General features: G+C 44.4%; 3 protein-coding genes across 7 annotated transcripts in view; 1 reads left to right on the top strand and 2 right to left on the bottom strand.

Annotated features, from left to right (window-relative positions):
- LOC108704641 (zinc finger protein 436) overlaps window positions 1-6,787 on the top strand; it is a 7,356-nt gene extending 569 nt beyond the window's left edge. The window contains exons 2-3 of the mRNA XM_018241288.2: window positions 4,033-4,160; window positions 4,441-6,787. Coding sequence (XP_018096777.1) covers window positions 4,088-4,160; window positions 4,441-6,464 — 2,097 coding nt within the window. The 5' untranslated portion in view covers window positions 4,033-4,087 and the 3' untranslated portion in view covers window positions 6,465-6,787. The remainder of the gene's footprint in view (window positions 1-4,032; window positions 4,161-4,440) is intronic.
- A 7,821-nt stretch (window positions 6,788-14,608) lies between these two features.
- On the bottom strand, window positions 14,609-33,322 carry LOC108704642 (ankyrin repeat and SOCS box protein 10). 3 transcript variants are annotated; one of them, XM_041565689.1, is made up of 5 exons: window positions 32,082-33,322; window positions 23,786-24,053; window positions 21,249-21,753; window positions 19,321-19,434; window positions 14,609-17,315 (listed from the first exon to the last, which is right to left on the bottom strand). In XM_041565689.1, exons 1-5 carry the CDS (start codon window positions 32,383-32,385, stop codon window positions 17,130-17,132), a joined length of 1,377 nt encoding a protein of 458 aa, XP_041421623.1. In that variant the 5' UTR covers window positions 32,386-33,322; the 3' UTR covers window positions 14,609-17,129. The 3 variants fall into 3 exon arrangements, with proteins under 3 accessions (XP_041421623.1, XP_041421624.1, XP_041421625.1); XM_041565690.1 differs by lacking the exon at window positions 32,082-33,322 and adding an exon at window positions 27,977-29,161; XM_041565691.1 differs by lacking the exons at window positions 19,321-19,434; window positions 32,082-33,322 and adding an exon at window positions 27,977-29,161.
- A 12,249-nt stretch (window positions 33,323-45,571) lies between these two features.
- On the bottom strand, window positions 45,572-56,393 carry abcf2.L (ATP binding cassette subfamily F member 2 L homeolog). Of its 3 annotated transcripts, none has more exons than XM_041565269.1 (14): window positions 56,052-56,393; window positions 55,584-55,752; window positions 54,500-54,712; window positions 54,226-54,408; window positions 49,321-49,492; window positions 48,963-49,058; window positions 48,503-48,605; window positions 48,266-48,361; window positions 48,071-48,190; window positions 47,601-47,690; window positions 47,408-47,518; window positions 46,608-46,799; window positions 46,333-46,536; window positions 45,595-46,087 (listed from the first exon to the last, which is right to left on the bottom strand). In XM_041565269.1, the coding sequence occupies exons 2-14, from the start codon at window positions 55,720-55,722 to the stop codon at window positions 45,983-45,985; spliced, it is 1,824 nt and encodes a 607-aa protein (XP_041421203.1). In that variant the 5' UTR covers window positions 55,723-55,752; window positions 56,052-56,393; the 3' UTR covers window positions 45,595-45,982.
- Window positions 56,394-72,089: the final 15,696 nt, after the last annotated feature.

Raw genomic sequence — 72,089 nt, 5'->3', positions numbered from 1 at the left:
TGATCATATCCCCCTTATATATTTATATATAGTGATCATATCCCCCTTATATATTTATATTATAGTGATCATATCCCTTATATATTTATATATAGTGATCATATCCCCTTATATATTTATATATAGTGATCATATCCCCCTTATATATTATATATAGTGATCATATCCCCTTATATATTTATATATAGTGATCATATCCCCCTTATATATTTATATATAGTGATCATATCCCCCTTATATATTATATATAGGTGATCATATCCCCTTATATATTTAATATATAGCTGATCATTCCCCTTATATATTATATATAGTGATCATGATCCCCTTATATATTTATATATATGATCATATCCCCTTATATATTTTATATAGTGATCATATCCCCCTTATATATTTATATATAGTGATCATATCCCCCTTATATATTTATATATAGTGATCATATCCCCCTTATATATTTATATATAGTGATCATATCCCCTTATATATTTATATATAGTGATGCATATCCCCCTTATAGTAGTTATTTATATATAGTGATCATATCCCCTTATATATTTATATATAGTGATCGTATCCCCTTATATATTTATATATAGTGATCATATCCCCCTTATATATTTATATATAGTGATCATATCCCGCTTATATATTTATATATAGTGATCATATCCCCTTATATATTTATATATAGGTGATCGTATCCCCCTTATATATTTATATATAGTGATCATATCCCCTTATATATTTATATATAGTGATCATATCCCCTTATATATTTATATATAGTGATCATATCCCCTTATATATTTATATATAGTGATCATATCCCCTTATATATTTATATATAGTGATCATATCCCCTTATATATTATATATAGTGATCGTATCCCCCTTATATATTTATATATAGTGATCATATCCCCTTATATATTTATATATAGTGATCATATCCCCTTATATATATTTATATATAGTGATCATATCCCCCTTATATATTTATATATAGTGATCATATCCCCTTATATATTTATATATAGTGATCATATCCCCTTATATATTTATATATAGTGATCATATCCCCTTATATATTTTATATAGTGATCATAGCCCCCTATATTATTTATATATAGTGATCATATCCCCCTTATATATTTATATATAGTGATCATATCCCCGTATATATTTATATATAGTGATCATATCCCCTTATATATTTATATATAGTGATCATATCCCCCTTATATATTTATATATAGTGATATATCCCCCTTATATATTTATATATAGTGATCATATCCCCCTTATATATTTATATATAGTGATCATATCCCCTTATATATTTATATATAGTGATCATATCCCCTTATATATTTATATATAGTGATCATATCCCCCTTATATATTTATATATAGTGATCATATCCCCTTATATATTTATATAGTGATCATATCCCCCTTATATATTTATATATAGTGATCTTATCCCCTTATATATTTATATATAGTGATCATATCCCCCTTATATATTTATATATAGTGATCATATCCCTTATATATTTATATAGTGATCATATCCCCCTTATATATTTATATATATGTGATCATATCCCCTTATATATTTATATATAGTGATCATATCCCCTTATATATTTATATATAGTGATCATATCCCCTTATATATTTATATATAGTGATCATATCCCCTCATATATTTATATATAGTGATCATATCCCCTTATATATTTATATATAGTGATCATATCCCCTTATATATTTATATATAGTGATCATATCCCCTTATATATTTATATAGGATCATATCCCCTTATATATTATATATAGTGATCATATCCCCTTATATATTTATATATAGTGATCATATCCCCCTTATATATTTATATATAGTGATCATATCCCCTTATATATTTATATAGTGATCATATCCCCCTTATATATTTATATATAGTGATCATATCCCCTTATATATTTGTATATAGTGATCATATCCCCCTTATATATTTATATATAGTGATCATATCCCCCTTATATATTTATATATAGTGATCATATCCCCCTATATATATATATATATATATATATATATATATATATATATATATATATATATATATAGTGATCATATCCCCTTATATATTTATATATAGTGATCATATCCCCTTATATATTTATATATAGTGATCATATCCCCCTTATATATTTATACATAGTGATCATATCCCCTTATATATTTATATATATATATAGTGATCATATCCCCTTATATATTTATATATAGTGATCATATCCCCTTATATATTTATATATAGTGATCATATCCCCTTATATATTTATATATAGTGATCATATCCTCTTATATATTTATATATAGTGATCATATCCCCTTATATATTTATATATAGTGATCATATCCCCCTTATATATTTATATATAGTGATCATATCCCCCTTATATATTTATATATAGTGATCATATCCCCCTTATATATTTATATATAGTGATCATATCCCCCTTATATATTTATATATAGTGATCATATCCCCTTATATATTTAAATATAGTGATCATATCCCCCTTATATATTTATATATAGTGATCATATCCCCCTTATATATTTATATATAGTGATCATATCCCCTTATATATTTATATATAGTGATCATATCCCCTTATATATTTATATATAGTGATCATATCCCCTTATATATTTATATATAGTGATCATATCCTCTTATATATTTATATATAGTGATCATATCCCTTATATATTTATATATAGTGATCATATCGCCTTATATATTTATATATAGTGATCATATCCCCCTTATATATTTATATATAGTGATCATATCCCCTTATATTATTTATATATAGTGATCATATCCCCTTATATATTTATATATAGTGATCATATCCCCCTTGTATATTTATATATAGTGATCATATCCCCCTTATATATTTATATATAGTGATCATATCCCCCTTATATATTTATATATAGTGATCATATCCCCTTATATATTTAAATATAGTGATCATATCCCCCTTATATATTTATATATAGTGATCATATCCACTTATATATTTATATATAGTGATCATATCCCCTTATATATTTATATATAGTGATCATATCCCCCTTATATATTTATATATAGTGATCATATCCCCTTATATATTTATATATAGTGATCATATCCTCTTATATATTTATATATAGTGATCATACCCCCTTATATATTTATATATAGTGATCATATCCCCCTTATATATTTATATATAGTGATCATATCCCCCTTATATATTTATATATAGTGATCATATCCCCTTATATATTTATATATAGTGATCATATCCCCCTTATATATTTATATATAGTGATCATATCCCTTATATATTTATATATAGTGATCATATCCCCTTATTTATTTATATATAGTGATCACATCCCCTTATATATTTTGATTACATGTCCTTATATATTTATATATAGTGATCATATCCCCTTATTTATTTATATATAGTGATCATATCCCCCTTATATATTTATATATAGTGATCATATCCCCTTATATATTTATATATAGTGATCATATCCCCCTTATATATTTATATATAGTGATCATATACCCCTTATATATTTATATATAGTGATCACATCCTGTTATATATTTATATATAGTGATCATATCCCCCTTATATATTTATATATAGCAATCATATCCCCTTATATATTTATATATAGTGATCATATCCCCTTATGTATTTATATATAGTGATCATATCCCCCTTATATATTTATATATAGTGATCATATCCCCATATATATTTATATAGATTTGAACGGTCTCTTCTCCAGTGTAACCAATCCCAACTTGCCTTTCCCCATAACTGATCTTTATCAGCTTTGTTTCTCTTCTCTGGGAGTGAAGAGAGGAGGGAGGAGCAGTTATGACTGAGATTTAACCATTGGTTGAACTGTACAGAGTCTCACAGGTCTGTTTATAGGGAACCGGGACCCCCTCGTATGACTGTTCAGAACTGAGGCCCCTGTGATGTCTGAATGGAGCTGAGACCTTCTGGGACAACTGAGAGCCACAACGATGGGCAATTTGACCTTGATATTTTTTTCCTTGGTAAGTTGGGGGTTGAGCTTTGTGTCCCTTTTACTGTTCCCCAATAACTGTATCCCCCCTGTGAGAGCCGGTGGGGCCCTAACTGTACATTCCCCATTGGCTGATCTGATTGGGCAGTTTCACTTACATAGTGCCCTGCTATTGGCTGTGTCTCAGTCCTCTGGGAAACACTTGGACATTGAATGGAGCATGTCCAGACCAACAATGAAATTATTATTATAATAAGATAGGGGGTGTTGTTGGAAACATTTGGGGGCTAATGGAATGTTGTCTCTTACAGACGCAGCCCCCATGAATGGCAGCCAACACGGACTTGACCCCTGTCACTTAATATCGCCGGTGTTACAATTGGGGAGTAGTGCAGAATGTTACCCCAAGGAGTGTCCCTGGTCTGGGAGTTCCGCCAACAGACTCCAAGGAGGTCCTCCTGTGGTTTTTCAAGAGAAGCTCTTGGTCCAGCCTGAGAAGGGCCCTGGAGACATCAACATTGTCATTGCACATCTCCAAAGCCTTGCCACAGAGACGTCAGAGAAGCACCCCCCAGGTACCCCCAACTCATCTCCTTCACATGGGGAAGTATCAGAGGAGGCCAGAAGAGTGGAGACTAAGGCAGTGGCCGGGGATATGATGGCGAGTGAGACAGCAAGTTCTCAGTTCTCATTGGACAATGTCCTGTCTGTCTTCAAAGGGAGATCCAATGCCAATAAATACATCTGCTCCGACTGCGGTAAGAGTTGCCCCTGCCATTCCGCCTATATCCGACACCAGAGGATTCACACAGGGGAGAAGCCGTATTCCTGCATTGAATGTGGCAAGAGCTTCATCCAGAGCTCTGACTACAAGAACCATGTGAGATCCCACACAGGGGAGAAGCCATATTCCTGTGCTGAGTGCGGCAAGAGCTTTAGCCGTAGCACCTACTTACTGACCCATTCCAGAACCCACACCAAAGAGAAACCCTACAAGTGCAACGTTTGCCCCAAGAGCTTTGTGCAACACTCACACTTGGCTCTACACCTTCGTATCCACAGTGGGGAGAAACCCTATATCTGCATCGAGTGTGGCAACAGTTTCAGCCGCAGCTCCTCTTTGGTTAAGCACAAGAAGTCCCACAGAAGGAAAACTCTTCACATGTGTTTAACGAGAAACATGGACGAAGCTTCTGGTACTTGGGGGGCTTTGACCAGCAAGAGAGAAGTGCAGGAAGGCTCACACTCTGAGCAGCTCGTGGTAGTGAAATCTGAGAATCACAAGGAAAGTGAGAGGAGGAACCCCCAGAAACTGTATAAGGGGGCAAAGACAACCTTCTATAAACCTTTAAGAATTACTCTGGAAAAGTGCCCTGTTGTAGAAATGAGTTCTGAGGGGCAGTTGAGAATGCAGTCCCACCAGGGCAGGTTCCTGTGGAAGAAGAAACTTCAGGACCCTACTAATGTCTCAGACACATGTTTATTGAGCAGTGACATTGGGGTGTCTTCTCCATCTCAGGATCATGGAACTTGTGTGGTTTCCTGTGCCAGGAAACTCAAGAAAGAAAATGGGTATTTCTATGAGAATATCTCAGATGAGAACACTGAGAACTATACCAAGTATGAGCCAACTGGCACCACATACCCACAAGCAGGTGCCTACAACACAGACTGTACTTGTGCCAACAGCCAGGAGACAGAGGCACCAGGCACTCGTAGTGATGTTGATAGTAGCAGCTGTGGGCAGGAATCCAGCGGCTCTGGCAATGATGGTGGTTTCACCTGTGGCAAAGCCATGGAGCCGTTAGTCAGGCCAGTCAAGGCATCATCCTATATCTGTACCTACTGTGGGAAGACTTCTCCATGCAAGTCAGCTTTTCTGCGCCACCAGAGGATCCATACGGGGGAGAAACCATATTCCTGCTCTGAATGTGGCAAAAGCTTTATACAGAGCTCTGACTATAACAATCACCTTAGGTCTCACACCGGGGAGAAACCATACACCTGTGCAGAATGCGGCAAGGGTTTCAGCCGTAGCACTTACCTGGTGACACACTCTAGAACCCACACTAAGGAAAAACCATATACCTGCACCAAGTGTGGCAAGAGCTTTGTCCAGCACTCCCATCTTACCATTCATTTACGCATCCACAGTGGGGAGAAACCATACACCTGTCTGGAGTGTGGGAAGCTCTTCAGCCGCAGTTCCACCCTCGTTAAACACCAGAAGTCCCACAGAAAAAAGACTGATGCATCAAATTGTGTGACAAAGGGGGAAGCCATGTTGTCTCCAGAGCTCAGTTCAGCTCCTGGACTTCAAAGTCCAACCTCATGATACACAGTAACTGTACCTACACCTAAAGCTTTCCTTGGCCTGGGACTACTGCTATAGGGTGGCTACCTTGCCGGCTGTAAGTTTGGGATCACCCGTCGGGCGGTGATTTAAGGTGGAGGTTACAGGAGACGTATGTCTTTCTTCCCTATGGTGAGTGGATCCCCCCAACCCAGTGAGAACCTTTCAACCTTCTACAGTGATCTCCTGCTTAGTTAGCCATGTTGGAACTGGGATGAGCAGCTAGTGGCCTGGGCTAGTGTGGGGCAACTGCACACATGTAACACTGAACATTGTAATGCACAATAAAGTCTCTAAACCTTTCACCAATGCTGAGCTTCTGGTCGAGGGAAGAGACAACTGATACTCAGCTGGACACAGGGTTTCCTTAAAGGCAAAGTAAAGGCATGGGTATCCATTTTATGGGGTTTGTTACCCCTTTGTTACCTTTCGCTTTCTTCAATGAAGGTAATATGTTAATGTCCCCTAATGTTACCCCTGTGGGATCATACACAGTTTTGGGGGGGTGTTTTGCAATGGGCAGGCTCCCACTAACATTGACGATAACCCAAGGGACCTGGTGTTTGGTGCTAAAACCCCACCCCTGCTGAGCAATTCCTGCCTTTCAGTTCAAGCCCCACTTGATGGTCACGTCATTAGAAACAGCCCCCCCAGTTCGGGAACCACTGCTCTACACTGCACAGAGGTATTCGAGGAACCCAGAGCCCCTATAGGGTTCAGCCTTCTTAGTTTTGGGGGTGCATAGCCCTTCTCTGTATGTGAGGAACCCAGAGTCCCTAGAAAATTCCTAATGACTGATGGAAAATGGACGGATTAAGAGCCTCTGGGGTGTGAGGGGCTGGGGTGGTCAGTAGGGGGTGTGTTTGAGCCGGTTCCTACTCTGACCTTGTCCTTATCACATGACTGCCATTACTGCCTTGTATTGAGCTGAACTATAACACACACTTATATACACACGCACACTTATATACACACGCACACTTATATACACGCACACTTATATATACACACTTATATACGCACGCTTATATACGCACACTTATACACGCACACTTATATACACGCACACTTATATATCCGCACACTTATATACGCATACACATGCACACTAATATATCCGCACACTTATATACACACACAATTATATACACGGACACTTATATACACGCACACTTATACACACGCACACTTATACACACGCACACTTATACACACACATATACACGCACACTTATACACACGCACACACATATACACGCACACTTCTATACACGCACACTTCTATACACGCACACTTTTATATATATATATACATATAGTCAAATACAAGAGTCCTCTGCACTCAACCCATTATCAATATATTTAAGACAGAGACATTTTGTGCTACTGCTACTGAAAAATGACTTACCCTTTAAACAACACAGGGATTGTTTGTCCATATATTGCAATATATTTAAGCTGGCCAACTACGTTTTGTTTAAAGGGTAAGGCATTTTTCAGTAGCAGTAGCACAAAATGTCTCTGTCTTAAATATATTGATAATGGGTTGAGTGCAGAGGACTCTTGTATTTGACTATATGTATTTTGTGGTCACAGCCTCATTGCACCCCCGCCTAATGGTTTTATGGATTAGTGGTGAGCACAATTTTCCCTTGTTTGTTTGTTTGTTTGTTTGTTTGTTTGTTTGTTTATATATATATATATATATATATATATATATATATATATATATATATATATATATATATATATATATATATATATATATATATATATATATATATTATAACATACAAAGGAAAAGTTGTGCTCACCACTAATCCATAAAACCATTAGGCGGGGGTGCAATGAGGCTGTGACCACAAAATACATATAGTCAAATACAAGAGTCCTCTGCACTCAACCCATTATCAATTTATTTAAGACAGAGACATTTTGTGCTAAATAGTGGTGAGCACAAGTTTCCCTTGTTTGTTATAGTTATACAGGAGCAGTGACCAGCTCCATGTTGTAGCTCCACCCCTCCCAGCTATAGTCAGGTGATCCCACTGGTGGCCAATAAAAGGGCAGCCAAGTTTGGGAGTTTTACTTTGAAAGCAGCAAGTTAAGTTGCAGGTAAAACTTAGTCCCTGTGTAAAATGTATAATGAAGCAATAGAATTCTTAATGAATCAGATAAAATTGAGCGTAGGACTGGCCAGATATGGGATGAGTTTATTATTAAATATATTGCAATATATGGACAAACAATCCCTGTTTTGTTTAAAGGGGAAGGCATTTTTCAGTAGCACAGGCTTTTGTGTATTATAACCCTATATCCACCCTCTGGGGTATCTTCATAACCCACTAAGCTCTTATTCTTACCCCTCTCATGTCCCTCAGCAGAGAGTCTGCCAATCACTATGTGTGGCCCCCCAGCATTATGTGTGGCCCCTAACAGTACATTGTTCGTATAATTCAAATCTGAGATCTAAGACCCACATGAGCAATGACTGTAGATAGTTCTATGTGACATGATAAAAAGCAGAATGTGAATTGAATATGAGCTTAAAGGTGCTGCTCTCCTTCATACTCCTCCATTACCCAATGGGTTGCAGCAGATCTGTGGTGGGTTTCGTATCCCACAATGCACTGCAAACTGTGCCCAGGGTTAATCAGAAGAAAGAAGCAGAATGAAATGCACCATAGGGAGTGAGCGCCAGGGTGGGGGTGAAGCAGAGCTTTGAGGTCACAGTCACCAATGAACTCCAAATTGTGGCTGCCCAGACACATGGGGTCTCCCCGAATGTTTTTAGCTGAATTTCTGAAGATTCTGGAGAATGGTCCTGTGGCCTTTGGTATTGGTTATGTGCCCATGGCTCTGCCCAAACTTCTGCAGAACATCAGATCATTGGCCCTTTCCTTCTTCCATAGGGTGCGTATGGGACCCATTTAAGTCCTGTCTCTTGAGGGCATTATCCACCGGCTCCTCCCAGGTCCAGTCTCTTCTCCAGGAGAAATTGGCAATGAGAGGACTTGCTGGTTGGGGGGCAGGCCCAGCACTAGGCTGTCAACGAATTTGGGCTTCTGGGACCTCTTCCTTTTAGGGGAAAGACACAGAAATGAAATGACCCACATCATACAGACTCAAGGGGCAGGTATTTGTAACCATGTGTCCAGTGAGTGACCCACAATGCAGTAACTGGTCCATATCATACGTCTCAAGTGAGGTGGCCAAACGAGCGGATCTTTCCCTCATATGCACAGAGATATCCGGCTGATCCAATCGTGGATCATAACGTGGAGAAAATGGGCTGATACATCAACAAACTGAGGCGGTACTTAATCCGACGGGATTTTTAAGACTGACCGATCTGCCCAACTTTCAGCCACATATCAATTGGGGAACCTGTCGGAGGGCTCCATACGCTTAATCTGAATGCAATTTATATCTGCCTGTGGGACCTTCACAGTTTGTCCTTTTCCCCCCCCCCAAATACATATACAGATCTCTGATTCCCTGGACTTCTGGGCTGTTCTCTTCATGATCAGACAGGAGCTTCCCCTGGGCAATTCAACCCTATCTCCCCCCAGTACTTTCCCAGTTACACAACTCTGCCCTTGAGCTGCTCCCAGAATTCCATTGCAGCCATGCAGGGAGTTGCAGCCATTACAGTTCAGTTGAATGCAAGTTGGGGCTAACGTGGGAGATTGTGTCTTTAGTGAGCGATTATTTTGGTGCAGTTTTGGAGATGTGGGAATCCTGGAATTACTGACAAGTTCTTGTGTTTCAGCCCCCCCCCCATGCTTAGGTTTTGAGGGTTACGGACAAAGGCGGAGGGTGATGTTTTGTTTGGGGAGGTTAAGTCTAATGTTACATCAACAGTTTCTTCACCTGTGATTTTCCACTGGCAGAGAAACATCTGATTCAGTCCCATATTATAAACATTGACACAAGTTGTACTTGTCTGATCACACAGGGAGGATTTGTGTCTATAAATACACGACAATCTGATATGTGTCCCCTACATGGTCTGACTTATGTGCTACTGACTGATGGACCACACACTGCTTATGTACTAAGTCATGTTTCAATAAATAATATTCATAGCACTCTTTTATTATCAATCTTATAGAAAAATTCCAGTTCATCCAAATGACTGGAAATCAGCTCTAATGATTGGCTTGTTTAACATTAAAGCAGGTTTATTGGGCTACTGTCACATAAACACAAGGGAAATGTTAACTGTCATTTATTGGAGATCTTCTATATAGAAAGTATATTGCAGATATGTTTTGGTCCCCTTGTAATAATAACCTGTAGTTGCTTTTTTACTGCAGTTCCAAAGTAACACAATATAATAGTAGATAAGGTTGTGAAAAAACTTGTATTCAACCATCAACACAACATTTGTGTGTAAGTGAAAGTAACTGAACTGATCTGTAGCTGATCCAGAGGAGGGTGAATTCAATTGATACAATAGTTCATTAATATTCCTCATTCACCGCTAATTAATATTTGTACTAATTGTATCAATTAATTGTAGCAAATTGTGGATCACTGAGTTGCCTGACTGAGACACTACAGACATGAACATTAAACTTCCATTTTGGGAAAACAGTAAAAAGTAAAAGATGGAAAGGAATTGAAAAAAAGTCTTTGTTTATGGTGAATAATCTGAAAAAGGTGTTTGGAAAGTGAACATCCCCTTTAAGGAACGAAAAAAAATCCTAAAAAAAGGAGCTGCCTAGAAGACTTCTAAAGTCGCACCATCCAAGATTTCAGGTAAGAAGTAATATGTGTGTGGAAAAAAGCAAAACACTACTGAAAAAACTCAGTTCATTGTTGTGTCAAATTCATTGTGACATTGTGATAAAAAAGAAACTGCTTATTTTGTCAATTGTGCAAGAACATTTCTGTAGTTAATGGATCAGTTGTGCAAATTGATGAGCTCCGATATGATCATGTAATCACAGATCTGACTGCAAGATATGCCAATGTTTGCTTAAAAATCATCCTGATAGCTACACTGATTACAATATGTTGTAATAAATCTCCACTGATTACAATAGCTGGTAATAAATCTCCACTGATTACAATAGCTGGTAATAAATCTCCACTGATTACAATAGCTGGTAATAAATCTCCACTGATTACAATAGCTTGTAATAAATCTCCACTGATTACAATAGCTGGTAATAAATCTCCACTGATTACAATAGCTGGTAATAAATCTCCACTGATTACAATAGCTGGTAATAAATCTCCACTGATTACAATAGCTGGTAATAAATCTCCACTGATTACAATAGCTGGTAATAAATCTCCACTGATTACAATAGCTTGTAATAAATCTCCACTGATTACAATAGCTGGTAATAAATCTCCACTGATTACGATAGCTGGTAATAAATCTCCACTGATTACGATAGCTGGTAATAAATCTCCACTGATTACAATAGCTGGTAATAAATCTCCACTGATTACAATAGCTTGTAATAAATCTCAACTGATTACAATAGCTTGTAATAAATCTCAACTGATTACAATAGCTTGTAATAAATCTCAACTGATTACAATAGCTGGTAATAAATCTCCACTGATTACAATAGCTGGTAATATATCTCCACTGATAACAATAGCTGGTAAGAAATCTCCACTGATTACAATAGCTGGTAAGAAATCTCCACTGATTACAATAGCTGGTAAGAAATCTCCACTGATTACAATAGCTGGTAAGAAATCTCCACTGATTACAATAGCTGGTAAGAAATCTCCACTGATTACAATAGCTGGTAAGAAATCTCCACTGATTACAATAGCTGGTAAGAAATCTCCACTGATTGCAATAGCTGGTAAGAAATCTCCACTGATTGCAATAGCTGGTAAGAAATCTCCACTGATTGCAATAGCTGGTAAGAAATCTCCACTGATTACAATAGCTTGTAATAAATCTCCACTGATTACAATAGTTTGTAATAAATCTCCACTGATTACAATAGCTTGTAAAAATCTCCACTGATTACAATAGCTTGTAATAAATCTCCACTGATTACAATAGCTGGTAATAAATCTCCACTGATTACAATAGCTGGTAATAAATCTCCACTGATTACAATAGCTTGTAATAAATCACTGATTACAATAGCTGGTAATAAATCTCCACTGATTACAATAGCTGGTAATAAATCTCCACTGATTACAATAGCTTGTAATAAATCACTGATTACAATAGCTGGTAATAAATCTCCACTGATTACAATAGCTGGTAATAAATCTCCACTGATTACAATAGCTGGTAATAAATCTCCACTGATTACAATAGCTTGTAATAAATCTCACAGTCTCGGTGTTTATAGTATTGGGGACTAAAGTTTGTGCTCTAGAAGTGTTAAATGGCCTTTTTTCTCCTTTCTCGTTCCTTTCTGATTCTGTTGCTGTAACCACGTATTTTTAGTCTGTTGGACAATTCACCTAATCTTTGTTTGAACATCATTTGAGCAATTTCTCCATAAGAATTTTCTGACTAAAGTGTAAAGTAGAATTAGTCGGTGTCTCTTTTCTGTACATCTGTTTGTAAAAAGCCATCAGTGTCCTTGTTCTATGGGCCCTTATAGCAGCCCCTCTGGCATTTGCCAGAACCCACAGTTTGCCAGTCCGGGCCTGTACTTGTAAATAGTATTTGTCATTAAAGACAAAATCATTATGTGTCAGGCAAAATTGTAATAAATCAATCAAAGTCCTGTAGTCCAGTCCAAAGTTGCTTTCACCTTCAAAAAAAATCGAGTTAAGAGCTGTGATCCCTGCTTTATGTTTGAGACTTGTATAAAGTGATGTTACATCACAGGTGATTAATAATGTATCTTTCTTTACTCTTGTGATTTTCTCAATACATTCCCTGTGTCCCCTTTGACATATAAGGGTAAAGATATCATGAAAGGACGTAACTTTTCATCTATGAATTGACCTACAACTTCACATAAGTTACCATTGCCTGATATAGTTATTTACTTTTTGGGATTCTTGGGTTAGTATCACTCAAAGCATTGTGTTCCTGAGAAGTCCTGCGTCCCTGGCATCTTTCATCCCATTGTGGTATTGTTGGCTGAACTGATCTGTGGGATCAAATGAACAACTTCATATAATTGTTTTAGTGCCTCAGCTTTGTACGTGGCCATAAAACTATATTGCCCCCTTTATCAGCAGCTTTAATTACCACATCGTCCCATTTTGTGAACGTGCCAAGTTCCCTGGGAAACCTTTATCTGGTAATAAGCTGAAATCTTTTCATTACAAATTCACCAAATCTCTGCAGAGTTGGACAAATCTGAGCAGCTGGAGTTAAAGGGATTTGTGGTTAAAATCTGGTGGTCAAACTTGAATCATTGTTCATTAAGGAACATAAACCTTGTAAAGCTTGATTGACACAGAAATTGGTGATAATACAACAAATTCTCAAATAGATTCTACACCTAATAACAGATCCCACACCGATACATCCACTTTTTAGTACAAAGAGATACAAATTGCTCAGGAGGGGATTTAAGAAGGCTAAAGCTGGTCATAGACGCAAAGATCTGATTGTACGAATGGAGGATTCATACGATTTTCCGACCGTGTGAGGAGAGTCCCGACATTTTACGTCTGGCAGAGATGGGTCGTTTGGTTGATGGGACAGGTTAGAAGATTCCTGTCGGCTGTGGGGAATATCTCTGCGTGTATTGCTGATCTGATGATTCAGTGGGAGACTGTCACCAGCTTTGGTCAGACATAACTATCGTACAATTCCTGTCAGGGGCAGAACATCGTCTGATCTTTTACTACTTTATTTCATCTGAATGGTTAGTGGCAGGTCGGGAGAAGGGAATGTCCGATCGTATGATGATTTGTATGATCAGATCTATGCGTCTACGGCCATCTTAAGAAACAGATGGGGATATCCCAGGCAAAACACATGGGAAAGAACAATGGAGATACAGGCGATGAGTGAACAATTATCTATTATTAATTTGTCAGACCATGTACTAACAAACTACAAAAGGGTCTTTCATTCCAAGTCACAATGTAGATAAATTCACTTTATAGAAAGATTTATTCCTGTTCTGCAGAAAGTTACTTCTAAAAAAAAAACATTTGTCAACAACCGATGAGTTGAACTTGAGCAAATTTAATCCCATTTCACAAATAACACAATGGGATAATCCTTTTGATCTATATACACCCGAACAGATCTTTAATCAGGAGGATCTAACGTTCAGACACGTCAGTACCCGTTGACTCATTATCAGATTTAGGTTGAATATTGAAAGGTCTATCACTTTTTTTTCTCCCATTTATAAATATTCCCTGGTTGGGAAATCACATAGATCTCTAATGAATTAATGTCTTTTCTTTGCAGTTGTTTCTTGTTCTAATGTATCTAACTGTTCATCCATTTTAGAGAGAAATGAGGTATATTCCAAACAATCTTTGTATTCTTGTAATTGAACTTCTTTCATTTTTACCTTCTCTGTGAAATTATTCACTACTGTGCCCTCCTATTCATAAAGAATACATATTAACTCTATGGAGCATCTGGAGAGACTTTTGTTTAAAGCCTGGTTGATTGGTGGGAAATAGTCTAATTCTAAGACCTCTAGGGATAATCTTATCCTCTACATATTTCATGTAGGTTGATTTGTTCCACCAAGCCTTTAAGGAAACAGTCACCAATATCCAATCACAATGGTTCCATTGAACTATTCAGGTAGGAGTTGGCTGAAACTCAGGTGTGAAAGTAAGATCTGGACACAATGTTACCATAAGGCCTATATCACAACATCATACTTTTCTCAGTTTAAACTTACACCTACCTGAATAGATCAATGGAACTAATTCTCAGTAAGAGGAGAAAGAAGTGCCCATTTAATACATAGAATTTCCTATAAATGACCTATAAATGAGGAATCACCACTCTCCAATTATCACCAAATAAACCCTCAATCAAATATGTAAAGTGCAAGTGCTTAGGGTCCAGTAGCCCAATAAAGACAATGCTGGTTGTAGTGTTGCTCGAGCGCAGTGGGCTCCTCTTTCAATCACAGAACTATAATGTATATAAGACAAGGTGCACAAATTCATGAGCTCTCAGCTTCCCCACTTGTGTCACCTGCCCTTGTAGTGGAGCTTTCTCATCAACTGTTGGACTTTGTGGATACCATGAGGAACATCCAGAGCAAGGAGCCCCTATTCACCCATGGGGTGTGGGCTGTTGGTGAATACATGTCTATTTCCAATGACAGGAGGTGCACCGTGGAGCAGTTTAACTTGTTCTTTGATGTTCTGGAGACTCTGCTGTTTGAGATCACACAAATGTGGGACTTGTTGGGTGTCCCCAAGTCTTCACCACGTGTAATCACCACACTCATGACAACCCTAACCAAACTGGCTTCCCGTAGCCAGGACTTGATCCCAAAAGTAGCTCTGTACCTTTCCAAAATGAGGTCCCGTGTGCAGAGTTCAGCCATGATCTCCCCGTGTGTTGGGAGGAGAGTGAGCAGATCCTCATCAGAGCCACTAAACTCATGAACCTCCTCAAAGTGCCCAGCGGGGCTCACTTTGCACTTACACCTTCTCCTGATGTTCAGAGTCCGGCCTATCACCATGCTGTGGCCTCTTCTTTGCCACTTTACAATACGTCCCTGAAGCCTCCTGTTACAGAAGGAGGGCACCTCTTTGCCAGGATAAGGAGCATCCACTCAGGGTTCTGCAAGAAGAATTCTTTAGGCTGCGATGCCCTGGGGGACCCCTGTGCCACTTCAATAAGAGATGCCAATCACACTGGCATTCCCTTCCACTTTGGTTGCTCTGATCACATGAATACTCAGTGTCTGATGGGTATTTGCACCTTTGTCCTCACCTAAAGCACCTACTGTATGTGACCTTGTGGTGTCCCCTCTACCTCTGAGCTGGAATGTAAATGCTCTCAGGCACCAACCAGGCAGATAACCATGCGCTCTTCTGTGTAGCACTTACTCCACCCACTCTATATTTCAAGCCACTGCCTGGTTGCTAGGGTAAGTGATACGTGAAAGCAACCGCTTTCTATTCCAGTGACTGTGAATGGCAGCCTCTACATTGTAGTAAATGTTCAATTGAAGGCAAACTGTGCCCAGATTTTCTACGTCATTTTTTATTTTTCTTGTCTGATGAACACAAAATAAATCAATTTGCACCCTAACTCACCCCTTTAACACCAGTATCACACAATGATCCTACCTACCCAATGGGGGGTGGGGGGAGTCAGAGTGCTGATTTGATCCAGGGAAGGACTTTTCCCTCTGTGAAGCTGATTTAGCAATTGGGGTAACGATGGGGTAACAGTCACCCTGCTACAGTTCCAGGGGTACCCAGTGTACAAATAAGCACTCACCCCAAATCTCCCCCTAACTGACCTTCAGACTGGGCCCCCTTAGCTCATAACAAGGTTACAGATATATAGAAACATTGGGGTGTCACCCTGCTATAGTTCCAGGGGTACCCAGGGTACAAATAAGCACTCATCCCAAATCTCCCCCTAACTGGCCTTCAGACTGGTGTGTATATCATGTATTGGGTTGATATGCTGCACAAAGGGGTGTTCCTGTAGGTTCTGGTTCAGTTTTGGATGGAACAAGGAATAGTCCCAGTTCAGTACACGACATCCTCAAACTCGAGCTGTAGAAAGCGGAGCAGCTTAGGGGGCAGGGGGAGTTTGGGCAGAACCTGGTGGAGTTTACCCTCCAGATGGGAACGTAGACAACAGCGGCAGAGGTGCTGCAGGGATCGGGGACCCTCATGCAGAGAAAACACTGACTGGAAGAACTCCGGGTGTTTCTGTGGAAGACAAAGAGAAATGAACAGTGGGGCACATGGGGTGACACTGATGTGAAGTCTCTATGGAAAAGTCAGTTAAAGCCCAATAGTATTCCTCAGCTGCTGTACAATCTCACATACACAGCAGCCAATCACAGTGATGCTCTTAAGCCTGGAAATATGTCTGCCCACATGCCTCCCACTGCTGCCAGCAGTACACTATAACTCTACTGGCACACTATAGGAACACTATAGGAACACTGGAGGAGCTTGTGGGCACACTATAGGAACACTGGAGGAGCTTGCGGGCACACTATAGGAACACTGGCACACTGGAGGAGCGTGCAGGCACACTATAGGAACACTGGAGGAGCGTGCAGGCACACTATAGGAACACTGGCACACTGGAGGAGCTTGCGGGCACACTATAGGAACACTGGCACACTGGAGGAGCGTGCAGGCACACTATAGGAACACTGGCACACTGGAGGAGCTTGCGGGCACACTATAGGAACACTGGCACACTGGAGGAGCTTGTGGGCACACTATAGGAACACTGGAGGAGCTTGTGGGCACACTATAGGAACACTGGAGGAGCTTGTGGGCACACTATAGGAACACTGGCACACTGGAGGAGCGTGCAGGCACACTATAGGAACACTGGCACACTGGAGGAGCGTGCAGGCACACTATAGGAACACTGGAGGAGCTTGCGGGCACACTATGGCAACACTGGCACACTGGAGGAGCTTGCAGGCACACTATAGGAACACTGGCACACTGGAGGAGCTTGCAGGCACACTATAGGAACACTGGCACACTGGAGGAGCTTGTGGGCACACTATAGGAACACTGGAGGAGCTTGTGGGCACACTATAGGAACACTGGAGGAGCTTGTGGGCACACTATAGGAACACTGGCACACTGGAGGAGCGTGCAGGCACACTATAGGAACACTGGAGGAGCTTGCGGGCACACTATAGGAACACTGGCACACTGGAGGAGCTTGTGGGCACACTATAGGAACACTGGCACAGTGGAGGAGCGTGCAGGCACACTATAGGAACACTGGAGGAGCTTGCGGGCACACTATAGGAACACTGGCACACTGGAGGAGCGTGCAGGCACACTATAGGAACACTGGCACACTGGAGGAGCGTGCAGGCACACTATAGGAACACTGGAGGAGCTTGCGGGCACACTATGGCAACACTGGCACACTGGAGGAGCTTGCAGGCACACTATAGGAACACTGGCACACTGGAGGAGCTTGCGGGCACACTATAGGAACACTGGCACACTGGAGGAGCGTGCAGGCACACTATAGGAACACTGGCACACTGGAGGAGCTTGCAGGCACACTATAGGAACACTGGCACACTGGAGGAGCTTGTGGGCACACTATAGGAACACTGGCACACTGGAGGAGCTTGCAGGCACACTATAGGAACACTGGCACACTGGAGGAGCTTGCAGGCACACTATAGGAACACTGGCACACTGGAGGAGCTTGTGGGCACACTATAGGAACACTGGCACACTGGAGGAGCTTGCAGGCACACTATAGGAACACTGGCACACTGGAGGAGCTTGTGGGCACACTATAGGAACACTGGCACACTGGAGGAGCGTGCAGGCACACTATAGGAACACTGGCACACTGGAGGAGCTTGTGGGCACACTATAGGAACACTGGCACACTGGAGGAGCTTGTGGGCACACTATAGGAACACTGGCACACTGGAGGAGCGTGCACGCACACTATAGGAACACTGGCACACTGGAGGAGCTTGTGGGCACACTATAGGAACACTGGCACACTGGAGGAGCGTGCAGGCACACTATAGGAACACTGGCACACTGGAGGAGCTTGTGGGCACACTATAGGAACACTGGCACACTGGAGGAGCTTGCAGGCACACTATAGGAACACTGGCACACTGGAGGAGCTTGTGGGCACACTATAGGAACACTGGCACACTAGGGGAGCATGCGAGCACACTATTCATACAGTGGTACTAGAGACCTGCAGTAGTTCTTGGGGCACGGCATTGCTCCACTCGTCATTAACGGGCACTCGGGTGTAGCAGTTCATAAGGACTTCGACTGTACGGGGGGAGGAGCAACAGTATCGCAGGACCTGCAATAGGCAGTTTGTTACTTTAATGTCACCCTAGAGCTCCGCCTCTCAGCATTGCCCTACATTAAACACCCGGGGTCCCCAGAATACCCACAGCTTTGGTCCTGCACACAATATAATGGCAGATGGACCAATGAGGGACAAGCACATGGATGAGTGTTGTTAGTAAATACAGCCCCATTTGGGGGTAAGTCTGGGCGGTGCTCTCCTTACTTTCTGCCACTGCTGCCCATTCTGTCAATTGGAATTGGATCTGCAGCACCCGAATACTGGGTCAGAACCTGCTCATGTGTAATTCAGCACCCTACCCCTGAGCTCCCCCGGTCTCTGCTCCACCCATTTAAACTAAAGAGGGAACCTCAAAACTTCTGGTTTCCTTACATCACACTCCCCACCCACTGCCCCCCATTCCTTCCCACCCTCTGCCCGTCCCACCCAGTTAATCCGAACATTAACTCATTGATATAATCTTTCCTTCCAACTGCACCCCTCCAATTATACCTGCACCCTTATTCTCAAAATCCTTCAATGAACCCCCCAATACTGATTCCCTTACATATTTCTTTAAAGAACATTCCCCTTCTCTAGTCTGACATTCCTTCCCTATATACTATATAAAACTGCCCTCCTCTAGTCTGACATTCCTATACACCAGTGATCCCCAACCAGTAGCTCGTGAGTAACATGTTGCTCTCCAACCCCCTTGGATGTTGCTCCCAGCGGCTTCAAAGCTGGAGCTTATTTTCGAATTCCAGGCTTGGAGACAAGTTTTGGTTGTATAAAAACCAGGTGTACTGCCTTACAAAGCCTCAGTGTAGGTTGCCAATCCTTATAGAGGCTACCAAATGGCCAATCACAGCACTTATTTGGCACCCCAAGAACATTTTTCATGCTTGTGTTGCTCTCCAACTCCTTTTACTCCTGAATGTTGCTCACGGGTTCAAAAGGTTGGTGATCCCTGCTATACACTATATACCCCTGCCCTCCTCTAGTCTGACATTCCTATACACTATATACCCCTGCCCTCCTCTAGTCTGACATTCCTATACACTATATACCCCTGCCCTCCTCTAGTCTGACATTCCTATACACTATATACCCCTGCCCTCCTCTAGTCTGACATTCCTATACACTATATACCCCTGCCCTCCTCTAGTCTGACATTCCTATACACTATATACCCCTGCCCTCCTCTAGTCTGACATTCCTATACACTATATACCCCTGCCCTCCTCTAGTCTGACATTCCTATACACTATATACCCCTGCCCTCCTCTAGTCTGACATTCCTATACACTATATACCCCTGCCCTCCTCTAGTCTGACATTCCTATACACTATATACTCCTGCCCTCCTCTAGTCTGACATTCCTTCCCTATACACTATATACCCCTGCCCTCCTCTAGTCGGACATTCCTATACACTATATACCCCTGCCCTCCTCTAGTCTGACATTCCTATACACTATATACCCCTGCCCTCCTCTAGTCTGACATTCCTATATACTATATACCCCTGCCCTCCTCTAGTCTGACATTCCTATACACTATATACCCCTGCCCTCCTCTAGTCTGACATTCCTATACACTATATACCCCTGCCCTCTTCTAGTCTGACATTCCTATACACTATATACCCCTGCCCTCCTCTAGTCTGACATTCCTATATACTATATACCCCTGCCCTCCTCTAGTCTGACATTCCTATATACTATATACCCCTGCCCTCCTCTAGTCTGACATTCCTATACACTATATACCCCTGCCCTCCTCTAGTCTGACATACTTAGTGATAACCGACAGTGCACCCTCACCTTGATCAGTGCCCCTGGCCAGACCCGTATGGCCCCGTGGTTGAGCAGCGCCCGCACAATGAGCTCCGGTTGGTTGGGGAGTCTGTAGGAGGAGACCTGTAGTATGTTCTGCATGGCGGTGTTACCACTGTAACTCATGGCATTAACCTCGGCCCCCTGCGCCAGCAGCAGCTCCACCACGCGGGGGTTGGCAGACTTACACGCCAGGTGCAGGGGGTTCTGCTGCTCATGGTCACGGGCGTGAATATTGGCCCCAGCTTGGATCAGTCGCTCGCACACCAGGTAGTGACTCTCCAGCATGTCACAAGTTTGGGGGGCACTACACGCAGCACACAGGGGGGTCTCTCCCTTGTTGTCCCGTTTGTTGACACTGGCGCCATAGCGAAGATACAGATCCACATGTTCCACCAATCCCAGCTGTGCCGCCACGTGCAGGGGGGTCTCCTCCTCATCCTCCGTCTGACTGTTCACATAGGCCCCGTACTGCAGGAGTAACTTGGCACATCTATAATATGGGGGGCACAGGAGAGAGTTACCCACCAGTACTCTACCTCCCCCAGAATTACTCACACCCTTATATACCCCCCAACCTGCCAGTACTCTGTCCCCAGAATTACTCACACCCTTATATACCCCCAACCTGCCAGTACTCTACCCAGCAGAATTACTCACACCCTTATATACCCCCAACCTGCCAGTACTCTACCCCGCAGAATTACTCACACCCTTATATACCCCCCAATCTGCCAGTACTCTGCCCCCCAGAATTACTCACACCCTTATATACCCCCAATCTGCCAGTACTCTACCCCGCAGAATTACTCACACCCTTATATACCCCCCAATCTGCCAGTACTCTGCCCCCCAGAATTACTCACACCCTTATATACCCCCCAATCTGCCAGTACTCTACCCCCCAGAATTACTCACAATCTTATATACTCTCCCATTCTGCCAGTACTCTGTCCCCCAGAATTACTCACATCGATATATACTCATCTCATGTTATTTCTGCCCTCTGGAGACTGTGTATGGGCACTACATTATTATATATATGAGATATGGACTATTATAGATTATTATAGTAATTATAGACTATTATTTTTGGGATATAGCGGCCTGGTTTTTCTGCCAGTGTGACTGTGTAGGTGGTGTATAACCCATCAGTGTGTGTTTGTTTCTAGTGATGGGAAGGAGCAGCAGTGCAGGGAGTGGTGATATTGCAGATCTGGAAGCTCCAGGACACTTCACATAAAGGGCAACTCATTTCTATTAACTACTCCATGTTCAGGTTCCCACTAATTCCCTGGCACTTCTTCATTTGACCCATTCAAGAGGATCTCTGCTGAAGGTTCTGGGGTTGTGGGTTGGAGAAAAGGAGGGGTTTATTCCAGGCCTATGGCATAATATAATGGTCATAGTGATCTGTTACTAACAATTTAGTTTTACTTACCCTCCTTACTTACTCCATATTGTTTTGCTTCCTCCCAATCATCACCTCACCCAATCTTACCAATACATTGTACTCATTCCCTACTCTGTTCCCTAACTGCCAATACTCACTCTTACACTACTCTCACTCAGTCTTACCCACATCTTGTACTCTTTCTATACTCTGTTCCTTTACTCCCAATACTTACTCCTACACTACTCTCACTCAGTCTTACCCAAACCTTGTACTCATTCCCAACTCTGTTCCCTTACTCCCAATACTCACTCGTATACACAACTCTCATTCAGTCTTACCCAAACCTTGTACTCTTTCCCTACTCTGTTCCCTTACTCCCAATACTCACTCTACTCTCACTCAGTCTTACCCAAACCTTGTACTCTCTCTTCTATGTTCCCTGACTCACAATACTCACTCTTACACTACTGTCACTCAGACTTACCAACATCTTGTACTCTTTCCCTACTCTGTTCCCTTACTTCCAATACTCACTCTACTCTCACTGAGTCTTACCCAAACCTTGTACTCTCTCTTCTATGTTCCCTTACTCCCAATACTCACTCTACTCTCACTCAGTCTTACTCAAAATTTGTGCTCATTCCTTACTCTGTTCCCTGACTCACAATACTCACTCTTACACTACTGTCACTCAGACTTACCAACATCTTGTACTCTTTCTCTACTCTGTTCCCCTACTCCCAATACTCACTCGTACACTACTCTCCCTCAGTCTTATCACATCTTGTACTCTTTCTATGCTTTGTTCCCTTATTCCCAATACTCACTCGTACACTACTCTAACTCATTTTTACTGACACTTGGTACTTATTCCCTACTTTGTTCCCTTATTCCCAATACTCACACCTTGTACTCTTTCCCTACTCTGTCCCCTCACTCCCAATACTCAGTCTTAGACGACTCTCACTCAGTGTGACCCACACCTTGTCCCTGTTAGTATCTCCGTTTGCTGCCATCCTCTTAGTCATACTCTTTACTCAGTCGAAATACTCACCCCATACACACTCCCCTTATTTATACTCAGTCCCTACTGTCCAGCCCCTTCTTTCTATTTTCAGGTGTGACTTACTGGTAGGATTCAGGAGATTTGCAGCAGTGCAGTGGGTGGGCGCCATCTTGGGACCCCACGTTGGGGTTGGCTCCGTAGCTGAGCAGTATCTTGGCGCATTCGGTGTGTGCGTTCTCACATGCGCCATGCAGTGCAGTCTCCCCCCCAGGGGCAAAATCCACATTTGCTCCCTGTCGCAGGAGTAGCTGGAGGCACTCAGCATAGCCACGGCTTGCAGTGACAAATAAAGGACAAGTAAATTCCTCCTCATATGTTAGTGACCAGATTCCTAAGGAAAATGGAGAAGGAATGGGATGGGTACCAAGCTGTCAGGCCAAACCTCCCCCCAGGTATCGTTACATACTCAGGGCCATGTGACTGTCTGATCCTCAATCTGTTTGACTGTCTGTCTGTCATGTGCCTAATCTATGTTTAGCCTCTGCTATGAAATATGATCCAGTGAAGCCAACGCTCCCCCTAACATGTGACTGTTTCACTCCTGGGACCCCACTAACAACACCTTTTGTACATACGTTGTCTCGCACACCCCAACACTATCACACATGCCTGTAGCACTATAGTGATCATATCCCCTTATATATTTATATATAGTGATCATATCCCCTTATATATTTATATATAGTGATCATATCCCCTTATATATTTATATATAGTGATCATATCCCCTTATATTTTTATATATAGTGATCATATCCCCCTTATATATTTATATATAGTGATTCATATCCCTTTATATTTATATATAGTGATCATGTCCCCTTATATATTTATATATAGTGATCATATCCCCCTTATATATTATATATAGTGATCATCAGCCCCTTTATATTTATATTATAGTGATCATCCCTATATTTATATAATGGATCATTCCCCTTATATATACTAGTGATCATATCCCTTATATATTTATATATAGTGATCATTATCCCCCTTATATATTTATATATAGTGATCATACGCCCTTATATATTTATATATAGTGATCATATCCCTCTATATATTATATATAGTGATCATATCCCCTTATATATTTATATATAGTGATCATATCCCTTATATATTTATATATAGTGATCATATCCCCTTATATATTTATATATAGTGATCATATCCCCTTATATATTTATATATAGTGATCATATCCCCTTATATATTATATATATGATCATATCCCCTTTATATATTTATATATAGTGATCATATCCCCTTATATATTTATATATAGTGATCATATCCCCTTATATATTTTATATATAGTGATCATATCCCCTTATATATTTATATATAGTGATCATATCCCCTATATATTTATATATAGTGATCATATCCCCTTATATATTTATATATAGTGATCATATCCCCTTATATATTTATATATAGTGATCATATCCCTTATATATTTATATATAGTGATATATCCCCCTTATATATTTATATATAGTGATCATATCCCCTTATATATTTATATATAGTGATCATATCCCCCTTATATATTTATATATAGTGATCATATCCCCTTATATATTTATATATAGTGATCATATCCCCTTATATATTTATATATAGTGATCATATCCCCTTATATATTTATATATAGTGATCATATCCCCTTATATATTTATATATAGTGATCATATCCCCCTCTAATATTTATAATAGTGATCATATCCCCCTTATTATTTATATATAGTGATCATATCCCCTATATATTTATATATAGTGATCATATCCCCTTATATATTTATATATAGTGATCATATCCCCCTTATATATTTATATATAGTGATCATATCCCCTTATATATTTATATATAGTGATCATATCCCCCTTATATATTTATATATAGTGATCATATCCCCTTATATATTTATATATAGTGATCATATCCCCTTATATATTTATATATAAGTGATCATATCCCCTTTATATATTTATATATAGTGATCATATCCCTTATATATTTATATATAGTGATTCATATCCCCTTATAATATTTATATATAGTGATCATATCCCCTTATATATTTATATATAGTGATCATATCCCCTTATATATTTATATATAGTGATTCATATCCCCTTATATATTATATATAGTGATCATATCCCCCTTATATATTTATATATATTTATATATAGGATCATATCCCCCTTATATATTTATATATAGTGATCATAATCCCCTTATATATTTATATATAGTGATCATATCCCCTTATATATTTATATATAGTGGATCATATCCCCTTATATATTTATATATAGTGATCATATGCCCCCTTATATATTTATATATAGTGATCATATCCCTTATATATTTATATATAGTGATCATATCCCCTTATATATTTATATATAGTGATCATATCCCCCTTATATATTTATATATAGTGATCATATCCCCTTATATATTTATATATAGTGATCATATCCCTTATATATTATATATAGTGATCATATCCCCTTATATATTTATATATAGTGATCATATCCCCTTATATATTTATATATAGTGATCATATCCCTTATATATTTATATATAGTGATCATATCCCTATATATTTATATATATGTGATCATTCCCCCTTATATATTTATATATAGTGATCATATCCCACTTATATATTTATATATAGTGATCATATCCCCTTATATATTTATATATAGTGATCATATCCCCCTTATATATTTATATATAGTGATCATATCCCCTTATATATTATATATATGATCATATCCCCTTATATATTTATATATAGTGATCATATCCCCTTATATATTTATATACAGTGATCATATCCCCTTATATATTTATATATAGTGATCATATCCCCCTTATATATTTATATATAGTGATCATATCCCCTTATATATTTATATATTAGTGATCATATCCCCTTATATATTATATATAGTGATCATATCCCCTTATATATTTATATATAGTGAATCATATCCCCTTATATATTTATATATATGATCATATCCCCTTATATATTTATATATAGTGATCATATCCCCCTTATATATTTATATATAGTGATCATATCCCCTTATATATTTATATATAGTGATCATATCCATCCTAATACACTGGGGAGGGCTTTATAGAGACCAGTCTGGGGAGTGGGACGGGGTTTATAGAGAACAGTCAGGGGAGTGGAACGTGTTTATAGAGACCAGTCGGGGGAGTCAGACGAGGTTTATAGAGACCAGTCGGGGGAGTCGGACAGGGTTTATAGAGACCAGTCTGGGGAGTGGGACAGGGTTTATAGAGACCAGTCTGGGGAGCGGGACCGGGTTTATAGAGACCAGTCTGGGGAGTGGAACGGGGTTTATAGAGACCAGTCTGGGGAGCGGGACCGGGTTTATAGAGACCAGTCTGGGGAGTGGAACAGGGTTTATAGAGACCACTCTGGGGAGTGGGACGGGGTTTATAAAGACCAGTCTGGGGAGTGGGACGGGGTTTATAGAGACCAGTCTGGGGAGTGGGACGGGGTTTATAGAGACCAGTCTGGGGAGTGGGACGGGGTTTATAGAGACCAGTCTGGTGAGACGGACTGGGTTTATAGAGACCAGTCTGGGGAGTGGGACGAGGTTTATAGAGACCAGTCTGGTGAGACGGACTGGGTTTATAGAGACCAGTCTGGGGAGTGGGACAGGGTTTATAGAGACCAGTCTGGGGAGCGGGACCGGGTTTATAGAGACCAGTCTGGGGAGTGGGACGGGGTTTATAGAGACCAGTCTGGGGAGTGGGACGGGGTTTATAGAGACCAGTCTGGTGAGACGGACTGGGTTTATAGAAACCAGTCTGGGGAGTGGGACGGGGTTTATAGAGACCAGTCTGGTGAGACGGACTGGGTTTATAGAGACCAGTCTGGGGAGTGGGACGGGGTTTATTAAGACCAGTCTGGGGAATGGGAGGGGGTTTATAGAAACCAGTCTGGTGAGTGGGACGGGGTTTGTAGAGACCAGTCTGGGGAGTCTGATGGGTTTTATAGAGACCAGTCTGGAGAGTGGGACCAGTCTATAGAGACTAGTTGGGGGAGTGGGCAGTGGGAGGAGACCCCAGGGCACTTGACCTGTGGATTCAGGTGGATTAATTCGGCACCCCAGGGTTAAAGTCTGGCTGCACAACACAGTTATAACCCAAAACCCCGACAATGACAGGACTAGACTCCCACATACTTAGAGCCTGGGTGTTGAAGCGGTAGTTCTTCCATTCCTCCACATCACTTGTGTCAAACACAGAGTTGGGGTGAATGTGGCCCGGTTGGTCCCCCAGAAGGAACTGGACAGTGACCGTGTCCCCTGAGAGAAGAGAAAGCCAATAGTCCAGCGCCTCCCCCTCTGCCCTCCGAGTAACAATTACTCCCGAGAACGTCTGCTTCTTTATTTTCTTTCTGTCCATGGTTCTTCCTAATAGCCCCCTATAATAGGCACTTCCTTATGCCCCCCGAACCCTCAGCCTGAGATATCTGCCCCTAATATACCCCAAGTGTCTCAGCCTGAGATATCTGCCCCTAATATACCCCAAGTGTCTCAGTCTGAGATATCTGCCCCTAATATACCCCAAGTGTCTCAGTCTGAATATATCTGCCCCTAATATACCCCAAGTGTCTCAGCCTGAGATATCTGCCCCTAATATACCCCAAGTGTCTCAGTCTGAATATATCCGCCCCTAATATACCCCAAGTGTCTCAGTCTGAATATATCTGCCCCTAATATACCCCAAGTGTCTCAGCCTGAGATATCTGCCCCTAATATACCCCAAGTGTCTCAGTCTGAATATATCTGCCCCTAATATACCCCAAGTGTCTCAGCCTGAGATATCTGCCCCTAATATACCCCAAGTGTCTCAGTCTGAATATATCTGCCCCTAATATACCCCAAGTGCCTTAGCCTGAGATATCTGCCCCTAATATACCCCAAGTGTCTCAGTCTGAATATATCCGCCCCTAATATACCCCAAGTGTCTCAGTCTGAGATATCTGCCCCTAATATACCCCAAGTGTCTCAGTCTGAATATATCTGCCCCTAATATACCCCAAGTGTCTCAGTCTGAATATATCCGCCCCTAATATACCCCAAGTGTCTCAGTCTGAGATATCTGCCCCTAATATACCCCAAGTGTCTCAGTCTGAATATATCTGCCCCTAATATACCCCAAGTGTCTCAGTCTGAATATATCCGCCCCTAATATACCCCAAGTGTCTCAGTCTGAGATATCTGCCCCTAATATACCCCAAGTGTCTCAGTCTGAATATATCTGCCCCTAATATACCCCAAGTGCCTTAGCCTGAGATATCTGCCCCTAATATACCCCAAGTGTCTCAGTCTGAGATATCTGCCCCTAATATACCCCAAGTGTCTCAGTCTGAGATATCTGCCCCTAATATACCCCAAGTGTCTCAGTCTGAATATATCCACCCCTAATATACCCCAAGTGTCTCAGTCTGAGATATCTGCCCCTAATATACCCCAAGTGTCTCAGTCTGAGATATCTGCCCCTAATATACCCCAAGTGTCTCAGTCTGAATATATCTGCCCCTAATATACCCCAAGTGTCTCAGTCTGAATATATCCGCCCCTAATATACCCCAAGTGTCTCAGTCTGAGATATCTGCCCCTAATATACCCCAAGTGTCTCAGTCTGAATATATCTGCCCCTAATATACCCCAAGTGTCTCAGTCTGAATATATCCGCCCCTAATATACCCCAAGTGTCTCAGTCTGAGATATCTGCCCCTAATATACCCCAAGTGTCTCAGTCTGAATATATCTGCCCCTAATATACCCCAAGTGCCTTAGCCTGAGATATCTGCCCCTAATATACCCCAAGTGTCTCAGTCTGAGATATCTGCCCCTAATATACCCCAAGTGTCTCAGTCTGAGATATCTGCCCCTAATATACCCCAAGTGTCTCAGTCTGAATATATCCGCCCCTAATATACCCCAAGTGTCTCAGTCTGAGATATCTGCCCCTAATATACCCCAAGTGTCTCAGTCTGAATATATCTGCCCCTAATATACCCCAAGTGTCTCAGTCTGAATATATCCGCCCCTAATATACCCCAAGTGTCTCAGTCTGAGATATCTGCCCCTAATATACCCCAAGTGTCTCAGTCTGAATATATCTGCCCCTAATATACCCCAAGTGTCTCAGTCTGAATATATCCGCCCCTAATATACCCCAAGTGTCTCAGTCTGAGATATCTGCCCCTAATATACCCCAAGTGTCTCAGTCTGAATATATCTGCCCCTAATATACCCCAAGTGCCTTAGCCTGAGATATCTGCCCCTAATATACCCCAAGTGTCTCAGTCTGAGATATCTGCCCCTAATATACCCCAAGTGTCTCAGTCTGAGATATCTGCCCCTAATATACCCCAAGTGTCTCAGCCTGAGATATCTGCCCCTAATATACCCCAAGTGTCTCAGTCTGAATATATCTGCCCCTAATATACCCCAAGTGCCTTAGCCTGAGATATCTGCCCCTAATATACCCCAAGTGTCTCAGTCTGAATATATCCGCCCCTAATATACCCCAAGTGTCTCAGTCTGAGATATCTGCCCCTAATATACCCCAAGTGTCTCAGTCTGAATATATCTGCCCCTAATATACCCCAAGTGTCTCACTCTGAATATATCCGCCCCTAATATACCCCAAGTGTCTCAGTCTGAGATATCTGCCCCTAATATACCCCAAGTGTCTCAGTCTGAATATATCTGCCCCTAATATACCCCAAGTGCCTTAGCCTGAGATATCTGCCCCTAATATACCCCAAGTGTCTCAGTCTGAGATATCTGCCCCTAATATACCCCAAGTGTCTCAGTCTGAGATATCTGCCCCTAATATACCCCAAGTGTCTCAGTCTGAATATATCTGCCCCTAATATACCCCAAGTGCCTCAGCCTGAGATATCTGCCCCTAATATACCCCAAGTGTCTCAGCCTGAGATATCTGCCCCTGTCTAATATACCCCAAGTGTCTCAGTCTGAATATATCTGCCCCTAATATACCCCAAGTGTCTCAGTCTGAATATATCTGCCCCTAATATACCCCAAGTGCCTTAGCCTGAGATATCTGCCCCTAATATACCCCAAGTGTCTCAGTCTGAGATATCTGCCCCTAATATACCCCAAGTGTCTCAGTCTGAGATATCTGCCCCTAATATACCCCAAGTGTCTCAGTCTGAATATATCTGCCCCTAATATACCCCAAGTGCCTCAGCCTGAGATATCTGCCCCTAATATACCCCAAGTGTCTCAGCCTGAGATATCTGCCCCTGTCTAATATACCCCAAGTGTCTCAGTCTGAATATATCTGCCCCTAATATACCCCAAGTGTCTCAGTCTGAATATATCTGCCCCTAATATACCCCAAGTGCCTCAGTCTGAATATATCTGCCCCTAATATACCCCAAGTGCCTCAGCCTGAGATATCTGCCCCTAATATACCCCAAGTGTCTCAGCCTGAGATATCTGCCGCTGTATAAGATATGTGTCCGTCTTGCAGCTCTGAGTGTCCGTCAGTCCTGGATCAGTGACTGTTTATTCCCAGCCCGGGGGCAGCCTCTATATTTAGCTTTGGCCTGGGGCCACTTCACCATCGTCAGTAAATATCATGTCAGTGGAACCCCCAGTCTCCCAGAGAGAAGAAAGTAAAGGGAGTAGTTGACGCACAGCTGGACAGGCCAGTGGGGAGTTAATGGGCAGACTGGCCTGGGGATTGTTGGGGAGTCAGAATATATTGATACAGACTGGCAGCAGGGGAGCAGCAGGATTGTAGCCGTAATTCCCTGGGTACTGGCCCCCCTGCGCTGGTTTCACTGACCACATTGAGCAATTAACCAGCTCAGGTCTCCTACACCCCAATCCCACTGCTCCCCTCATCCCGCTGCTCCCCAATCCCGCTGCTGTGCCTCAATCTCACTGCTCCCCAATCCCACTGCTCCCCAATCCCACTGCCCCCCAATCCCACTGCCCCCTCATCCCACTGCTCCCCACTCCTGCTGCGCCCCAATCCCACTGCTCCCAAATCCCACTGCTCCCCTCATCCCGCTGCTCCCCAATCCCGCTGCTGCGCCTAAATCTCACTGCTTCCCTCATCCCACAGCTCCCGAACCCACTGCTCCCCAATCCCACTGCCCCCCTCATCCCACTGCTCCCCACTCCTGCTGCGCCCCAATCCCACTGCCCCCCTCATCCCACTGCTCCCCACTCCTGCTGCGCCCCAATCCCACTGCTCCCCTCATCCCACTGCTCCCCATTGCCCCGGGGCAATACTCACCAGTTTGTTGGCTGTCCCAGCGCAGTTCGTGGCTCCGCGTGGGAAGGATCAGGTTGGCGGAACCCTGGGCAGTCACATGATGTTGCAGAGCACTGCGGTCTCCGCTGAACAGAGCAGTGTGAAAGACGGGGTCTGTGCAGAGCATTGGGGGGCGGGGCTGGGGTTTGGGGGTGATCACTTCTGGTTGGGCTCTGTGTCCCCTCCGACTCAGTCTCTTGCGGATCTCCCACCTCTCCTGCTCTTGTGCCTCTAACTGAAATGAGCGCAGGGCTGAGGCCGAGAAGGGGAAACTGAGAGATGACATTGTGGGGTGCTGTGAGAAGATCTGGGGTGCACTGAGTAGATCTGGGGTGCTGTGAGTAGATCTGGGGTGCTGTGAGAAGATCTGAGGTGCTGTGAGTAGATCTGGGTGTTGTGAGAAGATCTGGGGTGCACTGAGTAGATCTGGGGTGCTGTGAGAAGATCTGGGGTGCTGTGAGTAGATCTGGGTGTTGTGAGAAGATCTGGGGTGCTCTGAGTAGATCTGGGGTGCTGTGAAAAGATCTGGGGTGCTGTGAGAAGATCTGGGGTGCTCTGAGTAGATCTGGGGTGCTGTGAGAAGATCTGGGGTGCACTGAGTAGATCTGGGGTGCTGTGAGAAGATCTGCGGTGCTGTGAGAAGATCTGGGGTGCTGTGAGAAGATCTGCGGTGCTGTGAGAAGATCTGGGGTGTTGTGAGAAGATCTGGGGTGCTGTGAGTAGATCTGGGTGTTGTGAGAAGATCTGGGGTGCACTGAGTAGATCTGGGGTGCTGTGAGTAGATCTGGGGTGCTGTGAGAAGATCTGGGTGTTGTGAGAAGATCTGGGGTGCTGTGAGTAGATCTGGGGTGCTGTGAGTAGATCTGGGGTGCTGTGAGTAGATCTGGGGTGCTGTGAGAAGATCTGGGGTGCTGTGAGTAGATCTGGGGTGCTGTGAGAAGATCTGGGGTGCTGTGAGAAGATCTGGGGTGCTGTGAGTAGATCTGGGGTGCTGTGAGTAGATCTGGGGTGCTGTGAGAAGATCTGGGGTGCTGTGAGTAGATCTGGGGTGCTGTGAGTAGATCTGGGGTGCTGTGAGAAGATCTGGGGTGCTGTGAGTAGATCTGGGGTGTTGTGAGAAGATCTGGGGTGCTGTGAGAAGATCTGGGGTGCTTTGAGAAGATCTGGGGTGCTGTGAGTAGATCTGGGGTGTCTGTTCATCAATAACTCCCCTAACCCTGTGTTGTCACCTCTTTACATTGTCCTGATTCAATAAGACACTTCTACCCACAATGCAACACTTTCCTGCTTCTCTACCTGCTCAGTTCTTCCCTTCGACCCTTTATATTCAGAATTTCAGCCCCATGTCCTTCTCTCTCTCACTCCTCCCACTTTCTTTATCCTCTCGGCTTCCTTACTTGTCTATCAACTTCCGTCTCTGTCTCACTGTGCTCTGTCCGACAACCAGTCCCCGCCCCCTGCCCCAGATATAAATATCTCCTACGTCAGCCGGGAGCATAACAAGCAGCTGATTGGATGAAGGCGCGGGGAGGCGGGGACTGTGTAAATCATCAGATTAGCCCTGACTTTACCTTCAGTCTGCGCAGGCTCAGAACATCAGATACCAGAGAGGAGGAGCAGGGAGAGCTGGGCGGAGTTTGTACAGGGCTGTATGTGGAGTAAGTGAGAGTTGAGTGAGTGAGTGTGAGTTGAGTGAGAGGTGTGTGAGTTGAGTGAGTGTGAGTTGAGTGTGAGTTGTGTGAGTGAGAGTTGAGTGAGTGAGAGTTGTTTGAGTAAAGTGAGTGAGAGGTGGGTGAGTTGAGTGAGTGTGAGTTGAGTGAGTGTTCGTTGTGTGAGTGAGTGAGAGTTGTTTGAGTTGAGTGAGTGAGAGTTGTGAGTTGAGTGAGTGAGAGAGTGAGAGTTGAGTGAGTTGAGTGAGTGTGGATTGAGTGAGTGAGAGCTGAGTGAGTGTAAGTTGAGTGAGAGCTGAGTGAGTGGGAGTTGAGTGAGAGTTGAGTGAGTGAGAGTTGAGTGAGTGTGGGTTGAGTGAGTGAGAGCTGAGTGAGTGTAAGTTGAGTGAGAGAGAGCTGAGTGAGTGTGAGTTGAGTGAGAGTTGAGTGAGTGAGAGTTGAGTGAGTGAGAGCTGAGTGAGTGAGAGCTGAGTGAGTGAGAGTTCCATGAGTGAGAGTTGAGTGAGTGAGAGCTGAGTGAGTGAGAGTTGTATGAGTGAGAGTTGAGTGAGTGAGAGTTGTATGAGTTGAGTGAGTGAGATTTGAGTGGGTGAGAGCTGAGTGAGTGAGAGAGAGTTGTTTGAGTAAAGTGAGTGAGAGGTGGGTGAGTTGAGTGAGTGAGTTGAGTGAGTGTTCGTTGTGTGAGTGAGTGAGAGTTGTGAGTTGAGTGAGTGTGAGAGTTGAGTGAGTTGAGTGAGTGTTGAGTGAGTGTGGATTGAGTGAGTGAGAGCTGAGTGAGTGTAAGTTGAGTGAGAGCTGAGTGATTGAGAGTTGAGTGAGTGAGAGTTGAGTGAGAGTTGTTTGAGTTAAGTGAGTGAGAGTTGTGAGTTGAGTGAGTGAGAGTTGAGTGAGTGAGAGTTGAGTGAGTGTGGGTTGCGTGAGTGAGAGCTGAGTGAGTGTAAGTTCAGTGAGAGAGAGCTGAGTGAGAGTTGAGTGAGTGAGAGTTGAGTGAGTGAGAGCTGAGTGAGTGAGAGTTGAGTGAGTGAGAGTTGCATGAGTGAGAGTTGAGTGAGTGAGAGCTGAGTGAGTGAGAGTTGAGTGAGTGATAGTTGAGTGAGAGTTGTATGAGTTGAGTGAGTGAGATTTGAGTGAGTGAGAGCTGAGTGAGTGAGAGCTGAGTGAGAGCTGAGTGAGTGAGAGTTGAGTGAGAGTTGAGTGAGTGAGGGTTGAGTGAGCACTGAGTGAGTGAGCACTGAGTAAGTGAGATTTGAGTGAGTGAGAGCTGAGTGAGTGTGAGTTGAGTGAGAGCTGAGTGAGAGCTGTGTGAGTTGAGTGAGAGCTGAGTGAGTGCTGAGTGAGTGAGAGTTGAGTGCAAGTTGAGTGAGTGAGAGCTGAGTGAGTGAGAGTTGAGTGAGAGCTGGGTGAGAGTTGAGTGAGTGAGAGTTGAGTGAGTGAGAGTTGAGTGAGTGAGAGCTGAGTGAGAGCTGAGGCTCTGTCCTGGGACCATTACTATTCTCCCTCTATACTTCCTCCCTTGGCAAATTAATAAATTCATATGGTTTCCACTACCACCTCTATGCTGACGATACTCAGATCTATCTCTCATCTCCTGATCTCAACCCAGAACTCCTAACTCGCGTCTCCTCCTGCCTGTCCACTATCTCTACCTGGATGTCACAACGCTAATTAAATTAAACCTCTCTAAAACTGAAATGGTTCTCTTTCCTCCAACTAACACCAGTAACATCCCCGAAGTATCCATCATAGTTAACAATTCCACTATCACCCCCTCTCCCCAGGCCCGGTGCCTTGGGGTTATCCTAGATTCTGCCCTGTCATTCACTCCTCATATCCAGTCACTTATTAAATCATGTCACTTCCACCTAAGGAACATATCCAAAATACCATCATTTATCACCCAAGATGCTGCCAAAATTCTTATTCACTCTCTCATCATATCACGTCTAGACTACTGTAACTCTCTTTTAATTGGCCTCCCCTCCAGAGACTGTCAGCTCTCCAGTCCATAATGAACACTGCTGCGAGGCTCATACACCTCAGCAACCATTCCTCCTCTGCCTCGCCATTCTGTCAATCCCTGCACTGGCTTCCGTTACCTCTCAGAATCAAATTCAAATTAATGACCCTAACATTCAAAGCACTTCATAACTCTGCCCCACCCTACATCTCTGAACTCATCTCTATATACTCACCCACTCGCTTACTACACTCCTCTACTGACCTGCTCCTCAACTCTTCTCTCATTACCTCCTCACATGCTCGCATTCAAGACTTTGCAAGGGCTGCACCCCTCCTCTGGAACGCTCTCCCACGGTCTGTCCCACTTTCTCCCAACCTTTCTGCTTTCAAGAAATCTCTGAAAACGCACTTCTTTCGAGAAGCCTCCCCTCACTCTGCTTAACTACCAAACGCAACACCACATACAGTACCATATTTCTCACCCACTTAATTCGATCTTGCCCACTCCCACACCTTGTGTATTACTCCCCTCCCTTTAGACTGTAAGCTCCTATGTATAGGGCCTTCCTCACCTTTTGTACCTGTATTGATTGTGATGTTTGTTACTCCATATGTTCTATGTATGTAATTCATGTGATGTAGTTGTATAATCACATTTACTTTACAGTGCTACGCAATATGTTGGCGCTATATAAATACATGTTAATAATAAATAATAAAAAGTGAGTGAGTGTGAGTTGAGTGAGAGCTGAGTGAGAGGTGAGTGAGTGTTGAGTGAGTGAGTGTTGAGTGAGAGTTGAGTGAGATTTGAGTGAGATTTGAGTGAGAGCTGAGTGAGTGAGAGCTGAGTGAGTGAAATTTGAGTGAGTGAGAGCTGAGTGAGTTGAGTGAGGGTTGAGTGAGTGAGGGTTGAGTGAGCACTGAGTGAGTGAGATTTGAGTGAGTGGGAGCTGAGTGAGTGTGAGTTGAGTGACAGAGCTGGGTGAGTGAGAGCTGTGTGAGTTGAGTGAGAGCTGAGTGAGTGCTGAGTGAGTGAGAGTTGAGTGCAAGTTGAGTGAGTGAGAGCTGAGTGAGTGATAGTTGAATGAGTGAGAGCTGGGTGAGAGTTAAGTGAGTGAGAGTTGAGTGAGTGAGAGCTGAGTGAGAGCTGAGTGAGTGAGAATTGAGTGAGTGTGAGTTGAGTGAGAGTTGCGTGAGTGAGAGTTGAGTGAGTGTTGAGTGAGTGAGAGTTGAGTGAGAGTTGAGTGAGTGAGAGTTGAGTGAGAGTTAAGGTAGTAGTATAACTTGATTTTTAAGTCATGGAATTGCAGTAGAACTATCAGTAATGAGACAAATAAAGGGAAAATCCTTCTCTAGTCGGCCCTCCTGTCAGTGCAGATGTATGGGGAGTTGAGTGAGTGAGAGTTGAGTGAGAGCTGAGGGAGTGTGAGTTGAGTGAGTGAGAGTTGAGTGAGTGTTGAGTGAGTGTGAGTTGAGTGAGTGAGAGTTGAGTGAGTGAGAGTTGAGTGAGTGAGAGTTGAGTGAGTGTTGAGTGAGTGTGAGTTGAGTGAGAGTTGAGTGAGTGAGAGTTGAGTGAGTGAGAGTTGAGTGAGAGTTAAGGTAGTAGTATAACTTGATTTGTAAGTCATGGAATTGCAGTAGAACTATCAGTTAATGAGACAAATAAAGGGAAAATCCTTCTCTAGTCGGCCCTCCTGTCAGTGCAGACGTATGGGGATGTACAAAAGCTGTTCCTCTCATGGGTGGGAATTGCAGTTCAGCTTATGTCTCTCTGCAACTGCCGCTTCTAGAACTTTGTGGCCAAACACGGCCAGTGTCGAAGCAAAAATGTAACTTTATAAAAACGTAACTTGATAAAAACGTAGAACTTTATAAAAGTGTTGGGTGAAGCCCCTGTGGCTGCAGAGTCGCTCCGGAGTAACCAGTGCAGGTCCATGAGTTTCTCTGTGCCCTTGTACAGTGAGCTGACACTCGCAATGGTCTGTGGCTGGTTAATTGTCTCTACTAGTCATCTGCCAATAGTTTGTTTGGACACGGCGTTGTGTGTCGGGAGGAGGAGACCAGAAGTAAATCCGATCGTCGGAGGTTAGTTGTCCTTTAGTCGCTCGCACCACGTCCGGCAGTTGTTTTTCCTTCTCATTAGTTGGGTCGGGACAGAAGGGGGAGACAAGTAATTCTTGGCTGATGTGGGAGACTCCAGGAACTATCCGGAGGGTAACGTTGTTTTTATGGAGGATCAGCCTCAGTTCTTTATGAGACGCTGCTGTTAGTTCAGATTGGGGCTGAAGTGATTGAGATCAGGAAGGCGACCTTTAGGGGGAAACATTTCAGGTCACAGGTATGAAGAGGCTGGAAGGCTCCTTTTGTACATCTCATAATACTAATGTTACATCTCATGGGGAGTAGGGTTCCTAAAGGGAGGTCTGTTTATAACAATTGCTTAATATCAGGATGTTCTGCCCATGTCAATTATACAGATAAGGCTGATACCTGGCCTGATACCTGCACTGATATCCGGGCTGATACCTGGGCTGATATGCGGGCTGATACCTGGGCCAATACCTGCACTGATTCCTGCGCTGATACCTGGCCTGATACCTGGGCTGATATCCGGGCTGATACCTGCGGTGATACCTGGGCCAATACCTGGCCTGATACCTGCTGTGATACCTGGCCTGATACCTGGGCTGATACCTGCACTGATATCCGGGCTGATACCTGGCCTGATACCTGCGCTGATACCTGGGCCGATACCTGGGCTGTCAGTGTACTCGGTGCCAATCCCTTCCACAAGCCCAAGACAAGGAGGTCAGTTAAGACCCGTGGGTTCTGTGTATGTGCGCTCCAGCCTATGAAGCAACACCAGTCTCCTAACTGCCCGTAACAGAATATTTCTCGTTGGCCCTCCTGTCACTGCAGACCAGTGGGTTATGTCCAGTTTCACCTCTGGAGGCGGCACAGAAGAATTGGTCTCTTGGCCCCTCCCTCAGAAATGGGGAAACAGAGGTGGAGCCTATATATCCTGAGGGAGGGGCCCAGAGACCAATTCTTCTGTCCTGATTCCAGAGGTCTGCACTGACAGTTTGGGCCTACTAGAAAAGGATTTTGCGGTGAGTATAAAACCCCTTTTTATCACCATTGGAGCAAATCCTCTATGGGCCCACAATTAGGTTTCAAGTGGCAGGCCTTCAAACGTAACGTGGGCAGCTTGGGATGTCGACCTGGGCCCTGCATCACATGGGAAGTCTCCACGGTCTGGAGATGGACCTGCTGACCAGATCTGTGTACCAAAGTCTGTTGGGCCATTGTGGGGCAATGAGTATTGTGGTCACCCTTTCTTGTTTGATCTTGGCAATGGCTCTGGGTAGAATTGGCAGCGGTGGGAAAGCACCTTGTGAAAGTTCCAGGGTATCACTAGTGCGTCTCTGAACGCTGCTCCTGGGTCCTTGGTTCTGGAGAAGTAACAAGGAACTTTGATATTGTGCCTGGATGCCAAGATGTCTATGTCTGGCATCCCCCACTTGCTGGTTATTTGGGAGAATACTTTGTGATGTCGATTGTTTGCTGAGGAAGTCTGACTTTCAATTGAGTACTCCAGGTATGTTCACCACCGAGATGGTTGGGACATGGTGTTGGGCCCACGTAAGGATCTCTGTGGCCTCCTGCATGGCCGCTTGCTGTGGGTTCCTCCCTGCTTGTTGACATTGGCCACTGCAGAGGCGTTGCAAATCCAAAACATTGCAGCGTACTCCTAGGGTCAGTGATTGATCAGCTTCGTATTCAGTTAAAAGATCCGTCTTTATTAGTTACTTTAGTTCAAATGGAATGTTAGCTCATGGTCTGACGCGTTTCGCAACTATGTTCTTCATCAGAGACCTGAGCATGCTCAACTCAACCCCACCATGCTCAACTCAACCCCTACCATGCTCAACTCAACCCCACCAGAGGAAACTCCCCTTCTCCCCACAGCACTAAACTAATTCAATCAATGTGCTAATTAGCAACACATACAAAAAATAGGTTTAAAAACATCAACATCGTTTGTCTTAACACTTCCTAAAATTCTAAATATTTACTTCAATAAACTGATACATATGTTCCTTTTTTACAACTTTCTTTTTAGTGAGTTTTTACAGATTTTTCCATATTAAACAGATCAAAATAAATGAAAGAGACAAAAGTGTCTGAATGTTCAGGAAATATTGACATTAGCAATGACATAAGCTTTGTCTGGTTATTACCCAGCATTCCTGGCACTGCATCCACATATTGCTCCACATTTACATATATAAAAAATAAACAGGCACAGAGTATTCGTTACTAGGGTTGGTCGTTAGGGCAGCTCCGTTGCTTTGCCCCTTCTCAAAGATCTACAAGTTATTATCACATATAATTTCATTTCTAATACTGATTTCAGTGGCTTTTCTCCCTATCATCCGCCTCGGGCACAGTGAGTTCCTAAGAACTTTATATCTTTTATGTTTTAGCCTAATCGATTCCCCCACATCAAGCAGTCAGTCCATTGATCTGAATTCTAGGTATAACTTATTACCCTAATTCTCTAGGCTAAGTTATCTGCAGCGGTCCCTCCATCTGGATTATGTCCCAGTAGTTATAAAAATACAGATAAGTGGAGGGAACTCTCATTTAGAACAAAGAAAGACAAAAATGCAATAGGAGGTGCAAAAAACCTAAAGTCACCCCTAAAGAGCAACCAAATATAACATGTCAAATATCAGGTCTCACAATAAATCATTAGACTCGGGTGGTATAATAGAAAAGACTTTACTGTTTAAAAAAACTATTTGACGGTAACACAATGTTTCCAGAGACAAAACACTGCACATGATTGTAATATACACACCACCCTTTGGTACACACAAGGAACTACAAGAAGCGAATACACCTGCCAAATGCGAATAACCCCAATCGCTTCTTGTAGTTCCTTGTGTGTACCAAAGGGTGGTGTGTATATTACAATCATGTGCAGTGTTTTGTCTCTGGAAACATTGTGTTACCGTCAAATAGTTTTTTTAAACAGTAAAGTCTTTTCTATTATAGCACCTGAGTCTAATGATTTATTGTGAGTGTGCAGACCTGATATTTGACATGTTATGTCCCAGTTATTCCAAACTCTATTGACAATATCTATATTATGATTTCGGAGTGCTGTCCGGTGTTCCATCCTCCTGATAGAACAAACTCTGTTGGAGGAAAGGTACTTTTCATTCCCCGCTATATCACATCTAGCTGCCGTGAGAATTGAGTTCGCTCATTTTTGGGTTGGGTTTGTTACATTAGGGATTCTCTTCCCCAGTATGAATATTAAAGGATCCAGTTGTATTTCGATGAGTAACAGCTTAAGCAATGATTTGATTACTGGACAGGTCCAGAATATATCCAGTAATGTACCATCATGACCACATCCCCTCCAGCATTGAGACAATACAGATTGTGGAAACCACTTGTGTAGTAATGAATATCCCATTAATATTTTATAATTCCTTCAGGGTAACACATACACATATAGGCGTTTTTGTAGTGTTTTCCCAAACGCTACAAAAGTCTATGGTTTGGCCCAATGCCTCTTCCCATTTTTTCATATATACATGATATATATGTTTCTCTCTATGTTGTTTCAATTTAGTTCATTTTTTAAAAAGATATATGTTACTCTATAGAATCCCACATTCAGTTAAACATAGTGAGTACAGAGTTTTGTTTAATTCATAAGAAGTTCCATAAGATAATAAGACGATCTATAGATAGTTTATTTTTGTCTGTTAAAATTGATGCACTCTATTTCATTCCACAGAGCTATTAGATATAACAACGAATGTCAAATATAGAATTCAGTCTCTGCGCCTGTCTCGTAGGTAATTTGTAAATCCATTTTACCTCCGTTCACAACAATTTAGCCTGCAGGTTGTCACCCGTTGCTCCTATAGTTACATGTTCTATACCTTGTGCTTTAAGTGTTCCTATACTACTGTTGTTATACTCTTAAAATGCCTTGACACTACCGTAGTCTCACTCCCTGATTTTATAGAATTTATGTGCTCTCTCATTCTCACTGCAGTGGCGTTGTCTGACTGAATCCTGACTGCTTGTGCCCGAAGAAGATTGGACCAGCCCTGAAGGGCCAACACCGTCGCTCGCAGTTCTAGTACATTGTTTGGCAAGTGAGGTTCTTGCTGGGTCCAGTGGCCCTGTAGTATGTGGTCGCAGTATATCAATCCCCATCCGAACCAACTGGCATCTGTCGTTACCACTTCCCAAGTGACCGGAGGTCTTGGAGATCGATCGACGTCATGAAGCACTCAGGTTCCATAAAGGCTATGGCTGATCTGATCGACTCCATCTTGAACTTTTGTCCGTGAATGAACCCATTCAATAGTTTGAGGTTCAACACTGGTTGAAATGATCCTTCTTTTTTTGTGACCAGGAAAAGGTCAGAATAGAACCCTTTGAATCTTTGATGCTGTGATGACCCCTGACTGCCGTAGTGATTCTATTGCTTGGTTTAAGGCACGTTGTGTGGGGGCACCACTGATGGGACAAATCGTCATGGTGGTATTTTTGTGAAATGTATCCTGTAGCCATTTTTGATAATCTGAAGGACCCAACTGTCCGTGACGTGTATTTCCCAGCAGGAGAGAAAGTTAGACAGGTGGCCTCCTACTTTGGGTGATGGTTCTTGCTGGGAGCAGTCAGGCTGAGGTGGGCTTTGTGCTGGTAGGGTTCCTGTGTCTACTTCATTGCTGCCACTGTTGCATCTCACAGTCTGCTCTGTGTTACTGTTATGAAAGTTTGGGGGCAAAAGGAACGAAAATTGCAGTTAGGAGTGGACCATGTTCAACTGCCGGTTAATCTGTTTGGCTGATCTATACGCCCCTTTTTTCCTGGTGGGAGGAAGGTACTCTTCCCTCCCGTAACCTCAGTTATAATTTGCTTCAGATCCGGTCCAAACAAGGACTCTCCTGTATAGTTTAATCCCAATATCTTATTTTTAGAGGCTGTATCTCCTGACCAGTGGCAAAGCCAGAGGTCCCGTCTAGCTATCACAGAATTGGCTGAAACCTTTGCAGATCGGTAGATGATTTCCAGTGCTGAATCCGCAAGGAAAGAAAGGGTATTGTGTTAAGTCTACTGACGTCCCTGGCGAAATCCTGAGCTGAAGTGGGAGGATTCTGGGCTATTTCCTGTGCCCAGTGTTTAGCCATGTGGGCAAGTTGCTGCTGCGGGTCTCAGTATTGCTGCTGTTTGTGTGTAAGCTCTTTTCAATGCAGACTCTAATTTCCGGTCCATAGTGTCTCTAAAAGCCGTCTCTTCTGTCGGCAGGGTAGTTTGTTTAAAAAGTCTAGAAATGGCTGAATCTACTTTAGGTGGTTTATCCCACAATTTACGCTGTTCCTCTGGGACTGGGTAGGTATCATAAAAGCTCTTATTTAAGGTAAAACACTGGTCCGGCTGTGACCATTCGGCGTCAATAAACTGGATAATTGATTTAAATACTGGGTCACTGTGTGAGTCTGAACTCACTTCCCCCGGATTCTTTTATCATTGAGTCATGAAATGGCATCAATATTAGAGGAGGGACCTTCCTCACTGTCTGATGTGTCAGGTGGAGAGTATTGTGCCTTATATTTGGTGGTTTGTTCTTGAGGGGTAGAAGCTTGGAGTGCAGTTTTTATCCTACCTGTGGAGTTGGATTAGACACTGTAGGCACAATGAATGGTTCCTGAGACAAGGACTCCTCATTCCCTTGTAACTTCATCATCATGGCTGAGTTAGTTTCAGTATTAATATTCTGAGGGGACAGGATTGGTGGCTCAGTAGGGTTAAAGTCAGTGCAGTATATCAAATCTGACTTTCTCAGAGTATTTTTACATCATTTGCATGTTATCCCTTTTACAGGTCTCTTTGTACATTTCTCAGATTTTGCAGCCTGAATATCCTCCCTTAGTGAGTCTGATCTTTCCATCTTAGTGAGTATGAGTATAATTAGCAGTTATAGTGTCTCTGGATTATGGTGCCACACTTCCAGTATTACTGCTCCGGATACTCTGTTTAGGAGCCTTGAGTAAACTAAATGGGCTCTCCGTGCAGCTCACTACAGGCAGCGTTCATTTGTTACGGAGCAGGAACTGGCGACGTGTTGTGACATTATCACGTTTCACGCAGTTTCGTTCCGTTTTTCACTCCAGAAACAGGGATCGCACAAACTGCTTGCCGTTGCCCATAAACATAATGCCAACTTCTGCTTGCGCAGTTCACATTTATTGGGCCGATTGAAAGGAACCTTCTCTCTGCAATTGCAGTAGTGTGATGTGTTCAAGGCATGTGGATGAGTAACACAGCGCTCTTGGATGCAGCTGAGGGTAACTGTATATCTTCTAGCCAAGATACTTACTTAGGGGCTGTAGTCAGCTCTCCCTATTGACTATATTCCTAGTATGTATAAGTCCCATTCACACATTGGGCGTTTTGGTAGCTCTGCATACCTGGCCCTTTGAGAGAATAAGGCAACTATAAGCTATTTCACCCGCTGCAAACTGCCAGCAAGGAGAAAGAAGCCTGACCCAATGGGAGACAGCTCAGCGTGCCTCCATCATATCTGTATTAAGCAACGCAACTTGCTGCAATACACCATATACGAGGGAGCAGTCTGGTCTAGTGGGAGACATCTCTGCATGTCTCTATAGTGTAGTTAGCTGTAACAGAAAAAAAAATAGAAGCAGCATTTCTGTCCTTCACCTCCAAATCAGGAGAAAAGAACTGGGAGGTGGAGCCTATATATTCTGAGGGAGGGGCCAAGAGAGCAATTCTTCTGTCCCGCCTCCAGAGGTGAACCAGGACATAACCCCATACACAGTGGCGTAACTAGATGTTACTGGGCCCCACAGCAAATTAATTTTAGGGCCCCCAACATATTGAGAGGTTGCCCTGTTTTACCAATATATATATTGTAATGGTTTATTAATTAGGGCCTCATGGGGCCCCTTATACCTCCTGGACCCCGCTGCAGGCGCAGGGTCTGCTTCCTCTGTAGTTACGCCCCTGCCCATACATTTGCACTGACAGGAGGGCCGACTAGAGAAAGATAAATGTGCAACTCAATCTCACGGATGGGGAAGGGTGTTGCTGAACTACAAATCTCCCATAAGCAGAAGAAGCTACAGGAGGACAGTCACACAGATGAAGGGTCAGTAGTGAGCAGTGCTTTACCCATCAGGGGTCAAATTGAATGGGGTTTTCTTCAACTGGGAGGAGTCCAGTCTCAGCCTCAAGTGTTAGCCCAGCGAGCTACAGAGAGTGTAACCAGGACTCTAATCTCCTTGGTGGAGCTTCAGGCTGCTCATCACTAGATCCACTACTCAGGGTCAGACTGGGCCAGCAGGAAACTGGGGAAAAAAAACCAGGTGGACCCCACCAGCCCAGATCTGCTTCTTAATGCTGGTGACCTCCCTTTGTCCGGAGGTCACAGAATTCCGCATGTGCGCACAAACACAACGTGCCAGAGAGACAGGGGGGGGGCAGAGGCGGGCCTTGGGCCAGTGGACCGGTGAGCTCCTCTCTCCTGAGCAGCAGGGAATCTACCCCACAGAGCTCGCGGGTCCTTCCTAGAAAACAGGAGTGGATCAAATGCTGAGTCAGGGGGTTTGTGGGTAGTTTTTGAGCTACACACATGGGACATTGGTACTGACGTTGCTCCCCCCACTCCTAGAAGAATGGGGGTCTCCCTGAAACTGCACTAGAAGCCATGATACTTCCTATAGGCCAGGAGGGGGGAGGTTACTGGTGAATGGCCACTAACTGAGTAAGCCCATTACAAAACAGACATGATTGGACAGAACCATTGTAGGTTCTTTGAAGGGTTTTTCTTTATTGTCTCAGGGTGAGTTACAGATAAATAATTGGCTTATAAAAGAAAAGGACTGAGTGAGTGTGTCTTGAGGAAAACAGTAGCAGGGAGTCTCCCCCCGTTTCCTAGCGCCAGCCCATTCCTTTTAATCAGTTACAGTCCTGAGTCACAGAATCACCAGGGGTAAAAGGGGAGGTCCATAATTTGGGTGCACTGAGCTTTTGGCCCTAAACAAGGGGCCCAAGTGTGAACATGAACTGCCTTTGTGTTGGTTACAAAGAGGAATTAGCCCCAAACTGGTTCTTAGTTGCCCCCGCGCTGGGAGATCTTTGCCTTCAGTTGCCCCTGCATTGGAAGTCCCTTGTCTCTCAGTTGCCCCTACTCTTGGGTTAATCATCTCCGAGCCGGGATTTGAGGTGCTGCTTGTAGGACAGGATACCCCCGGACCACTTAGTCACTGCCTGTTTCTCACAGACCCAAATCTCCTGGGCAACCTGAGGAACAAAGGGACGTTAGACTGAAGCTGCTCTTCCCCCCCGACACCCAGCAACAATCCCTGCCCCCACACCCAGCAATAATCCCTACCCCCACACCCACCAACAATCCCTGCCCCCACACCCAGCAACAATCCCTGCCCCCACACCCACCAATAATCCCTGCCCCCACACCCAGCAACAATCCCTGCCCCCACACCCAGCAATAATCCCTACCCCCACACCCACCAATAATCCCTGCATACCTGCTGGATGAGCCGGAAGTCGTGGCTAACGAGCATCATCCCCCCCTCGAATTCATTGATGGCGTCTGCCAGGGCATCAATAGTCTCAATGTCCAAGTGATTTGTGGGTTCATCCAAGAAGAGCATGTGGGGGTTCTGCCAGGCAAGCCATGCAAAGCACACACGGCACTTCTGCCCATCAGACAGGTTACGGATTGGACTGACCTGTAGGAAAGAAGATCCTGTGAGAAAGTGTGTGGGGCCCGGGGGAGGAACACTTAGCCAGAGACACTTACCTGTTGTTTCCCGGTCAGCCCGTATCTTCCAATGATCTTCCTCATCTCCTCCTTCTCCTTGATATCGGGGTAACACTTCATCATGTATTCCAGGGGCGACAGTTCCAGCTCCAGCTGCTCCGTCAGGTGCTGATGATAGCGACCAATCTTTACATGAGAATTCTTCCGGATCATTCCGTCTGACGGCAGTAACTGTGGGCAAGAAGTTACAGCTCTTTACAAGCCCCGTGGCTAGTGCTCAATGGGCACCCCCTTACCCCCATGACTAGTGGGTGCGAAACGCATAGGGTGGATGGAAATGCAAATATAGATTTTTTTAAACAATATTTTCTGGTCCTGTGGATTCGTCTGAGTGACGTTCGGCCCTGTCTCTTCTACATATCCTTTGCTGTACCGCTCTCAAAAGCTGGGGGTCTGGGGCTGGAGCACCCGGACCACATTTACTATAACTTTCAGCAGATTTGTTCAAACACCTTCACCTGTGCAATCAGGCCACACCAGGAGACCCAAAGGCAATTTCAATAGACAAGTGTATGGATGGAGCACATAAAACGCAGTCTCTGCCGCAAAACATTCTTTATTGCATCACAACATGTTTCGGACCCCAAGATAAAGGATGATAAAGGATCCTTGGGGTCCGAAACATGTTGTGATGCAATAAAGAATGTTTTGCGGCAGAGACTGCGTTTTATGTGCTCCATCCATACCCTTGTCTATTGAAACCACATTTACTATTTGGTGAGTCATTCACAATTTATCCTGGAGCCCCGTGTTTTTCCAAACCATTGCACCCCCCTTACCTCCCCAGCCAGAAGCTTGAGCAGAGTGGATTTCCCAGCTCCATTAGGGCCCACGAGGGCCACTCGCGTGTCAAGATCAATCCCAAACTCCAGGTTCTTGTAGATCAGAGGCTAAAGAAAGAACAGAAGACATAACACCCAGCTTCCCACTAGTTAATTACCCCCAGCCCCCCCCCCTTTGTCCCATTCTTACCCCCTCGGGGGAGTAGCGGAAGCTGACGTGCTGCACCATAATGACCGGAGGCGGAATCTTCCCACAGGACGGGAAACAGAAGGACAAAGTCTGGAACACATAGAGAAGAGTCATTAGTGCTCCCCACATTCCTGGTTACCCTCCAGGGGCTCCAGCCTTGCAGAGACAAGATTTGGGGCTATCGAGGAGGAGTTTGAATGAAGTTTTCATTGGGGGTGGGGCAGGTTATTCCCATTATTACAGGCACCCCCAGACAAATGGAACATTTCAATTTGACCTAACCAGGTCTCTAGCGCAGTCAGTGGGTACAAATCAGACCCAAACAATGGGAGGGACACCCCCTAATCCCCCATGGCACTACAGAGGGCAATTCAGTCCTTATGCCCCATGAAACCACAGGAGGAGCAATTTACTAGCCCACTTTACTAGCCCTCACACAGGCGGCACAGCAATAGGGGCATGAGACTCACCTTGTCAGAGACCACTCGCTCGGTTAGGCCGGACGACATCATTTTCTGCAACGTTTTCTCTTTACTTTGCGCCTGACGGGCCAACTTGGCGCTGCCGTGCCCAAACCGAGCAATGTAATTCTGTGAATAACAACGACCAATCAGTAACTGAGGACAAAGCTCCCAGAATGCCATGCGTGTGGCCCCTCCACTCACCTTCATGTGCGCAATCTGGTCCTGCTCCCAATTGAACCTCTTCATCTGATTCTCCTCCAGCTCCAGGCGAGTCTTCACATACTGATCATAATTACCCTGAGGGGGCAGATAATACACATAAAACACTATGTATAAGAAGAAGGTATAATAGAGGGGAGTGTTGGGGTTAAGTCTTGAGCAGTATATATAGGGCTGGGGCAATAAAACAGATAATTAACCCTGTGGGGAGGGACTGACCGTGTAGTACTTGAGCTTGCGGTTGTGCAGGTGAATGATGTTGGTGCAGACGCCATTGAGGAAATCCTGCGAGTGAGAGATCAGGACCAGGATCCGCCGGAAGCTTTAGGGGAGAAGGGACGGGGAGTGAGAATGGCAACTGGGGTAAATGCCCCACTAAAGCTGTGAATGTTCCGTACAAATAGAAACTGACTGTGCGACTGTGGAGTATGATGTATGTGCCCAACAATAGCAACACAGCGCCCAATAATACCCTACTACCCCACACTGCCCAATAATACCCTAATACCCCCACTCTGCCCACTGCTCCTGTCACAAGCATCCCTGGCACTGGGTCTCCCATACTTTTTCACCGGTAGAGACCTCCCCTATTTATAGAGGTGGGAGGTGCTAAGTTCCAATTTTTAGATTAGGGCAAAGTTCTCCCCCCAGCCCACCAATAGACTTTCCCAATACTCACGATTTTAGCTCCTCCTCCAGCCACACACAGGCTTCCAGGTCAAGGTGATTGGTTGGTTCATCCAGGAGCAGCATGAATGGGCGAATGAATAGAGCTCTGTAGGTCAGAATAGTTGGTCAATGCAGAATTCAACCCCCACAATGCAATATATGTGCCCCCCAGGACCAGGCTGTAAAGGCTGAAAGTAAGGGCAGGGGCCAGTCTGGGAGAGATACAGGTACATACAGAAGGATCTACCCCACTCACCACCTTATATGAGCCCACCTAATGATCACCCCTTCTCTGTAGGGAACGATTGAGATACCCATGGCCCCCTCCCCGTGTCTCCTCCAATCACAGCCCAGATTCCTTTGCTAACCTGGCAAGGGCCACACGCATCCTCCAGCCCCCACTGAAATCCTTCAGCTTTTTGCGCTGCATGGCGGGCGTGAATCCCAGTCCGTGTAGGATCCGTGACGCCCGAACCTCTGCCTTTGCTGCGTCCAACTCCTCCAGCCGCTCATACAACTCCATCAGCTTCTCACATTCCGCTGGGGAGAAAAAGGGTTAAACAGTGAGAGAGGCAAGTTACTCTCTGCCACAAACTGTCTGTATCCCACCTCCAATTATCTGTAGTCTCCCCTCGGGTCAGAATCGGACTGTAAGGGGTTAATGGAAACAAGGTGCACCAATGAAGCTTCAGTGACTAACGCCAAAAGGAAGTGCCCCTGTAACGGCGTTGTTGCCCTTTAAATTACAGTATGATGTACAGAGCAACATTCTGAGACAATCTGCAATTTGTCTTCATTTTTTATTATTTAGCTTTTTATTCAGAGGCTCTCCAGTTTGTAATTCTAGAACATACTAGAAGTTAACTTGAAGGTGAACCACCCTTTTAAAGGAAAAGTTCAGTGTAAGAAAATAAACCGGGTAAATAGATAGTCTGTGCAAAATAAATAATGTATCTGATATAGTTAGTTAGGCAAAAATGTAATGTATAAAAAGGGGGTGTTGTAAGTAGAAATATATTAAAGTACAATGGAAGTGCTACTGACTTGGCCAAATGAATCAGTGCACATGTCCTGGTCCCCTGTCTCATAAGTAATTCAGTATAAATGCAAGTGCATGTGTTTATAAAGACAGGGTTTATTTAGTTACAAAGTTCTGATCATAAAGTTGATAAGCCCCCATACCACATCAAGGTAAACTCCACACGGTGGTCCCTAACTTGTTACCTCTGGTCATAGTATAAAGGATCTAGTACCTCTCTGCATAGTAACATTACTTGGAGTAAATGTCTGCTGAACGTTGGTTAAAGTCTGAGGGCAAGATCCTCCCTGCCACTGGCTTGCAGCTTTTAAGAGAAAAATGTAATAATGTGAAAATAGTGAAGACAAAGTAAAATGATATGTATAGGTGCACACTTGGAAAGTGTACATATATGTGTGGGTGAGTATAGGTAAGAATATAGGTGTGAGCTAAAGGAAGTAAAAAGATGAAAGTAAATTAGGTGTAGTAATTGGTGCAATAAGTGTACATAGGTGCAAAAGTGTTACCTGGTGCAGTTAAAAACATAGGGCCACCATTAGTTAAACGGGGTAGATACGGGGGTGCTACAAACCACATGAAACTCAGCCACAGCTTGCGGCTATATTTCAAGTACAAAAAGGGGGGTTATGGGTGTACTCCTAAAGCTAAATTACAATATATTTAAGTACAATGGAAGTGCTACTGACTAACACTTTTGCACCTATTTACACTTACTACACCAATTTCTACACCTAATTTAGTTAGTCCTTTTCTACTTACTTTAGCTCACACCTATATTCTTACCTACACTTACACTATACCCACACATACATATACACACACAAGGTTCAGCAGACTCTTACTACTTATGAATTAATGTTACTATGCAGAGAGGCACAAGACCTTTTATACTATGAGCAGAGGTAACAAGTTAGGGACCACCTTTTATTTTAGAGAAGAAAAAGAAACCCCACCAATCGTTATGGTTCTAAAATTGTCCAAAAATTCCTGCAACGTGGTTTATTACACTTGTTGACTAACAACAATTCATCAAGAATTGTACTAAAATTGTTAAAGTGCTAGTGCCGCTATAAATTCATCCATAAATAGAAAAATTCATTTATTTAATAAAGTGCCGTGCAATAAATTAGAATATTAGACCCCCAAAAAAAATTAATTAAAACTATATATAGAAAAATGACCAAAATTAGGTAGTGGGTTAGCAATTGTAGTCACGATCCATAGAATTAGATTATAGAAAATAGAAAAAATAGATGGTGGAGTTGTCCCATAAACTAACTGCCTGATTTTTACTAGAGCCTGGGACACCACAAAGATAAGGCAGGACAGGGTAACCGGGGCTGTGGCCTTGGTATTTAACTTGCCCTAAATGTTAATAAGAGGCTAGGTAACCCTAAAAAGCCACAAACCGTCGGTCCCTTAGAAAGGAAGGAAGATTATAAGAGGTTGTATAGAATAAAGAAGGATTCGACCCCAAGCTCAATTGCCCCCACTTCCGTTGAAAAACCCAGCCCAAATGTTATCAATAGATCGATTTAGAAAAAAGATTTGAACACAAGAGGATCACTAAGAACGCCGACGTACGTTTCGCTGAATAGCTTTGTCAAGGCGAAATGGCGAGCATACCCGGTGTGCATGTAGAAATAGACTTCCGCAATGCGCATCACTGATCTTGCCTCTCGCGTGATTTGCATCAGTGATCTCGCGTCTCGCGAGATTACACTTAACACGCATGCGCCGAACTTAGTTCAGTAGTTTATTACCGTATACTCCATCTTAGTACTCCCATTAGAGTCAAACAGCGCATTGGTGTACTCCTAATGAGGTCTCCTGCGGGAGTACACAGGTGGACTCTCTCAGCCATTATACGTAGTTATAGAAATGGGTTAAGGTTCCTAATATTAATTTAACCGATTTAAAAGAGATTTATTTATTTATTTCAAACCATAAAAATATAAATAATTACTGTCTAATATTCTGAATTAAAAAACAGGTTAACCTGATTTATAATTTATAAAACCCATTGGGGGAGAAAATTTACACGCTTGTTAATAGGATCATATGTCTATCACTGTATTTAAATGAAAGCAGTATACAAAATATTTTCGTTCATTCCCTTTGGAGCAATGGTATCTAATTTAAATATCCAGTAGCTTTCTCGTCTTAAAAGCGCTTGCTCCAGATCACCTTTACGTACCCCTAAATTGATTTTCTCTATCACCCAAAATTTCAGTGCTGTTGGATCCCTATTATGATATTTTAGAAAATGGTGGGCTACTGTGGATAATGTTTTATCTTTCTTAATTGCATTTTCTGCAGTTCTTATTGTGCTACAGTGTTGTTGAAGTCTCTGTTTTACCATTTGAGATGTCATTCCGATGTATTTCTTATGGCATGGGCATTCAATGCAATAAATCACGCCTTGTGTTCGGCAATTTATGTAACTATTCACCCTATGATGTATGCCGAAACGATCTTCAAAAAAATCAATTTTTAACATTTTGTTGCACATATTGCAATTTCCACAGGGGAAACAGCCCCAATTTTTATGTTTTGTTCTTGAGTCCGATATCTGAAAGTGGCTTCTTGTAAGGATATCTTTTAAGTTTGGACTTCTCCTATAACATATAGCGGCTCTATCCTGTAATAAGTTTTCCAGTGTTACATCTTCTAACAGTACGGGCCAGTGTTTGTTTAAGATTTCCTGAATTTGAGAGCTGTTAATATTGTAAGTGGTAATGAATCTTACAATATTGTTTTCCTTAGTTTTTGTTTTCACTTGCAAAAGTTCTGATCTCTCAGTCCGTAATGCTCTATTATAGGCCTTCTTGACTATTTTTTGTGGCTTTTTAGGGTTACCTAGCCTCTTATTAACATTTAGGGCAAGTTAAATACCAAGGCCACAGCCCCGGTTACCCTGTCCTGCCTTATCTTTGTGGTGTCCCAGGCTCTAGTAAAAATCAGGCAGTAAGTTTATGGGACAACTCCACCATCTATTTTTTCTATTTTCTATAATCTAATTCTATGGATCGTGACTACAATTGCTAACCCACTACCTAATTTTGGTCATTTTTCTATATATAGTTTTAATTAATTTTTTTTGGGGGTCTAATATTCTAATTTATTGCACGGCACTTTATTAAATTAATGAATTTTTCTATTTATGGATGAATTTATAGCGGCACTAGCACTTTAACAATTTTAGTACAATTCTTGATGAATTGTTGTTAGTCAACAAGTGTAATAAACCACGTTGCAGGAATTTTTGGACAATTTTAGAATCATAACGATTGGTGGGGTTTCTTTTTCTTCTCTAAAATAATTTTTGTTTGTGTTTCTGACATCAGTCAGACCTCAACCAATAGTTGTGAATATAATTTTTTGGTATTTGAATAAAGGTATCGTCTTTTAGGTTCACAATTCAAGTTAGGGACCACCGTGTGGGGTTTACCTTGATGTGGTATGGGGGCTTATCAACTTTATGATCAGAACTTTGTAACTAAATAAACCCTGTCTTTATAAACACATGCACTTGCATTTATACTGAATTACTTATGAGACAGGGGACCAGGGAATGTGCACTGATTCATTTGGCCAAGTCAGTAGCACTTCCATTGTACTTTAATATATTTTTACTTAACATTAGCAGTGCTCCCACAACCCCCCTTTGTATTAAAAATGTAATGTATAAAGGCTGGAGTGAGTGGATGTATAACATAATAGCCAGAACACTACTTCCTGCTTTTCAGCTCTCTTGCTTTCCACTGATTGGTTACCAGGCAGTAACCAATCAGAGACTTGAGGGGAGGCCACATGGGTCATATCTGTTGCTTTTGATTCTGAGCTGAATACTGAGGATCAATTACAAACTCACTGAACAGTTATGTCCCATGTGGCCCCCCCTTATAGTCACTGACTAACTCAGAGTTAGAGAGCTGAAAAGCAGGAAGTAGTGTTCTGGCTATTATGTTACACATCCACTCACTCCAGCCTTTATACATTACATTTTTGGATAACTAACTATATAAGATACATTTTTTATTTTGCACAGCCTATTTATCCAATTTTAGTTTTACACAGAACTGTTCCTTTAAAGTCCCCATTAGGGGGTCAGAGAGCTCCCGCCAGTCTCCACAGGACAGATGTACAGGCCCTAAAATGTTGTCTTGTTTGGAACAGTTGGGGTTTGGGGGTTTAGCTTTGTGCTCCCACACAGGAGCTAACAAGCTCTCACCATCCTCATGCGCCAGTCTCTCTGCCTCCTTCTCCAGCATGTTCCTCTCCGTATCCACCTCCATGACGCACTGCAGGGCGCTCTTATCACTGGGGGGCATCTCCCGGGTCAGGTGATAAATATCGATGTGATCCGGGATTGGCACCTCCCGCCCCCCCACTGCCGACAGCAGCATGGACTTCCCTGGGGAAAGAGGATCAATGGCTGAGCATTTCCCACCAAATAAGTCCCTCCCCTATGTGTGTCACACTAACCCCACCCCCGAGGGGCTCACCGGTGCCATTGAGACCAATCAGACCGTATCTCCTGCCAGAGTTCAGCTCGATGGTGGTGTCGCTCAGCAGCTCCTGCCCATGGAAGGTCAGCGACATGTTAATGATATGAACGTCCGTACTGTTTGGGTGAGACGCCAGGACTCCAGTAACAGCACGGGCTTCAGCCTTCCTCAGCTCAAACTCCTCCATCTGCTTCGTCACTTCATCCACCTCTGCACCGAGAAACAACAGTATCAAGTACCGCCCCATAGCCACAATCATATGGCTCCTCCTCCCTGCTGCTATTGGCTAGCACTCACCTCCCTACATGTCTCTCCTTCCTCTATGCTGGGACGCTATTGGCTGGTTCTGAAACCCCTAATGCTGTGACTACAGTTCCTCCACCTTCCCCTGAAAAGCCAAAATCCCTGATGCTTGTCCCTGTCACAAACACACTTTCTTTTAACCTCCTACTGCCAAAATCTCACAGATCCCCCTACTCCCCAACAGAGAGGCCTGAAGCTCCTCCTACTCCCCAACAGAGAGGCCTAAAGCTCCTCCTACTCCCCAACAGAGAGGCCTAAAGCTCCTCCTACTCCCCAACAGAGAGGCCTAAAGCTCCTCCTACTCCCCAACAGAGAGGCCTAAAGCTCCTCCTACTCCCCAACAGAGAGAATGAAGCCCCTCCTACTCCCCAACAGAGGCCTAAAGCTCCTCCTACTCCGCAACAGAGAGGCCTAAAGCCCCTCCTACTCCCCAACAGAGAGGCCTGAAGCTCCTCCTACTCCCCAACAGAGAGGTCTGAAGCTCCTCCTACTCCCCAACAGAGGTCTGAAGCTCCTCCTACTCCCCAGAGAGATCTAAAGCTCCTCCTACTCCTCAACAGAGAGGTCTAAAGCTCCCCCTGCTCCCCAACAGAGGCCTGAAGCTCCTCCTACTCCCCAACAGAGGCCTAAAGCTCCTACTCCCCAATAGAGAGGCCTGAAGCTCCTCCTACTCCCCAATAGAGAGGCCTGAAGCTCCTCCTACTCCTCAATAGAGAGGCATAAAGCTCCTCCTGCAGCCCCAGAGTACAAGCTTGTGTCACATGATGACATCACATACCAGTGACAGAGGAGCCATTGGTCGACTGCTGCTCCGGTTCCTCGGGGGCGGTGTCCTCATTGTCTTTCTTGGGTCTCAGACGAGCTTTAGCCGCCTCCTTCTTCTTCGCCGCTTTCTTCTTGGCCAGATCCGAGGGCATGTTGTCCTGTCAGATATTTCTCCTTCTCAGCTGCTCCCCCCAGGGACACAGAGAAAACCCATTAGACAATTAGATTATTAATGGGGCCCTAAATGTATTCCCCCCAGCAGAGTCGAACCCCCGACCCCTCCACACTCCCATTTCATTCCCCGACCCCTCAGTCAGTCAAAGTCCCGGCGGCTGAGCCCAAGATTCACTGGCGCCTCCCACGTCCCTCCGAGTCTCAGCCCCGGGCCTCACACACTCGCAACCCCGACACCACACGGACTGGCTCTGCCCCAGACTCAATTGTCCCCTTCAGTCTGACTCTCCGGCCCTTCCCTACACACCGACTCGTTTCACCGCAGCCTCAAAGCTCACCTTCCCCGCTCGTCTCTCCGTCTCACACTCGGACCCACGTGTCGCCGGCTCAGGATCCAATCAGATTTCCTTTTACTCAGGAGTCAGAAGACTTAGCCGCAGTGTCTTATAGGAATTGTAGTTCCAACTCCTTCTCGCTTGGGCACAGGAAGCCAACTTGGACTCGGTATTCCAGTGTGCACCGCGCGAACACGCTTAAAGGCGGAGTTAGTAGGGGTGGCTCTTAGATTGAGTCAGTGATGAGATCACAAATTTACAGGAAATGGCACCGGACAATTGACTACCGGCTCGTCGGAGCTCCGCCCCTTTACCTCACAGAATAAAGCCGGAAGTGTTTGGAAGTTCCTGGGCGGGAAGATTAGTGAGAAGAGGTGAAGCCTCACATCACTAATACTGACAACTCAATCGGACTTCACTTTGTTCATTTGCGGATGCGAAAATAAAAATGGTGTGACTGACCAATGAGTGTGTTTGAGTTTGTCTGGGGGAGGGGCAGAGGCGCCGGTGAGTCATCGCGAGACTTTACTCTCTGAGGAGATTCACATGGGAATGAGCTGAAGTGACTCCCAAGCAGAGTTAGTGACTGACATTTACTCACTGTTTGTTCTGAGGATCAGGAGACAAAGGAACTGCTCATCCTCCTCATTCTCTGTGAGATTATTGGTCAGTTTCACTGAAGTATAAATGTCATTATTAACACAACTGACTTCCTGTGTCATTGGATATTCAGCACTGTTTCCTTAAAGGGACCTGTCATAGGAAAACATGTTTTTTTCAAAACATATCAGGTAATAGTGCTGCTCCAGCAGAATTCTGCACTGAAATCCATTTCTCAAAAGAGCAAACAGATTTTTTTATATTCAATTTTGAAATCTGACATGGGGCTAGACATATTGTTAATTTCCCAGCTGCCCCTGGTCATGTGACTTGTGCCTGCACTTTAGGAGAGAAATGCTTTCTGGCAGGCTGCTGTTTTTCCTTCTCAATGTAACTGAATGTGTCTCAGTGGGACCTGGATTTTACTATTGAGTGTTGTTCTTAGATCTACCAGGCAGCTGTTATCTTGTGTTAGGGAGCTGCTATCTGGTTACCTTCCCATTGTTCTGTTGTTTGGCTGCTGGGGGGGGGGTGATATCAGTCCAACTTGCAGTTCAGCAGTAAAGAGTGACAGAAGATTATCAGAGCACAAGTCACATGACTGGGGGCAGCTGGGAAACTGACAATATGTCTAGCCCCATGTCAGATTTCAAAATTGAATATAAAAAAATCTGTTTGCTCTTTTGAGAAATGGATTTCAGTGCAGAATTCTGCTGGAGCAGCACTATTAACTGATTCATTTTCAAAAAATGTTTTTTTCCCTTTAAGGCCTTTGTTCACATCTTACACTTGACTTCTCTTCACATTATTCACCATCAATTCCTTTCCATCTTTTACTTTTTACTGTTTTCCCAAAATGGAAGTTTAATGTTCATGTCTGTAGTGTCTCAGTCAGGCAACTCAGTGATCCACAATTTGCTACAATTAATTGATACAATTAGTACAAATATTAATTAGCGGTGAATGAGGAATATTAATGAACTATTGTATCAATTGAATTCACCCTCCTCTGGATCAGCTACAGATCAGTTCAGCTACTGTCACTTACACACAAATGTTGTGTTGATGGTTGAATACAAGTTTTTTCACAACCTTATCTACTATTATATTGTGTTACTTTGGAACTGCAGTAAAAAAGCAACTACAGGTTATTATTACAAGGGGACCAAAACATATCTGCAATATACTTTCTATATAGAAGATCTCCAATAAATGACAGTTAACATTTCCCTTGTGTTTATGTGACAGTAGCCCAATAAACCTGCTTTAATGTTAAACAAGCCAATCATTAGAGCTGATTTCCAGTCATTTGGATGAACTGGAATTTTTCTATAAGATTGATAATAAAAGAGTGCTATGAATATTATTTATTGAAACATGACTTAGTACATAAGCAGTGTGTGGTCCATCAGTCAGTAGCACATAAGTCAGACCATGTAGGGGACACATATCAGATTGTCGTGTATTTATAGACACAAATCCTCCCTGTGTGATCAGACAAGTACAACCTATGTCAATGTTTATAATATGGGACTGAATCAGATGTTTCTCTGCCAGTGGAAAATCACAGGTGAAGAAACTGTTGATGTAACATTAGACTTAACCTCCCCAAACAAAACATCACCCTCCGCCTATGAATTTGCTGCTCCAAATAGAGAGGCCATGTAACCACAGAGAGTAACCACAGAGAGAGGCCACGTAACCACAGAGAGAGGCCACGTAACCACAGAGAGAGGCCACGTAACCACGGAGTTAGGCCACGTAACCCCACAGAGAGAGGCCACGTAACCACAGAGAGAGGCCACATAACCACGGAGCGAGGCCACGTAACCACAGAAAGAGGCCACGTAACCGTACAGAGAGAGGCCACGTAACCACACAGAGAGAGAGGCCACATAACCACGGAGCGAGGCCACGTAACCACAGAAAGAGGCCATGTAACCACACAGAGAGAGGCCACATAACCACGGAGCGAGGCCACGTAACCACAGAAAGAGGCCACGTAACCACGGGGAAGGCCACGTAACCACGGGGAAGGCCACGCTACCACAGAGAGAGGCCACGTAACCACAGAGAGAGAGAGGGGCCACGTAACCAAGGAGAGAGGCCACGTAACCAAGGAGAGAGGCCACCTAACCACAGAGAGAGACCACGTAACCACAGAGAGAGAGGGGCCACGTAACCAAGGAGAGAGGCCACGTAACCAAGGAGAGAGGCCACGTAACCACAGAGAGAGGCCACGTAACCACAGAGAGAGGCCACGTAACCACAGAGAGAGAGGGGCCACGTAACCAAGGAGAGAGGCCACGTAACCAAGGAGAGAGGCCACGTAACCACAGAGAGAGGCCACGTAACCACAGAGAGAGGCCACGTAACCACAGTGAATCGCTGGCAGATAAATGCCATAAAAGCCTGGCAGGTTTTCTCTCCTGTCCACTATCAGGAGTTTAGCCCAGATATTGTGTGTGACCCTCCATTATTCACAGATCCCCTGCAAAATGGCCATTTGGACCACTTCTCCTCATCTGAATTCTGCTTCTATAATTCAGTCTTCATGGCTGCCAGGCAGAAGATGTTATCTGAAAGGGGTGAACGAGAGGAGGAAGAGGATGAAGAAGGTGGTTACACTGAACTTCTAGAGCTGTTCCTGCATTTCTTTCATGTGTTCTGGGCTCTGGAACCAGCACTTGTCCAAAGGTTCTCTCTGAGGCCTTGCAGGTCTCACTTGTCTGGGGATGGATATCACCACTGTGTGCTTAGCAACCTGGACTCTTTGGGCTCACTGAGTCACCTTGCAATGGCTCTTTTTGAGCAAGAACAGACAAACTACGAAATAGGAGAAAACTGGCCAAGTGTATGCCAAGAGAACTGACCAGACCATGACTAATATCAACAGGTTATGCAGGGTTCTTCAAAAAATGTTAGAAACTAGATCAACACAATAAGATCAGTATGTACCAGTATGTCTAAAACTCTGTGTAAGCAATGCACCAGGGGCTATAACTCCAGGAGAGCAATGCACCAGGGGCTATAACTCCAGGAGAGCAATGCACCAGGGGCTATAACTCCAGGAGAGCAATGCACCAGGGGCTATAACTCCAGGAGAGCAATGCACCAGGGACTATAACTCCAGGAGAGCAATGCACCAGGGACTATAACTCCAGGAGAGCAATGCACCAGGGACTATAACTCCAGGAGAGCAATGCACCAGGGACTATAACTCCAGGAGAGCAATGCACCAGGGGCTATAACTCCAGGAGAGCAATGCACCAGGGGCTATAACTCCAGGAGAGCAATGCACCAGGGGCTATAACTCCAGGACAGCAATGCACCAGGGGCTATAACTCCAGGACAGCAATGCACCAGGGGCTATAACTCCAGGAGAGCAATGCACCAGGGACTATAACTCCAGGAGAGCAATGCACCAGGGGCTATAACTCCAGGAGAGCAATGCACCAGGGGCTATAACTCCAGGACAGCAATGCACCAGGGGCTATAACTCCAGGACAGCAATGCACCAGGGGCTATAACTCCAGGAGAGAAATACACCAGGGGCTATAACTCCAGGACAGCAATGCACCAGGGGCTATAACTCCAGGAGAGCAATGCACCAGGGACTATAACTCCAGGAGAGCAATGCACCAGGGACTATAACTCCAGGAGAGCAATGCACCAGGGGCTATAACTCCAGGTGAGCAATGCACCAGGGGCTATAACTCCAGGAGAGCAATGCACCAGGGGCTATAACTCCAGGACAGCAATGCACCAGGGGCTATAACTCCAGGACAGCAATGCACCAGGGACTATAACTCCAGGACAGCAATGCACCAGGGGCTATAACTCCAGGACAGCAATGCACCAGGGGCTATAACTCCAGGAGAGAAATACACCAGGGGCTATAACTCCAGGACAGCAATGCACCAGGGGCTATAACTCCAGGACATCAATGCACCAGGGGCTATAACTCCAGGAGAGAAATACACCAGGGGCTATAACTCCAGGAGAGCAATGCACCAGGGGCTATAACTCCAGGAGAGCAATGCACCAGGGGCTATAACTCCAGGAGAGCAATGCACCAGGGGCTATAACTCCAGGAGAGCAATGCACCAGGGACTATAACTCCAGGAGAGCAATGCACCAGGGACTATAACTCCAGGAGAGCAATGCACCAGGGGCTATAACTCCAGGAGAGCAATGCACCAGGGGCTATAACTCCAGGTGAGCAATGCACCAGGGGCTATAACTCCAGGAGAGCAATGCACCAGGGGCTATAACTCCAGGACAGCAATGCACCAGGGGCTATAACTCCAGGACAGCAATGCACCAGGGGCTATAACTCCAGGAGAGAAATACACCAGGGGCTATAACTCCAGGACAGCAATGCACCAGGGGCTATAACTCCAGGAGAGCAATGCACCAGGGACTATAACTCCAGGAGAGCAATGCACCAGGGACTATAACTCCAGGAGAGCAATGCACCAGGGGCTATAACTCCAGGTGAGCAATGCACCAGGGGCTATAACTCCAGGAGAGCAATGCACCAGGGGCTATAACTCCAGGACAGCAATGCACCAGGGGCTATAACTCCAGGACAGCAATGCACCAGGGACTATAACTCCAGGACAGCAATGCACCAGGGGCTATAACTCCAGGACAGCAATGCACCAGGGGCTATAACTCCAGGAGAGAAATACACCAGGGGCTATAACTCCAGGACAGCAATGCACCAGGGGCTATAACTCCAGGACATCAATGCACCAGGGGCTATAACTCCAGGAGAGAAATACACCAGGGGCTATAACTCCAGGAGAGCAATGCACCAGGGGCTATAACTCCAGGAGAGCAATGCACCAGGGGCTATAACTCCAGGAGAGCAATGCACCAGGGCTATAACTCCAGGAGAGCAATGCACCAGGGACTATAACTCCAGGAGAGCAATGCACCAGGGACTATAACTCCAGGAGAGCAATGCACCAGGGACTATAACTCCAGGAGAGCAATGCACCAGGGGCTATAACTCCAGGTGAGCAATGCACCAGGGGCTATAACTCCAGGAGAGCAATGCACCAGGGGCTATAACTCCAGGACAGCAATGCACCAGGGGCTATAACTCCAGGACAGCAATGCACCAGGGGCTATAACTCCAGGAGAGAAATACACCAGGGGCTATAACTCCAGGACAGCAATGCACCAGGGGCTATAACTCCAGGAGAGCAATGCACCAGGGACTATAACTCCAGGAGAGCAATGCACCAGGGACTATAACTCCAGGAGAGCAATGCACCAGGGGCTATAACTCCAGGTGAGCAATGCACCAGGGGCTATAACTCCAGGAGAGCAATGCACCAGGGGCTATAACTCCAGGACAGCAATGCACCAGGGGCTATAACTCCAGGACAGCAATGCACCAGGGGCTATAACTCCAGGAGAGAAATACACCAGGGGCTATAACTCCAGGACAGCAATGCACCAGGGGCTATAACTCCAGGACAGCAATTCACCAGGGGCTATAACTCCAGGACAGCAATGCACTAGGGGCTATAACTCCAGCAGAGCAATGCACAAGGGGCTATAACTCCAGGACAGCAATGCACCAGGGACTATAACTCCAGGAGAGCAATGCACCAGGGGCTATAACCCCAGCAGAGCAATGCACCAGGGGCTATAACTCCAGGAGTGCAATGCACCAGGGGCTATAACTCCAGGAGAGCAATGCACCAGGGACTATAACTCCAGGACAGCAATGCACCAGGGGCTATAACTCCAGGACAGCAATGCACCAGGGGCTATAACTCCAGCAGAGCAATGCACAAGGGGCTATAACTCCAGGACAGCAATGCACCAGGGACTATAACTCCAGGAGAGCAATGCACCAGGGGCTATAACTCCAGGAGAGCAATGCACCAGGGGCTATAACTCCAGGAGAGCAATGCACCAGGGGCTATAACTCCAGGAGAGCAATGCACCAGGGACTATAACTCCAGGACAGCAATGCACCAGGGGCTATAACTCCAGTAGAGCAATGCACCAGGGGCTATAACTCCAGGAGAGCAATACACCAGGGGCTATAACTCCAGGACAGCAATGCACCAGGGGCTATAACTCCAGCAGAGCAATGCACAAGGGGCTATAACTCCAGGAGAGCAATGCACCAGGGGCTATAACTCCAGGAGAGCAATGCACCAGGGGCTATAACTCCAGCAGAGCAATGCACAAGGGGCTATAACTCCAGGAGAGCAATGCACCAGGGGCTATAACTCCAGCAGAGCAATGCACCAGGGGCTATAACTCCAGCAGAGCAATACACCAGGGGCTATAACTCCAGGACAGCAATGCACCAGGGGCTATAACTCCAGCAGAGCAATGCACAAGGGGCTATAACTCCAGGAGAGCAATGCACCAGGGACTATAACTCCAGGAGAGCAATGCACCAGGGACTATAACTCCAGGAGAGCAATGCACCAGGGGCTATAACTCCAGCAGAGCAATGTACCAGGGGCTATAACTCCAGGAGAGCAATGCACCAGGGACTATAACTCCAGGAGAGCAATGCACCAGGGGCTATAACTCCAGCAGAGCAATGCACCAGGGGCTATAACTCCAGCAGAGCAATGCACAAGGGGCTATAACTCCAGGAGAGCAATGCACCAGGGGCTATAACTCCAGCAGAGCAATGTACCAGGGGCTATAACTCCAGGAGAGCAATGTACCAGGGGCTATAACTCCAGGAGTGCAATGCACCAGGGACTATAACTCCAGCAGAGCAATGCACCAGGGGCTATAACTCCAGCAGAGCAATGCACAAGGGGCTATAACTCCAGGAGAGCAATGCACCAGGGGCTATAACTCCAGCAGAGCAATGTACCAGGGGCTATAACTCCAGGAGAGCAATGTACCAGGGGCTATAACTCCAGGAGTGCAATGCACCAGGGACTATAACTCCAGCAGAGCAATGCACCAGGGGCTATAACTCCAGGAGAGCAATGCACCAGGGGCTATAACTCCAGGTGAGCAATGCACAAGGGGCTATAACTCCAGGAGAGCAATGCACCAGGGGCAATAACTCCAGGACATCAATGTACAAGGGGCTATAACTCCAGCAGAGCAATGCACCAGGGGCTATAACTCCAGGAGAGCAATACACCAGGGGCTATAACTCCAGGAGAGCAATGCACCAGGGGCTATAACTCCAGGACAGCAATGCACCAGGGGCTATAACCCCAGGACAGCAATGCACCAGGGGCTATAACTCCAGCAGAGCAATGCACCAGGGACTATAACTCCAGGTGAGCAATGCACCAGGGGCTATAACTCCAGGAGAGCAATGCACCAGGGGCTATAACTCCAGGAGAGCAATGCACCAGGGACTATAACTCCAGGACAGCAATGCACCAGGGGCTATAACTCCAGTAGAGCAATGCACCAGGGGCTATAACTCCAGGAGAGCAATACACCAGGGGCTATAACTCCAGGACAGCAATGCACCAGGGGCTATAACTCCAGCAGAGCAATGCACAAGGGGCTATAACTCCAGGAGAGCAATGCACCAGGGGCTATAACTCCAGCAGAGCAATGCACCAGGGGCTATAACTCCAGCAGAGCAATGCACAAGGGGCTATAACTCCAGGAGAGCAATGCACCAGGGGCTATAACTCCAGCAGAGCAATGCACCAGGGGCTATAACTCCAGCAGAGCAATGCACAAGGGGCTATAACTCCAGGAGAGCAATGCACCAGGGGCAATAACTCCAGGACATCAATGTACAAGGGGCTATAACTCCAGCAGAGCAATGCACCAGGGGCTATAACTCAAGGAGAGCAATACACCAGGGGCTATAACTCCAGGAGAGCAATACACCAGGGGCTATAACTCCAGGAGAGCAATGCACCAGGGGCTATAACTCCAGGACAGCAATGCACCAGGGGCTATAACTCCAGCAGAGCAATACACCAGGGGCTATAACTCCAGGACAGCAATGCACCAGGGACTATAACTCCAGGAGAGCAATGCACCAGGGGCTATAACTCCAGGAGAGCAATGCACCAGGGGCTATAACTCCAGGAGAGCAATGCACCAGGGGCTATAACTCCAGGAGAGCAATGCACCAGGGGCTATAACTCCAGCAGAGCAATGCACAAGGGGCTATAACTCCAGGACAGCAATGCACCAGGGACTATAACTCCAGGACAGCAATGCACCAGGGGCTATAACTCCAGGAGAGCAATGCACCAGGGGCTATAACTCCAGCAGAGCAATGCACCAGGGGCTATAACTCCAGGAGAGCAATGCACCAGGGGCTATAACTCCAGGACAGCAATGCACCAGGGGCTATAACTCCAGGACAGCAATGCACCAGGGGCTATAACTCCAGGAGAGCAATGCACAAGGGGCTATAACTCCAGGACAGCAATGCACCAGGGACTATAACTCCAGGAGAGCAATGCACAAGGGGCTATAACTCCAGGAGAGCAATGCACCAGGGGCTATAACTCCAGGACAGCAATGCACCAGGGGCTATAACTCCAGGACAGCAATGCACCAGGGGCTATAACTCCAGGAGAGCAATGCACCAGGGGCTATAACTCCAGCAGAGCAATGCACCAGGGGCTATAACTCCAGGAGAGCAATGCACCAGGGGCTATAACTCCAGGACAGCAATGCACCAGGGGCTATAACTCCAGGACAGCAATGCACCAGGGGCTATAACTCCAGGAGAGCAATGCACAAGGGGCTATAACTCCAGGACAGCAATGCACCAGGGACTATAACTCCAGGAGAGCAATGCACAAGGGGCTATAACTCCAGGACAGCAATGCACCAGGGGCTATAACTCCAGGAGAGCAATGCACAAGGGGCTATAACTCCAGGACAGCAATGCACCAGGGACTATAACTCCAGGAGAGCAATGCACCAGGGGCAATAACTCCAGGACATCAATGTACAAGGGGCTATAACTCCAGCAGAGCAATGCACCAGGGGCTATAACTCCAGGAGAGCAATACACCAGGGGCTATAACTCCAGGAGAGCAATGCACCAGGGGCTATAACTCCAGGACAGCAATGCACCAGGGGCTATAACTCCAGGACAGCAATGCACCAGGGGCTATAACTCCAGCAGAGCAATGCACCAGGGACTATAACTCCAGGTGAGCAATGCACCAGGGGCTATAACTCCAGGAGAGCAATGCACCAGGGGCTATAACTCCAGGAGAGCAATGCACCAGGGACTATAACTCCAGGACAGCAATGCACCAGGGGCTATAACTCCAGGACAGCAATGCACCAGGGGCTATAACTCCAGTAGAGCAATGCACCAGGGGCTATAACTCCAGGAGAGCAATACACCAGGGGCTATAACTCCAGGACAGCAATGCACCAGGGGCTATAACTCCAGCAGAGCAATGCACCAGGGGCTATAACTCCAGGAGAGCAATGCACCAGGGGCTATAACTCCAGCAGAGCAATGCACCAGGGGCTATAACTCCAGCAGAGCAATGCACAAGGGGCTATAACTCCAGGAGAGCAATGCACCAGGGGCTATAACTCCAGCAGAGCAATGCACCAGGGGCTATAACTCCAGCAGAGCAATGCACAAGGGGCTATAACTCCAGGAGAGCAATGCACCAGGGGCAATAACTCCAGGACATCAATGTACAAGGGGCTATAACTCCAGCAGAGCAATGCACCAGGGGCTATAACTCAAGGAGAGCAATACACCAGGGGCTATAACTCCAGGAGAGCAATACACCAGGGGCTATAACTCCAGGAGAGCAATGCACCAGGGGCTATAACTCCAGGACAGCAATGCACCAGGGGCTATAACTCCAGCAGAGCAATACACCAGGGGCTATAACTCCAGGAGAGCAATGCACCAGGGGCTATAACTCCAGGAGAGCAATGCACCAGGGGCTATAACTCCAGGAGAGCAATGCACCAGGGGCTATAACTCCAGCAGAGCAATGCACAAGGGGCTATAACTCCAGGACAGCAATGCACCAGGGACTATAACTCCAGGACAGCAATGCACCAGGGGCTATAACTCCAGGAGAGCAATGCACCAGGGGCTATAACTCCAGCAGAGCAATGCACCAGGGGCTATAACTCCAGGAGAGCAATGCACCAGGGGCTATAACTCCAGGACAGCAATGCACCAGGGGCTATAACTCCAGGACAGCAATGCACCAGGGGCTATAACTCCAGGAGAGCAATGCACAAGGGGCTATAACTCCAGGACAGCAATGCACCAGGGACTATAACTCCAGGAGAGCAATGCACAAGGGGCTATAACTCCAGGAGAGCAATGCACCAGGGGCTATAACTCCAGGACAGCAATGCACCAGGGTCTATAACTCCAGGACAGCAATGCACCAGGGGCTATAACTCCAGGAGAGCAATGCACCAGGGGCTATAACTCCAGCAGAGCAATGCACAAGGGGCTATAACTCCAGGACAGCAATGCACCAGGGACTATAACTCCAGGAGAGCAATGCACCAGGGGCTATAACTCCAGCAGAGCAATGCACCAGGGGCTATAACTCCAGCAGAGCAATGCACAAGGGGCTATAACTCCAGGAGAGCAATGCACCAGGGGCAATAACTCCAGGACATCAATGTACAAGGGGCTATAACTCCAGCAGAGCAATGCACCAGGGGCTATAACTCCAGGAGAGCAATACACCAGGGGCTATAACTCCAGGAGAGCAATGCACCAGGGGCTATAACTCCAGGACAGCAATGCACCAGCGGCTATAACTCCAGGACAGCAATGCACCAGGGGCTATAACTCCAGCAGAGCAATACACCAGGGACTATAACTCCAGGATAGCAATGCACCAGGGGCTATAACTCCAGGAGAGCAATGCACCAGGGGCTATAACTCCAGCAGAGCAATGCACCAGGGGCTATAACTCCAGGAGAGCAATGCACCAGGGGCTATAACTCCAGGAGAGCAATGCACCAGGGGCTATAACTCCAGGACAGCAATGCACCAGGGGCTATAACTCCAGCAGAGCAATGCACCAGGGGCTATAACTCCAGGACAGCAATGCACCAGGGGCTATAACTCCAGCAGAGCAATGCACCAGGGACTATAACTCCAGGTGAGCAATGCACCAGGGGCTATAACTCCAGGAGAGCAATGCACCAGGGGCTATAACTCCAGGAGAGCAATGCACAAGGGGCTATAACTCCAGGAGAGCAATGCACCATTGGCTATAACTCCAGAGGAGGAATGTACCAGGGGCTATAAGTCTAGGAGAGCAATGCACCAGGGGCTATAACTCCATGAGCGCTATGTTTCATTGTGGTGATTACATAGTGTTGCTTACAAAGTGTTGCTTACAGAGTGATGGTTACAGAGTGTTGCATACAGAGTGTTGCTTTCAGAGTGTTGCTTACAGAGTGTTGCTTACAAAGTGTTGCTTACAAAGTGTTGCTTACAGAGTGTTGCTTACAGAGTGTGGATACAGAGTGTTGCTTACAGAGTGTTGGTTACAGAGTGTTGCTTACATAGTGTTGCTTACAGAGTGTTGCTTACAGAGTGTTGCTTACATAGTGTTGCTTACATAGTGTTGCTTACAAAGCGTTGCTTACAGAGTGTTGGATACAGAGTGTTGCTTACAGAGTGCTGGTTACAAAGTGTTGCTTACAGAGTGTTGGTTACAGAGTGTTGCTTACAGTGTGTTGCTTACAGAGTGTTGCTTACTGAGTGTTGCTTACATAGTGTTGCTTACAAAGTGTTGCTTACATAGTGTTGCTTACAGAGTGTTGCTTACATAGTGTTGCGTACATAGTGTTACTTACAGAGTGTTGCTTACATAGTGTTGGATACAAAGTGTTGCTTACAGAGTGCTGGTTACAAAGTGTTGCTTACAGAGTGTTGCCTACAGTGTGTTGCCTACAGAGTGTTGCTTACAAAGTGTTGCTTACATAGTGTTGCTTACATAGTGTTGCTTACAGAGTGTTGCTTACATAGTGTTGCTTACAGAGTGATGGTTACAGAGTGTTGCATACAGAGTGTTGCTTACATAGTGTTGCTTACATAGTGTTGCTTACAAAGTGTTGCTTACTGAGTGTTGCTTACAGAGTGTTGGATACAAAGTGTTGCTTACAGAGTGTTGCTTACAGAGTGCTGGTTACAAAGTGTTGCTTACAGAGTGCTGGTTACAAAGTGTTGCTTACAGAGTGTTGCTTACTGAGTGTTGGTTACAGAGTGTTGCTTACAGAGTGTTGATTACAGAGTGTTGCTTACAAAGTGTTGCTTACATAGTGTTGGTTACAGAGTGTTGCTTACATAGTGTTGCTTAGATAGTGTTGCTTACAGAGTGTTGCTTACAGAGTGTTGCTTACAGAGTGTTGCCTACAGTGTGTTGCCTACAGAGTGTTGCTTACAAAGTGTTGCTTACATAGTGTTGCTTACATAGTGTTGCTTACATAGTGCTGCTTACAGAGTGTTGCTTACATAGTGTTGCTTACAGAGTGATGGTTACAGAGTGTTGCATACAGAGTGTTGCTTACATAGTGTTGCTTACATAGTGTTGCTTACAAAGTGTTGCTTACTGAGTGTTGCTTACAGAGTGTTGGATACAGAGTGTTGCTTACAGAGTGCTGGTTACAAAGTGTTGCTTACAGAGTGTTGCTTACAGAGTGCTGGTTACAAAGTGTTGCTTACAGAGTGCTGGTTACAAAGTGTTGCTTACAGAGTGTTGCTTACTGAGTGTTGGTTACAGAGTGTTGCTTACAGAGTGTTGATTACAGAGTGTTGCTTACAAAGTGTTGCTTACATAGTGTTGGTTACAGAGTGTTGCTTACATAGTGTTGCTTAGATAGTGTTGCTTACAGAGTGTTGCTTACATAGTGTTGGATACAGAGTGTTGCCTACAGAGTGCTGGTTACAAAGTGTTGCTTACAGAGTGTTGCCTACAGTGTGTTGCTTACAGAGTGTTGCTTACAGAGTGTTGCTTACAGAGTGTTGGATACAGAGTGTTGCTTACAAAGTGTTGCTTACATAGTGTTGCTTACAGAGTGTTGCTTACAGAGTGCTGGTTACAGAGTGTTGCTTACAGAGTGTTGGTTACAGAGTGTTGCTTACAGTGTGTTGCTTACAGAGTGTTGCTTACTGAGTGTTGCTTACTGAGTGTTGCTTACAGAGTGTTGCTTACATAGTGTTGCTTACAAAGTGTTGCTTACAGAGTGTTGCTTACAGAGTGTTGGATACAGAGTGTTGCTTACAGAGTGCTGGTTACAAAGTGTTGCTTACAGAGTGTTGGTTACAGAGTGTTGCTTACAGTGTGTTGCATACAGAGTGTTGCTTACTGAGTGTTGCTTACATAGTGTTGCTTACAAAGTGTTGCTTACATAGTGTTGCTTACAGAGTGTTGCTTACACAGTGTTGGATACAGAGTGTTGCTTACAGAGTGCTGGTTACAAAGTGTTGGTTACAGAGTGTTGCTTACAGTGTGTTGCTTACAGAGTGTTGCTTACTGAGTGTTGCTTACATAGTGTTGCTTACAGAGTGTTGGTTACAGAGTGTTGGTTACAGAGTGTTGCTTACAAAGTGTTGCTTACATAGTGTTGGTTACAGAGTGTTGCTTACATAGTGTTGCTTACATAGTGTTGCTTATAGAGTGTTGCTTACATAGTGTTGGATACAGAGTGTTGCTTACAGAGTGTTGCTTACTGAGTGTTGCTTACAGAGTGTTGGTTACAGAGTGTTGCTTACAAAGTGTTGCTTACATAGTGTTGCTTACAGAGTGTTGCTTACAGAGTGTTGCTTACAAAGTGTTGCTTACATAGTGTTGCTTACAGAGTGTTGCTTACAGAGTGTTGCTTACAGAGTGCTGGTTACAGAGTGTTGCTTACAGTGTTAGTTACAGAGTATTGCTTACAGAGTGTTGGTTACAGAGTATTGCTTACAGAGTGTTGGTTACAGAGTATTGCTTACAGAGTGCTGGTTACAGAGTGTTGCTTACAGAGTGTTGCTTACAGAGTGCTGGTCACAGAGTGTTGCTTACAGAGTGCTGGTTACAGAGTGTTGCTTACAGAGTGTTGCTTACAGAGTGCTGGTTACAGAGTGTTGCTTACAGAGTGTTGCTTACAGAGTGCTGGTTACAGAGTGTTGCTTACAGAGTGCTGGTTACAGAGTGTTGCTTACAGAGTGCTTGTTACAGAGTGTTGCTTACAGAGTGCTGGTTACAGAGTGTTGCTTACAGACTGTTGCTTACAGAGTGTTGCTTACATAGTGTTGCTTACAAAGTGTTGCTTACAGAGTGCTGGTTACAGAGTGTTGCTTACAGAGTGTTGCTTACAGAGTGCTGGTTACAGAGTGCTGGTTACAGAGTGTTGCTTACAGACTGTTGCTTACAGAGTGTTGCTTACATAGTGTTGCTTACAAAGTGTTGCTTACAGAGTGCTGGTTACAGAGTGTTGCTTACAGAGTGTTGCTTACAGAGTGTTGCTTACATAGTGTAGCTTACAGAGTGTTGGTTACATAGTGTTGCTTACAGAGTGCTGGTTACAGAGTGTTGCTTACAGAGTGTTGCTTACATAGTGTTGCTTACAGAGTGCTGGTTACAGAGTGTTGCTTACATAGTGTTGCTTACATAGTGTTGCTTACAGAGTGCTGGTTACAGAGTGTTGCTTACATAGTGTTGCTTACATAGTGTTGCTTACAGAGTGTTGCTTACATAGTGTTGCTTACAGAGTGCTGGTTACAGAGTGTTGCTTACATAGTGTTGCTTACAGAGTGTTGCTTACAGAGTGCTGGTTACAGAGTGTTGCTTACAGAGTGCTGGTTACAGAGTGTTGCTTACAGACAGCAGGAAGGTTGAATTGTCCTGTGAGAAGTGTCCCTGTACCAATTGGCCCATAATGATTCCTTCTTGCAGCTCATGTTTTCTACATAATGACCCTTTTACAGGAAAGTTATTAATGTCTAGACGAGTCTTTCCCATCTCATTCCCGTTACCTTCCCATATCACCTTATAATATACAAAAGCCATGAATATCCTGTAAATTACTATATAATTCGCATCACAAAGATATAAATTCAGTGTCCAATGCACATAAGTGTGTTCTACAAATTTGTTGCATGACATCCGCAAAACAATTAAAGGAGTTATGAACAAGAGAATTTTAAAGCAATGAAGGTCTGACATACAGTTTGAGGCAATTGGAATTCCACCTTCTTATTTTCTTAAAGTGGACCTGTCACCTACACATAAAAAGCTGTATGATGAAAGTCATTTGCAAATTAAACATGGAACCCAAATTCTTTTTTTCATTAAAGCATCCGTACCTGTTATAAAGGTGGTGAAATATCTGAGCTGTCAATCAAATATTATGTGCCCCGCCTCTATGCCTGAGGCAATCAATTACTTTCACTTTCTATTCAGCACTTTGTACATATCACT

This window comes from Xenopus laevis, chromosome 6L, assembly GCF_017654675.1.
Source record: "Xenopus laevis strain J_2021 chromosome 6L, Xenopus_laevis_v10.1, whole genome shotgun sequence".
Classification (NCBI taxonomy): domain Eukaryota; kingdom Metazoa; phylum Chordata; class Amphibia; order Anura; family Pipidae; genus Xenopus; species Xenopus laevis.
The sequence above is the reverse complement of the archived record's forward strand: the minus strand, read 5'-3'. Positions and strand labels throughout refer to the sequence as shown.

What these genes read in the sequence shown, in the direction of transcription:
- LOC108704642 (XM_041565689.1), bottom strand. Translation starts at nt 32,385, where the DNA reads ATGTCATCTCTCAGTTTCCCCTTCTCGGCCTCAGCCCTGCGCTCATTT. An exon ending in CTGGGACAGCCAACAAACTG is followed by an intron (nt 24,054 to 32,081) that starts GTGAGTATTGCC and finishes CATTTTCCTTAG; the next exon opens with GAATCTGGTCACTAACATAT. An exon ending in TGCCCCAAGAACTACTGCAG is followed by an intron (nt 17,316 to 19,320) that starts GTCTCTAGTACC and finishes TGTCTTCCACAG; the next exon opens with AAACACCCGGAGTTCTTCCA.
- abcf2.L (XM_041565269.1), bottom strand. Translation starts at nt 55,722, where the DNA reads ATGCCCTCGGATCTGGCCAAGAAGAAAGCGGCGAAGAAGAAGGAGGCG. An exon ending in ACCAGATTGCGCACATGAAG is followed by an intron (nt 48,191 to 48,265) that starts GTGAGTGGAGGG and finishes TGTTATTCACAG; the next exon opens with AATTACATTGCTCGGTTTGG. An exon ending in ACTTCCGGCTCATCCAGCAG is followed by an intron (nt 46,088 to 46,332) that starts GTATGCAGGGAT and finishes TTTGTTCCTCAG; the next exon opens with GTTGCCCAGGAGATTTGGGT.